We start from the raw sequence: 72,089 nt of genomic DNA, 5'->3' as shown, positions 1-72,089 counted from the left end.
ATAAAATAAACTATTAGCTAATTTGATTAATATTAGCAGGGAAACAAATGGCCAAAGAGAAAAAAATGAAGAAGGAGAAATCACTACAGATGAAGAAGAAATAAAGAAAATTATTGGGTACTATTTTTCCCAATTATATGTCAACAAAACTGATAACCCAAATGAAATTTATGCATATTTTCAAAAATATAAAATACTCAGATTGTCAGAATAAGAAATAGAGAATTCAACCTCTGAAAAAGAAATTGAAACATAAAGAAACTATAAAAGGAAAAAAAAACAAGATTAGATATCTTTACAAAATAGTTTTATCAAACACTCAAAGAACAATTAATTCTAACATAATACAAATTATTTGCAAAAATAGGGAAATGAAGCATCCTACCAAACGAACTCCTCCTATGAGACAAATAGGACCTTGATGCCTGGGAGAGAGAAAGTAAAAAAAATAAAACTGTAAAACAATATTGTTAATGAATACAAATATTGAATAAAATCCCAGTAACATACCTAGCATCATATTAAAATGATTATGTTTAACCAGTTTGGATTTATACTGGGAGTACAGAATTTGCTCAATATTAAGAAAATTGTAAATGTAGTACATTATATTAATAATAAAAACAAAAACATGATTATATAAATAGATGCAGAAAGATTTTTTGATGTACCATATCCATTTATATTTAACACATTAAAAAAGTATAGGAATAAATGAACTTTCCTTGGGGATAGCTAGGTGGTGCAGTGGATAGAGTACTGGGCCTGGAATTAGGAAGAATTATTTTCCTGAGCTCAAATCTGGCCTCAGACACTTCCTAGGTGTATGACCCTGGGCAAGTCACTTAACCCTGTTTGTCTCAGTTTCCTCGTAAGATAGCTGAATAATGAAATGGCAAACCATTTCAATATCTTTTCCAATAGAACCCCAAATGGGGTCATGAAGAGTCAGACACAATTGAACAACATCTATCTAGATAAAACCAAAAGCTATTATTATCTGTAATATGCTAAAGGCCTTTCCTGTAGAAAGGGTAAAAAAGCAAGAATATCTATTGTTCCTACAATTATTTGGTATAATTACAGAAATGTTAGCTATAGGAATAAGTCAAGAAAAAGAAATTGAAGGGATAAACATAAGCAAAAAGCAAACCACCTGATAACTTTGTACAGATTGTTTATTTAGATAATCTAAAAGATTCCACTAAAATTTAATTGAAACAACTAATAATTTCAATAAAATAGCAAGATTTCAAACAAATTTACAGAAATCATCAGGCTTTCTGCATTACTTTCAAAAACTAGAAAGAAGAAGATTTTAAAATATTTTAATCACAATTAACAGAATGTATAAAATATCCCTTTACAACCTGGTCTCTACTTCCCTTTCCAATCTTCTTACAATTTAGTCTCTGCTACATACTCTACAATCCAGCAACTGGGGCTTTCTTGCTGTTCCTCAAACATAATAGTTTATCTCCCCAGCTCTGTGCCTTTGAAATGCCTGGAATGATCTCCTGTCTTACCTCTTGGCCTCTTACTTTTCCTGACTTGCTTCAAGACCCAGCTCAAATCCAACCTTCTGAAGTCCATTGGTCAACTAGAATTTATTAAGTATCTATACTGTGCCAGGCACTGTGCTAAGTGCTCAGGATGCAAAACAAGGCAAAAACCAAACAGTTTATCTGCATCCAAAGAAAAACTGATAAATAGATGTATAAAATGGTTTTACACACACACACACACACACACACACACACACACACACACACACGCATGCACATGCAAACACTTGTGTCTAATGGTAGCCATCTCTGGGAGGGGAGAGGAGGGAAGAAAAAAAAGGAAGAACAAAAAAACTTTATTATATATTTAAAATGAATAGCAAGTTGTACATAATAGATTTGCAGTTTCATGTACAATCATCTTTTTTTCTGTTCTACTATGTTATGGAAATGCTTGTTTTATTTTTAAAATTCAGAATAAAATAAATTTTTTTTTAAAAAAAGAGATCACAGGCGAGACATCATGCAAGGAAGTATGTACAAACAAGATATAGATATGCATATATGTCTGTGTATGTATGTGTGTGTGTGTATGTATGTATGTGTATCTATCTATCTATCTAAAATTTGGGAATGGGAGGTGTTTCCAGTTCTCCCCTGACCCCAGCAGTCCCCAAATGCCTTTTCTTAGAGATTATATTCCATTTACTCTGCTCATAGTTAATTAAATGTCTCCCTCATTAGAATATGAGCTCTCTGAGGGCAGGGACAGTGTTTTTACCCTCCTTTGTGTCTCCAGTCCTTAGCATAGCACCTAGCACTATAAATGCTTGTAAGCTGACTGGGTGACTGATGTGACGGATTCTGCCCAGAATGATGCTGTTCCATTTGATACTGCTTCTAGCTTTTGCCCCGGCTTTTTCTTCAGAGAAAAATGGGTGCCATCATGCTCTTTTACCGTAAAGATCATACATACTTTTTCCCCCTAGCTTTTTTACCAAAAAAGTAGAAATTCTTGCTTGGGACCAGAAAGAAATATCTTCTCAACTTCTGTCGTATTCTCTCAGAGTCTTAGCTCAAAGCCTCTCATGACCCCAGCAGGATATTCCCAGCCCCAGGAGCCAAGCTCTTCGAACAAAGGACAGGGTTCTCCTAACTAGCTAATCCTTCCAGGCATAATCTTTTCATTGGGCTACAATTACTGGTCTCTGAGCTTGGGGTTTCCATGGGTAGTTCCACTCTCAGTCAGTGAGCATTCTGAGGACCTCCCAATTTTAGACTGTGAAAGCCAGACTATAAACCAGGTAATGATTATTATCCCAATTATTGCCAAATAGCTCTGAGATTCTGGATTCCCAAGTTTTCAAATTTTCAGCCTCTTCCACTTTCCCTTGTAGATGAGTAAGTAAAGACACAGAGACTAGAATGAAACCCAAAGGACTCTTCTATTTACCCATCCACTTTTCTGGCCTTTTCATTACCAGGTAGAGTTAGTCAATAGGCTCAGAGGAGCTTTGAAAGTTCATCCTTACGGAAAAATTAGATATACTTTCTACTAGAAAGAGCCTCTAATTCCAGGTGTTTATTGTCTCATCCCTAAGGGTAGTTTAGGTGCATAGGTACTCAGTTTCTATGGAAAAGAAAACACTATTTAAGGAAAAGGGGAAGACTGAGCATATTGAGCAGAGGATTCTGGGACTGGGCAGAGGGAACAAAGTGACTCTGGATTTCTGTCCCCTACCTTGTTGGTCTCACCGCTTTACAGTGAGTCATCTTGCCACAAGAAGGGCCTGCTTTTCTCCATGCTCTCCTCTTGGGATGTCCTAACTTTTCTCCTCTTGCTCATTTTCCTCTTGTTCCACCTGCCTTATTAAGAAAGTAGCACCTGGCAGTTAACCACATCAGAGCCTGTCTTCTGTCTCCCACTCCTTTCTCAGTTGCCTGAGGATTTCCATGAAGCTCTTTCTCATCCCCTCGGCTTCTTCCCTTCCCAAATTCCTCCTTCTCGTACTTGAGATTCTTTCCATTCTCCCCCCAGCAGCCGAGGCCACAGGCGGAGGTTAAGATCTTGCCCCACATTCTGTAATTCTTTCTTCGTCGGGAGCCTCCTTCAGCGCCTCCGCCCCAAACCCTGGATGATAGTACTTAGTGACCTTTTCACACCAGCACTTCAGGCCTTTGTGTGGCACAATTGGTCTTCCTCTTCTTTATGTGAGAGGACTTGGACTGTGACATTAGAACTGTCAGCTTGCCTTGTACTTTGGTAAGAGTGATGGAGTTAGCAAAGAAAGACGATTCTCCACGAGTAGCAGCAGCAAGAGGTGAAGATGATTTGAGGTTGTGATGGGCAGTGGGCTGTTTTTTCCCCCTTTTCTAGGTTACTGCCACCAGTCCTAACTCCTTTTGTGGCCTGTGTGTTTGTATGTGTGCATTTGTGTTTAAACATCTCATATCACTCAGAAACTTGACAGGTCTCAGAGCTTAGCAAGACCAGTCCCCTTGTTTTGACGGGTGATGCTTTTTAAGGCAATAAATATTTGACAGGGAGGAAAGTGAGCAAATTTCTATTTCTGAGTCTCCCTATGCCTTAACTGTGTGACTTGAAATAAAAATTTCTTAATCTCTTTGGATATGTGGCAATCCAGACTTTTTTCCCTTCTTTTTCTAGCCATTTTGTTTAAGGATGTGACAGACTGGTATTTTAATTAGTCTATTTGAAACAAAATGCCTCCAAGTTAGGAAGGTAAATTATGGGGCTAGGGATGTGGAGGGGATTTGTAAAATATTTCCAGTTTCGTAGAAAAGGAAGCTGCTGATAACCAAGAGAGCAATAATATTACTAATTAGTAACTAAGTAGTACTGATTAATATTACTAGTCATACTTCTCTTAGAAATTCACTTCATTCACTTAGAAATTCATGCAAAACTACAGATGATAAGAGTGGGAAGGTGTATCAGAGACCAACCACTGAGGCAGGATCATCTACCCTTTGCTCAAAGACCTCTAGCAAAGAGAGGAATCTACCTCCTAAGGTAGGCTGTTCCATTTTGGGGGAGGAGCTTTAATTGTTAGGAAGTTTTTCCTTACATTAAACTTAAATCTGCCTCCCTAATGACTTCTATCCCTTGCTCCCAGTTCTGTCTAGGGCAGCAATAGAACAAATTTAATCTCTTTTCCACATGAAAGTCTTTTGAACATTTGAAAATACCTATCATTCTCCCACAAAGGCTTTCTTTGTGCAAACAAATACTTCCCTTCCCTCTCCCCACCCTAGTTTCTTCATATAATATAGTCTCCAATGCTTTTACCATTGAGCTCACTCCTTTCTGGATATCTTCTATTCAAATCCTGATTAAACATATTTATTCTTTTCTTTGGCATTCCAAGATCATTCTTCCCTGGCAGAAAAAACAGAAATAAAGAAGTTGAGTAATTTAGCCTTCCTACCACCCTCCATTATCATCATTCCATCCACAGTGGTCCTAATCTGTCTTTGATCCTCTCCTTGCCCCAACATAGCTAAAATAGCTCAATTTTAAAATTTTTTGAGTATTCATTGGCAGCATCTGTCAAACTCTGGGCTGAAAAATTTGTGAATTTATTCTCATTGGAATGTGATACTCTTGATTTCTTCCCTAATATTCTGACTTTGTTCAATTCAGTTCAAATCAATAAGCATTTGTTTAGCTCTTACTATGTGCAAAGCACTATAGAGACAAAAAGGAAACAATCCCTGCTATTGAGGAGTTTGCTTTCTTCTAGAGTTTATATTCTATTATTTCCATCTATTTTTTTTGAAATCTGAGTTGGTCAATGACTTCTCTATGCAGACATATTGGCCTTTTTAGACAACTTCCACTTTTGTTCTTCATCTTAATGATTTCTGCTTGTGTAATTCGTGTAAGAATTTCATCTTTGATAGGTTTTCATCCACCTTGAGTTGACTTCTATAGAATAGTAGGCCATTGAATCCTTCCTATTCTTTTCCTGGACCTTTTAAAAGTAGCTTTCTTCAAATTCAAGTTTCCCTTAAGACTAGGCTTGGTTTTCTTCCCTTTTCTGTCTCCTCTACACACCCCCAACTAGCCACAGTGTGACTTGTCCTCAGGCCTCCCAACTCCCAGAGTTGTTTCGAAGATCGAATGAGATAGTACTTGTAAAACATTTAGCACAGTGCTTGGCACATAGTAGGTACTTAATAAATATTTGTTTCCTTCTTTCCTATAGTGATTTTCTCGGCTGTATCTAATTTGACCCTAGTATAAAATGTAGTAATATTTTAGCCAAATATCCAGCACTTAGAGATCCTCACAGTAAAGGCATATGCGCTAGTCATTTCTGACAAATAAAACTGTTTTCCAGTGTGATTGGTCACCTAAAATGTAAAATAATTTAAAATGTCTTTTTTCTTTTTCATTTTAGGAATGACTTCATTCTTCCATGGCATGTAGAAATTTCTCATGATTAATTAGAACAAAACTATGAGGCTCTGAAGGCTTTACTCAAATGAAGCAGGCTAGCCTCAGAGGTTATTGTTGCCAAAGGATTTTTCTCACCTCCAGTTACCAAGGGGCTACATGAGTTTTGTTTTGTATAAGCTGTAATGTGTTCACCTATATAGATTATAGATATAGATAAATGAATGGCAAAGAGTTCCATGAAAAAAACAAACTCCAATTTGAAGTTATAGCCAGAGACAAGCCATAATCCTTCCTCCTCTCTATATTTCCACAAAAATTAGAATGACTAAAATTGTCTTGTTGCAAACATAAATGATAGGATTAAATCTCACATAAACCAACCAACCAACCAACTCACCATCAATTCAGAAAGTATCCCTCATCAAGAAAGGGAAAGGAATAAAAGACAAATCCTCTCAGACCCAAATTGAGACTTTGCAGCAAGCCAAGTGCTTGAAGCCAGGTGGTCCACAAGAGGAGCGGTTGTCTCTATTGAATAAAGGGTTTCAGGGTTTGCTGATAGCAAGTGTTACTCATAACTGCTTCTCTTGCAATTAACTGCAGGATAACTTCCTTGGTCTGTTGCTTCTGGGAGCCTCAAAAATAATTACTTTCTATCTGCCTTTAAAATTAGGGCCCACTTTTTTTTTAAAGCAGATCTGTGATTTCATTGGTGTAGGGAACTCCCAGTGAGAAAAATCCCTTGACCAAGGCTGATCAGGACCTCTGTGAAGTGGCCTCAGGGCACTGACAACTGAAATCACTGACTTGCTTCTTGGTAAAAAATGCATTGCCTTCCTTCTTTCTCCCAAGAAGAATAGAAAATTCAACTTTAAGTCCACTTGCCTTCTTAATAGTAATTTTCTTTTTCTTTTTGGAAAGAGGATGTATAATCTGAGAACAAGTACGTGATACTACACCAAGAATGTTTCAGAGATAGGATTTGAACCCTTGGCTCTCAGTCAAGGTCTCTTGTCACTGTGCCACATTATCTATATGGGGTCCACATAATAACATTCCCCAAATCTAATCAAAGGGACTTTATAGAAGGGCAAGAGCAATATTTTTCTGGGGATTTTGTGAATCTAGGGCATTCAGGAAGGAAGAAAACAAGCATTTATTAAGCACCTACTATGTGTCAGGCACTGTGTTAAATGCTTTAGAAATATCTCATTTGATCCTCAATCCTTAAATCCTGGGAGCTAAGGTACCATTATTATCCCCATTTTACAGTTGAGGAAACTAAGGCTAAGGTTAAGGAACTTGCCCAGTGTCACACATTCAGATAGACTTTGCCAGGGACTATAAGTGAACATGTCTCCCAGGCAGTCTGTGCGTCCTGGGCTGTCTGATGTTCACTTTTATGAGAATTCACTATTAGTTGCAAGCCCATCAGAAAGTTTATCATCCTCAAACTCTTTTCCTTGAACTTTTTTCTAAGCCAATTCTTGGAGTGAGAAGTGAAAAGTCAGACATCCACAGGAAGTATGGAAGGAAAGGAGACAGGAAGGGAAAAAGAAAGGAAAATTTAAATGGACCAGTTCACAAAGGACCAAGACTGAATCTTGTGGAATCCCAGTGCCTCCCACATAGTAGGTGTTTAATTACATTGTTGAATATTTGCACGAGGGAAGGAAAATGCATACTTCTGTATGAACCTCTTTGGGCCCTGTAGTGGTGAGGTTTGAAGTTTAGGGAATATGAAAAATAAGATATTAGATCAACATAGAAAGGTTGACGGCTTTTTTTCTATGCCTATCTGATTACAGCTACTCTGTTCTTGTTGACCCTTTGCTGCTTTCTCCCCCCACCCCTTGAAATTAGAATTAAAAAGTACAGCTTCCATGAATCAATGTAACTCTTCTCTCCATCTTAGTAACTCAACGCAATTATGGGATAAAATACAGTGAATGATCACAAAAAATAAATAATAGAAAATTGTTTAAGTGGCCAAAGAAACTTTATCCCATTGTGATGCAAGGCAAGCTGGACCAGCTATATGTAAATGTATGCAGTAGCCTGTGTGCATGTGGCCACTTTGAAGTTGCCATCTGAATTTAATTCTGCTTTTGTGATTAAATCAGGCCATTACGTTTAATCTCACTTAATAGTAAGAAACGCTCTTTGTTGTTTTCTATAGGCAACATATTCTGCCCCTAACATATACAGCTTGGTATTCACACTTTACTATTAATCCCCGATGGCTGATAATTGCTTCATCTCCAAGTTCTCTTTCTAATTCACAAGGGGACTGATTGCAACTATTCTTCCCCTATACATTAGTGCACTGTTTTGGTCTTACTTCTTTGGCTCAGTGAACCCTATCAAGCTGTCCACATTTTCTGGGCATGTGGGTGTATTGTAAGTCGTTAAATTAAATTCTGTGTTGACCCCCTAAACACCAGAATCTATTAGCACTGCAACTTAGCTGATTGACAAGTGGAACTACTTTCTCCTCAAAACCCTGCATTTACCAAAAAACAAAAAAACAAAACCCACAACTCAACAATAGTCTAAATAGGTAGAATATTTTGTTTCAAGTGAAAGTCTGGGGTCTTCTGCCTGCTGTCCTACTTACATTTTCATTACTACAGAAGGATCAATTGTATTATTGCCCCAGTGTTGTTCCATTGATCTTACATATGTCAGTCTTGTTATTTCTCTGGGGGAAAAACGTATCTCTGAGAAATGAGATGTCTGAAAAATATCTGTCATTTTCTTAAGGTTATAAATTGTTTTATAATCATTGCTCCCTCCAAGACCTTTTTAGATCTTAAAACATGAAATGGTGGGATCTCACACATTGCTCTTCTTTGTTCCCCCCAAGTACTTGAATCTCAAGAATCTTTGCCATGAGAACTGCAGAAAATCATGAGTTGTCTAGTTGTGGGTGTGAATCCTATGTTTTGACTAAAGTCCAAGATCTGGCTGATCTTATTATCCAACTTTGCAGAACAAAAGCAGAGAAGACTTGCTTCTATTACCCATAGTTGCTGGTCTCAAACTGCATTAATTTTGTGACAATGGGATTTACAAGCAAGGAATTCAGAAGAACTTAATTAAAAATTTTCATCAGAGATATGTATGAGCAAAAATGATGTTCTGGTTTTGTGGAGAGAAGAGAAAATAAATGTATAGCTTGTGTGTGCCACTGACATCCTCATGATGTCAGCAAAAATCAAGGAAGATCTGCCCTCTTCTCCATTCTCCAGCACGTTGTGTAGTTCCCCTGTAGTGAACTGATGGGAAGACATGGAAGAGAGCCAAACAGAATATGTAGGCATGGATGGACTTTGGTCTGCATCATTAAAGGGAATACCCACATCAGTGGGAATACAGATCTATTTAACTTTTATTTAAGATCTTTCATGAGTTCAATTTGAGCTTACAATATTATTCTTATCAGATACATATTACCCAGAATTTGTACTTCAGTCATAGATAACAGGCTTTCATTATTTTCCAACTAGTTTTAGGCAGCATTAAGTTTCTCTGTTGCTCCTGTAGCTAATAGGAAAACCATACTTTCTTTTTAAAAGAAAGCATAAAGGCCTGGGTTAAAATTTGGTAGAACCTTGTATGTGGGAGACTTCTGGAAAGGCCTATAAAACACAGGACAATAGCCAATTAAGATTGCCCCACCTTCATTCTGACACTTCCTCTATTTTTGAAGCCAATGAGAGGAACCTTGGTTATTAGGAACCATATAGTTAATGATATCTCTAGTTTATGTTAAAATCTCAGAGTTTATGTTCTGAAAGCTGCTATGCTCATGTTTAGTGCTTTCCTAAGATGATTCTGATTGCTGGTAAAAATGGTCTGGGAACTGATCTTCTCAGCTTGTCCCTATGTGTATGAGTGAAGGCTGTGTGAGGATGGCAGATACATAGCTTACCAGCTGTGGTCTGAAGCTTTTAGTGAGTTGCTTTTTACTGAGGGGGTCTTAAGAAGGTACTAATCCCTTAGCTCTTACTTCATAAAAAGCCACTTAGGAAATCCCAGAATTGGATGAACTCACCTATAAAATGAAATATAATGGCAGAATGGATTAGAAACCAGAATCCTATAATCTGTTGTTTGTAAGAAACACACTTGAAACAGAAAGACACACACAGAGTTAAAATAAGGGGATGAAGCAGAATCTATTATGCTTCATTGGGAAACCTTGATTTGATCCTCTCAGAACTAGATAAATTTAGCCATAAAAGAAGTGAGAAAGAAGTTAAGAAGATGAATAGAATTTTAGAAAAGTTAGATAAGATAGAACTCTGGAGAAAACTGAATGGGAATGAAAATGAGCATACCTTTTTTCTCAGCTATACATAGCACCTTCACAAAAACTGACAATGTATTAGGGCATGAAAACCTCCCAAACAAATGTAAAAAACAGGAGTATTAAATTCACTTTATTGGGATTATAATAAAAATTACATTCCATAAGGGGACTTTGAAGCATAGATTAAAAATTACTTGGAAACTAAATGATCTAATCCTAAAGAACAAATGAGTCAAAGAATACATCATAGAAATGATCAATAATTTTACTGAAGATAATGACAACAATGAGACAATATCCCAAAATGTGTGAGGTGCTGCCAAAGCAGTACCTAGGGAAAATTTCATATTTTCAAATAGCAGATCTGTCAATAATTTGGCAAAAAGACTAGAAAAAGATTTTAAAAAATAAAAATCCTTAATTAAACACCAAAATAGAAATATTAAAAATCAAACAACAGATCAATAAAATTGAAAGTAAAAAAAATTGAAGTAATAAAACCAGGAGCTAGTTGCATGTAAAAAAAACCCAATAAAATAGATAAACCATTGGTTAATTTGATTTAAAAAAGAAAGGAAAAAACCAGATTATTAATATAAAAAAGGAAAGAGTAAAGGCACCACCAATGAAGATTATAAAAAGCAATTATTAAGAGTTATTTTGTCTAATTATATGCCAATAAAACTGACAATCTAAGTAAAATGGATGAATATTTGCAAAAATATAAATTCTTCAGATTAACAGAAGAGAAAATAGAATACTTAAGTAACCCTATTTTGGAAAAAGAAATTGAAAAAGCCACAGATGAGCTGCCTAAGAAAAAAAATTTCCAGGCCCAGATGGATTTTCTAGTGAATTCTACCAAATGTTTAAAGAACAATTAATTCTTTTGAAAAAAATAGAGGAGTACTAATAAACTCCTTTTATGACATAAAAATGGTGTTTGTTTTCTTTTACCTTCTTTTACCAGGGAAAGCAAACAGAAAAGAAAATTATAGGCCAATTTCCTTAATGAATATTAACGAAAAAATTTAAAGAAAATACTATTAAGGAGACTACAGCAATATATCACAAAGATAGTACACTATGACCAACCAGGAACACAGGGTTGGTTCAATATTAAAAAAAAACTATGAGCATAATAACAAATATCATCACTAACAAAACCACAGAAACCATATGATTATCTCAATTGATGCAGAAAAACTTTTGACAAATGCAACACTTCTTCCTATTAAAAATGCTAGAAAGCATAGGAATAAATGGAGCTTTTAAAAAAATGATAGGTAGTACCTACATAAAACCAAGAGCAAGCATTATCTGTAATGAAGATGAACTAGATGCCTTCTCAGTAAAAACAAAGTTGATGTACAAGGATATCCATTATAACCATTACTATTCAATATTGTGCTAGAAATGCTAAGTATACTAATAAGACAGGAAAAAGAAACTGAAGGAATAGAAATAAGCAATGAAGAAACAAAACTATTGCTCTTTGCAGGTGATATGATAGTATCCTTAGAGAACTCTAAAGAACCAGCTAGTTGAAACAAAAAACATTTTTAGCAAATTTGTAGGATATAAAATAAACCCACATAAATCATTAGCATTCAAAGATATTACCAACAAAATCCAGAGATAGAAAGAGAAATTCCATTAAAACTAACTGCAGACAGTAGTTTACCTGCTAAGACACATCCAGGAACTATATAAGTGTAATTGTAAGCCACTTTCACACAAATAAAGACAGATTTAAACAACTGGAGACATATTAATTGCTCATGGGTAGGTTGAGCCAATATAATAAAAATTATAATCCTGCCTAAATTAATTTACGTATTCAGTGCCAGACTGATCAAACCACTAAAGGATTGCTTTATAGACTAGAAAAAATAATAATAAAATTCACCTGGAAGAATGAACAATAGATTAAGAATATCAAGGAAACTAGTGAAAAAAATGTGAGGGAAGGTAACCTAGAAGTAGCAAGTTTCAAACTATATTACAAAGTGATAATCATCAAAACAATCTGGTGCAGACTAAGAAATAGAGTGATTGATTTGTGGAATTGATTAGGTACACAATACAGAGTAGTAAATGATCATAATAATCTAGTATTTGATAAAACCAAAAATCCATGCTTTTGGGACAATAACTCACTATTTGACAAAAACTGCTAGGAAAACTAGAAAGCAGTTAGGCAAAAACTAGGCTTAGACCAATATCTTTCACCATATACCAAGATAATGGGTACATGATTTAAACATAAAGGGTGATATGATAAGCAAATTTGGGGAACACAGAAAAATTTACCTGACAGATCTATGGATAAGTTTATGAGATAGAGAAGACCACAGAAATTAAAATGGATAATTTTGATTACTTGATAGAATGTGGAAAAATAATGTACATATAAAATAATGCACAACTAATGCATTGTTGGCAGAGTTGTGAACTGGTTCAACTATTCTGGAGAACAATTTGGATCTATGATTAAAGGATTATACTACTGTGCATACCCTTTAACACAGCAATACAACTACTAGGCCTGTATCCCAAAAGACAAAGAGAAAAGAAAAGAGTCCATATGTACAAAAAGATTTATAGTTGCTCTTTTTTTTGTGCTGAAGAATTGGAGATTGTGGGGATGCCTATCAATTGTGAAAGTTGTGATATATGATTGGATGTGATGGAATGCTATTGTGCTATAAGAAATGATGAGCAGGGTGGTTTCAGAAAAACTTGGGAAGATGTGTATGAACTGATGCAAAGTGAAGTAAGCAGAATCAGGAAAATATTGCACATAGTAACAGCAATGTTGTAAGGATGATCAACTGTGAAAGACTTAGCTAGAAAGGGATTCAAGACAATCCCAAATTACCAAGATAAAAAATGCTGTCCACTTCATTGAAGAGCAAATTCTTTAACTCAAAGGAGGACAGAAATAATATGGATAATTGAATCACAAATATAATCACCAAACCTCATTTAACAACAACATTTAACAACAACAAAAAGACTTGGCTACTCTGATAGATGCAATGATTTGCTTTTTTCCCTCCCAACATGGCTAATATGGAAATATGTTTTGCATGACTTCACATGTATGATTGATACCATATTGCTTGCTTTCTTAGTTGGTGGAGGAGGGGCAGGAAGAAAAGAGAGAATATGGAACTCAACATTTGAAAAACTGAATGTTAAAGGGAAAAGAAAAGGAAAAAGGAAAGAAAAAGAAAAAGAAAAGAAAAAACAATGAGGATGACACAATCACAAATTCAGAGCTTGAAGGAATATTAGAAGTTGTCTAGTCCAACTCTATCTCTCATAAGATGGAGAACTGAGGCTCAAGTGACTTCCCCAAAGTGGTGATCTCAAAAGATCTCTTTTTAAGTGGTAGTACTGGGATTTTAATCCTACTTTGCCACCTCGAAATTTAGTGTACTATCAATGAAGAACAAATTAACTCAAAAGGGGAGAGAAATAACATGGATAATTAAAGTGCAAATATAATCATCAAACATCATTTAAAAGAAAAAAAAGACTTAGCTGCTCTGATCCAAGACAATGCCAAAGACTTCATGATGAAAAATGCTATCAACCTCTAGGGAGAACTGATGAACTTGACTGCAGATAGCATAAGATTAACAGCCAGAAAAGCTATTGGATAAAGATGAAACCATTCTGTTTCATTTTTGTTTTGTCTTTGTATCCCCATTGGTTTTCATAATGCCTTACATATAGTTGACAATTGAATTCAATTGAATTGAATTCTCAAATGCTTAAATTACAATTATAGAAATTCTTTTGCAAAGATCTGTGGTAATTTTCAAGTAAAATTGTATTGTATTACCTGAATTTTTTATTTATAAATTTTATTTTATCTTCTATCACCAGAAACAAAAGAGATACAGCTTACATTGTAGAAAGAGATCTAGGCTTGGAGCCAAGAAAGCCTGGGTCCAAGTTCCACCGGTTAACACATGCTATCTGTGTAATCCTGGGCAAATCATTTAATCCCTCAATGCAGAGTTGCAGAGAATGAATTGGCCTGCATTGGTAAAGGGAGATTCCTTACCTGGGAATCTACCTGACACATCCAATCCCTATTACCATTACACCAAAAAAAGATCCAAATGTAGCAGTTCTCTATTGCCTCTTAGAATCAAATACAAACTCCATTTGTCATTTAAAACCCTTCATGAGTTGACTCCAATCTTTTTTCCCAGCTTTATTATACACGATTCCCTTTCATGTACTGTTTGTTCCAGCCAAACCTGTGGTCTTACTATTTCTCACATATGATAGACATTCCATTTACCATCTTGGTACCTTTACAAGACTATCCCCCAGCCTGGGGTTGGAGAACCTACAGTTTCGAGGCCACATGTGGCCCTCTATGTCCTCAAGTGTGGCTCCTTTGACTGAATTCGAACTTCACAGAACAAATCCCCTTAACAAAAGGATCTGTTCTGTAAAGCTTGGACTCGATCAAAAGGCTGCACCCAAGAACCTAGAAGGCCACATGTGGCCTCATGGCTACAGGTTCCCCACTCCTGCACTATGCCTTGAATGTGCTCTCATCTGACTTCTATCTCTTAGAATCCCTGATTTTCCTTAAAGCTCAGGTCAAATGATACCTCTTACATTAGGCCTTTCCTGATATCCCCAATGGCTAGTGTTCCCCTGCATTATCTTGTACATATTTTGTGTATATTTCATATATACTTGTACATATTGGCTCAACCAATAGAACGTTAGTTCCTTGAGGGCAGGCATTGTTTCTTTTTGTTTTGTTTTTGTATCCAACTGTATGTCACATAGCACTTGTCATATAGTAAGTGCTTAATACACGCTTGTTTACTGATTGAAGAACCAAAAAACTCCCCCCAAAACCAAAACCAAAAACAAAAACAAAAAAGTGCTACAAAATTATAAGCAAGAAAAACAATTACATGAGCTCCAAAATGAATTAAACCAAGTGAACCAAAGGACAATTAAGCAAAACAAATTTTAAATAGCTGCAGATGAATGTACATGCAAAAAACCTGTTGTTTTCAGATTGATAAAGGAAATGAAGACCGAATGTTTTAACTTCAACAAGGCAACACCAATGTTATATTTACCTTGAATTTTATTGTTTTTTGATGTTAACTTCCTTTATATAGCTCTGGTCTTGTTTGTTTGATTCTGCTCTTTTCTCTCAATACACTTCATGTGCCTTTCCATATTGTTTTATATTTTTGTTGTTACTTAAAGTGTAGTAACATGTCACTATATTCATATATTGCAATTTACCTCAATCAGTGGATACGTAATCTATTTCAGTCATTTGCCATGCTATGACAAATAGCGTAGCTATGAAACATTTTGTACAGGTGGGATTTTCATGCTGTCAATCAATTAATTAGAGTATAAGCCTAAAAGTGGGATTTCTAGGTCAAAGAATATGAATCGTTTTGTAACTTTCACTGGATGATTCCATGTATATTTCAAAATGGTTCCAACCAAGCAGTTGGAATCAATTCTAACTTGCATCAATGATGAATTATTAACATGACCACCTATATTGAAATTTGTCATCTTTTACCATCTTTACCATTTTTCTGGATGAAAGATGATAAATTAGAATTATATAAATTTTCTTCTCTCTGATTGTTAGTGATTTTACCAAGTGGTTTGTGATAACTTGTGTTGGTTCTTTAGAAAATTGCCTATATGTATCTTTGGACCACTCATTAATTGAGGAAAGGCTCCTGATCTAATAAATCTGTGTCAATTCCCTACAGATTTTAGATTACAGCATTTTCTAGAAATGTTTAATACATATTATTTAATACACATTATAATACACAAATTCACATATTTTCTTAATTTGGATGCACTTTTTGAAAATAAAAACTTCTTACTTTTATAGAACTGTAATGGTTCATTGCCTGAATTTAATTATAAATTCATTATAAATTAGAAAGTATTGAATGACCATCTACTATTTGCCATGTCTTTATAGATAGGGATGTGAGAGATTAATAAAATAAAATTAAAAATGATGAATGTTAACAAAAATAAATAAAATAAAATAGAACAGTCCCCGACCTCAATAAAATTATAGTACATTGAGAAATAAAGGCACACAAATAACCACTCTTTATAAACAGCAAGTGCCTAAGAGAAAGGAATAAATGAAGAACTTTAGAAAGTCACACGAGACAAATATGACTTTTGGCTAGGGTGATTCAAAGAGGTTTCATGGAAGACGTATTTGAATTTAGTTTTGAACAGTTGGTCAGATTTCAATAGATGGAGTTTGGGTAGGGGGAGGGCACCATCCTTCTATCTGAGGTAGGTAGAATAGTATGAAAAAGGCATTGAAGTAGGAAAAGAAGTCATATATTTTTGAATACTCCAACTTGGCTGAAGAACAGGATTTTCACCAGGAGAGTAGTGGAAGCAAAGACTGGAAAGGTAGATTGGGATCAGCTTGTGGAAGGCCCTTGTGAGCCAAAGTTGATGCCATATTTTGGGCATCATGAATCAAGCAGAGATTTTTATTGATGGCCTGATAAATGCCAATTTAAATATATTGGCAGAAAACTAACGTATGAAACACACCTTAGATTATTTTGAGGAACCCTTGAATTTCCATTGACTTTTACAGATAGAGGCAGAGAAAGTACTAGCCACATTTTTGCATAGACCACAAGGCATTTATTCGCTCTTGTTCAATGTCTAGCTCAGAGAGGCTACACTGATGAAATACTTTTCCTCTTTTGAAGTAGAATCTTCTTTTTAAAGGCAAACTTGGCCACCAAGAGACTGTTTTGAAAGAGAAAATATTGTTTGAAATGTCATTGTATGACCTGAACTTATAAATGATATAAATAACACTTGCTTCCCTAATGAAATAGTCCCAAGACTTACAGGTGTCTGGCACTGTCTCCTGGGAGTTGTGTAACTTAAATCACAAGTGATAGCTTGAGATGGAATAAAAAAAGTCCTAGATATGCCTTTTATACTTCTTGACACACAGGGAGTTGTAGAAAATCCTCAGGCAGGGGCTTGCTGAGAAAGAAATTAGTCTTAGAGATTAAAAAAAGTTTGTAGGGACATATTGATAGGAATTGTACACAGAATAAGTTTAACCCTATGGATTAAACATAATTCATAAAGCTTGGAATGGTCTTAAAGGTCATCTAGTTTAACCCATCCTCCCCACCCCCACTGCCCTTTATTTCACAGATAGGGAAACTGAGATGACAAAGAGTTAAAGGACCAAGATTACAAAGTTAAATAGTAAAATTGGGCCTAAGATGTATGTCTCCTGATTTCTTATCCAGTGCTCTGTCCTCTATACTATAGTTCGTAGAAGACTAACTGACAGAAAAATTAATTTACTGTTGTTGAATCTGATCAGTTTCTTAAACTATTGCTCATACAAATGGTATATTGCTACCTTGCTGGCAAAGTGGAAGGAGCTCTGGGGCTATAGTGAGGAAGATGAGTTCAAATCCTTTCTCAGACACTTTTTGGTTGTGTGACCCTGGGTAAATCATAACCTGCATCTGCTTCAGTTTCCTCAACTGTGAAATGGGGATCATAACAGTACCTATGTCCCAGGATTGTTGTGAGGATCAAGTTAAATAATATTTGTAAAGGGCTTAGCGCAATGCCTTGAATATAGTAGGTACTATATAAATACTTGTTTCCTTCCCATAGAATCAAATCAAATCAACACGTTTTCATGCTGCTGCCCTAAAGCTAGTTTTAGCAGCCTAGGTGAGATTTTTAAATTTTTTAAAAAAAATTTAAAATTTTAAAAAATTTTTAAAATTTAAATTTTAAGATATAAAATTTAAAAATTTCTAAAAAATTTAAAAATTAAAAAAATTAGACATCAGTTTGATGTCTAACAAGGGATATCAGTTTGGAAGATCAAGCTAGAAAACATGAGGCTGACTCCTTTTCTCTTAGAAATTTTAAGTGTAGTGGGAAGAAATTGTATCATCTATGATGGGGGTAAATAGTATAATCACAGAGCTCATGCGTGCTGCTGCATCAAAACTGCTCCTGTGAGTATTTCTACTATTTCTGGCTTAACCTGTTATGGATATATCCTAGGAGAAATCTCAGAACAATTCCCTGAATGTAGGTTCCTAGCTTAGAAGACAGAATTAGCTCTTCCCTTTCTGCAAAGTCATCAGCGCTGAGATTGTGCTGATACAACCCAGGGAAACTTTGAGTTTTGCAGCAGGATCAATAATTTCAATTCTCTTTCTGATAGTTTATCGGTGGCCCCACGTGGGCACCAAAGACACGGCCTCAGGTACATTAGAGTCTTGCTAAAGCATTGTCCTGGAGTCTGTGCTTTTGACCTATATATATATATAGCTGAGATCATTTTATAATAAAGACCTCCGGTAGATTCTAATACTGCCTGTCCTTTAATTGAAATGTATTCTATAGCAAAGATGATTATTACGGTGAGGTTCCAGGAAACGGTACAGAACCTGCAGCCTTCTAGGTGTTGGGTGCGGCTTTTTGTTGACCAAGTCCAAGTTTTACAGAATAAATCCTTTTATTAAGAGGATTTGTTCTATGAAGTTTGGATTCAGGACTTGAGGACCTTGAGGGCCACAAGAGGCCTGATGGCCACAGGTTCCCCACCCCTGCTCCAGAGTGTGATCCAGTTTCAGAGCTGGCGTGACATTAATAGAAAAGAGACTCGCTTATGTTTATCACTTATCTGGTCAACATCCCAACAGGTCTAGCATATGAAGTTATTGTTGGTGGTGGGGTGTTTGTATATATTTTCTTCCTAATTGCTTTGCTTATGCATTCTAAAGTATCTAGCACTACAGAAAGTTACCTATTTATCTTTCAAAATGCATATCATTTTGTTATATAATTGAAGACAGAAAAATCCTTGAGGGTCACTAGAATATAAGAGTTGTGGCATAATGGTTTGGTAGATTTAGAAAGTTAGTGTTAGAGTGGACCAAATGAGGTCATTTGGTCTATCCCCCTGCCTTCAGGCAGGACCATGCTGCCAAATGAGAGAAGTCAGGAGAGTCAAGGTCTAGTGATTGATGCCTCTAGTACTGATGTGGGAAATGATTTTTCAAACGATCTTCACAGATTGTAATGATAATGACTAGAGACTATTTACTTAGAATAAAAGGAACAATCCAAATGGACAAAAGTAGTAAGAATAGCAATCAATTGTCTTGGGAACCAAAGGCACAATGGAGATCCTTAATCTAGTGCTCTTTAGGGCCCCTTGAGAAACACATGTTCATGTGAATTTTTTTCTTTTAGTAACCCAATTTGCCTTCGTCATATGCTATTTCATTTACTATGATGTTTAAAATACATAAATATTTATACCATCTTCTGGTTTCTCTCTCGTTTGACATTGCAAGATCCTGAAAATACTTTCCTCAAGCTACAAGCAAAGAGAAAGCCATCTTTTTCCCCCCACTACAAAATAGTATATTGTTTTTTGGATCCAAATTCAAAAAGAGTATATTAATCATACTCCTGATCTGAAAGTTTGATAATTTGCAGTTGGCTCACCATTTTATAGCCAGGGTTTACCATGTATAGGTATGACATTTTGGAAGCCCTGGTCTGACCCAGCATTACTAAATGAAAGTAACAAACCATGCTATAATAATTATAAAATGTCATGTTCAGCTTCAATTCTGTCCTTCACTAGCAGTATTCCTGACTAAAAACATGTGAGGGAAGTAAGGGAAGGAAATAAGCATTTACACAGCACACACTACTATGTGCCAGGCACCATGCTAAGTGATTTACAATTTTTTTTTACAAATATTTTCCTCATTTGATTCTCATAACAACTTATCTCCATTTGATAGTTGAGGACACTGAGGCAGATGAAGGTTAAGTGATTTGTCCAGGGTCTCACAGCTAGTAAAGTGGGATTTGAACTCAGGTCTTCCTTTCTCCTGGCATAGTCTTTTCTCCACCTGGTTGTTCCTATATGTAAACTGTTATGACTTTTCAAGATATTCTGATGCATTTCAAAAAGACAGCTCAGGGGTTATATCATTACAGCAAAGTTAATATGAGAGTGCTTTATTCCAACATCCAGCAATGGCCTGTGCAAACTGCTAAATTGTGTAAAATCTATGGCAGTTTTCAGATGGATTATTAGTTTTCAAACAGTATGACACACTCCAACAAAATTTCAAGGGGAGGGAAAAAAAGCTGAGTAAAGAAACTTCCCTTTAGGCTTGATATAGTCAACAAACAAACAAACAAACCCCTTAACGATTAGAGCTCTCTAAAAGTGCTATTTTGAGAAGTAGCGGGCTTCCCCTAAGTAGAGGTCTTCAAGGATAGCCTGGAGAACCCCTTGTCAGGTATTCTACAGAGAGGCTTTATGGTCCAATATTATTTGGACTAGATGGCCTCTGAGGTCCAACCCAACTCAGATTTTGTGAAATTGTAATATATTTGTGTGGCACTGTGAATTTATCAGGAAAGGAAGTTATATAAGCCCTCAGGATAAATATATAATGGAAAATAATTAGTAGTATTGCTATAGATTAATTACTATCCCAATGTTTTGTCCTCCAAATAAAATGCTTATGAAGAAGAAAAAAGCCTTGAAATCCTCTTTAAAAACTCATTCCCTTAAGTCCTACTAAATTTCATTCACCCACTCTCATTGGTAAAGGATGATTGAATCCATGATTTCATTCACCACAGACTTCTGTTTATGCAAATAGCCACAAACTGACTGATATTGTTGTGCTCCTCCGAGCTGGGACTTTGCTGTCAGAAAATGACATAAAGTAAGCTTGTTGCTTCTGCTGCCAAAAGAGTCGAAAGATGGTAGCTTCTCAAAAATGCCATTGTTTGCTAGTCAATTGGTAGGAAGAGAAAAACCCTATGAATTGTAGCCATTCTAGCATCTCTGGAAATTCTGAAAGATCATGCATGAACTAAGCAAGGTGGCTCTTGGCTCCTTATGGCAATGGAAAAGCTGCCTGAAAATTACATATAAATGCTAAAGGGAGATGGGTATTTTGGAAGACAGCTTTCTTCCATCTCGGTGGAGGCTGACTATTGGATGTTTCTATGTCCTATTATTACATTATAAGAAGGAATAAGGACTATTAAGTATGAGCCCTCACTCCTCTAAGTCTCAGTGTGATGATGTGTACTAGTTTAAACAAGTAATATTCTGAGCCACTGTGCTAGGGAAGGAAAAATGAAAAGAAAGAAGGAAGGGAAAGAGGGAAGACAAGAAAGAGGAAATAAAGGAGGCAAGTTAAGAAGGAAAAAGGGTCTTATTTAGTTGCACTGTTGGAAGGCATATTTTCTCAAAGCTAGAGGATGTGAGATTAGAAGTCAAGAATGGGTCTTTATCCCACCAACCTTCTCCTTGGAGGTCAACTACATCATCCTTTTTCTTTCACACTTATTACAGATGATCTTTGGTCTCCAAGCAGAAAATTTTTACTTTGGAGATCCTGTGGTTTCATGTCACATACATGTTGTATGCGATTAAATAACTGTATTAATACAAAATGTCTTTTTGATGAAGCCCACAATTCTCTCTGTGATGTTCTTTGAGTCTCTGATTATTTTCAGGAACACTGATGTAGATTTTCAGCAGAATGGCTGAATGAGAAGTTGTATGTAATCCCAGTTCTCTGACCTTATCTCAAAACAGCAAGAAATGTGCAAAACATAGTAAAAGAACAACAGTTAGAGAAGGAAGTTCATGCAGGAAAAAAAAACAGAGACTGAAGAAATGATTGAGTAAATAAAAGCATCTAATACAGAAGAAAAATGTTGGGAAGTACTTGCAAAAGAGGACAACAATTACTTGAATAAAACTGGAAACTTCCAAAAGGAGAATGCAATGACTACAATAACCCTCAGAGAGGTTGAAAAGCCTAATGAAAGAAGTGAAAAATGACATGAGGAGTGAAATTAAAGTTCTTAATGAAAATATTACACAGAATCAGTAGTTTAGAACAAAAGCTCAAAAACTTAAGGAGTATATTATGAAAAAGAGAAAGGAGGAGACAACTAAAAAGTAACAATAGTCCAAATGACTTACTCAAAGTTGTTCTTAAAACAATATTGTTGTTACTGCATACAATGCTCTTTTGGTTCTGCTCATTAACTCTTCATTATTTCATGTAAGTCTATCCATGTTTTTCTAAGATCATTGAACTCATAATTTCTTGTAGTACAGTAGTATGATAAGCATAGCTAGCGTCTATATGGCACTTTAAGGTTTACAAGACATTTTACAAATATTACCGTATTTGAAATGAGAATGATTGGAGCCAAGGAAACATAAAAAGTAAAAGTAGAAGATAAACAAGGTTTCTATAATTAAAAATAATTGATGTTGTTGATGGGGTTTGAAGAGTCGACCTAAGAATCAAAAATATGAAAAGCCTGAATACCAATTTTATATATCATGAAAGAAAATTGTCTAGAAGCACTGGGACCATAGGGTAAAATGTAGATCGATACTATCGTCAGCGTGCTATTAATGCTAAAGCCTTGTGGACAATTTCCTTTCTCATTGTCTGCTCTTAGTAGTACTCAATATACATGGAGTGAAACAACTCCTAGATCTCATGTCTAAAGTATGATTTTTTTAGCTTTGCAAGCCAAAAGACTGTGAACAGCTAGGATAATGCATCATGATGAATAATATTAGAAGCTAAATAAAACCCTATCACCACCACCACCACCACCTCCCATCTCTTTAACCCAAATTAGCCTAATAATCTCTAGGTGTTCATGCAGTTTATTAACTCAACTCTATTTGAACTGGGCAACACCTAGCCACCAGTAGAAAATTTCAAAGCATGTTTTCTGCCTCAAGACTAGGTAACTGTGGGTGACAGAAGCAGAAGCTTTCTGGAAGGTGGCGAGTTCAGTGAAAACTCCATTAGTTGTCTAAAAACAGCAGTTTCCTATAGTCTCTACTACAGTCTATCCAACTGGAAAGTCACAAGGAAACTAGGAAGAGTCACAAAAATAATATAAAAGAATTAAAACTAAATAACATCGATTTACCATTATATGATAATAATGAATCTGAATTCAGGGAGTGTGAACTGAATGTATCTTGTTACAAGAATATTATTTTGTTATTAGAACTTTTAAAATATTAAATGTTACATGTACTATACACATTTTAATCAACAATATCCATTGGTGAGGAATGTTTTGATCATTTCATGCCATGTTTGGACAATTTCCTTTTTCTCTCTCCGTTCTGAGTGAGGCAGCCCTCTATATGGAGTGAACTATCTATCTCCTGGATCTCACTCAGCCGTGCTGATGGCATGGTACTTTCTCCGTATAGGAAATAACAGAGAGGAAGAACATTTCAAAAAGGTGCTTTTCTCAAACCAACTTGCTCTTCTTCTGAATTTAAAGATCTTTTTGTTTTTATATCTGCTGCCTCATTAGCCTCAGTTTCTTGCCTGTTTCTCTCCTCACCCACCCCCCACCCTGCTTGCATGCAGATGCCTAGAAATGTCCTTGCATTGATCATTTTTCTCTGACATTATTTCAGCCTTAAAAAATATTCCAATATTCCCTAAGGTGTTAGCCAGGTATAGAAGTTTATTGGGAACAGAATGGAAGAGACTTTTTAGCAGTCTCTAACAAGGTTCTATAGCACTCATTTTTCTAGGAATCTATCTCCTACCTCTTGCTGAAGCCTCCTGGTGCAGGGCAAATAGTCTGTGATATCTTCTCTACCCACCCTTAAGGGGAATGGGGAGCCTGTTTGTGTTCTTTTTCATATATTCTACTATTAACACAACACCCCTTGGAAAGGATTCAAGAAAAAGTCACTCACATATATGGAAAATTGTCAACAACATAGTATCCCACAATGCTGAATAAATTCAAATATCGAATAAGTCCAAATCTGTAGACACCAAAAGACTGAAGCAGAAAAAGGAGAGTCATATTCTTTCACAGGACATTGCTTTCCTTTAAATTTATGTGGCTCCACTTTGCAAACTGTCTACTTTCTCTCTCTTGAAAAGAACATGAAAGGTTATTCCTAAAATCCCAATGACAAACATGTAATCACCAGAGAATTGCTCACAGGATTTTCCTCTCCCCTTGTGCTCCTTGCTATTGATCCCAGTTTTCCCAAGGGAAATGGGAGTCTACTAGAAAACAATTCAAGAAACTTAGAGTTATGGCTGCTTTAACTGATGTGGGAGACATGAACTTTGTAATCAGTGATGATGGAGTAACAAAATCCAAATGGAGTAACATTTCCACAGCAGTCCCCCCAGAACACTGGATCTATAGTCAATAGATGTAGGTTCAAATGCTAGCTCTGCCATTTACTACTTGTGCAGCCTTGGGAAAACAATTTAACTTCTCCAGGTCTGTTTCTTTATCTATGTAACCCATTTTTGGCTAAGCTCCAAAAGATTTGACCAACCACCTCAAACATATGCCAGGGTTGGCCTATGGGGATCCAAACAAGCCTTTCATCTCACATAGATGTCACTCTGGAGGTCCTGGGGACAGTCTTGTACCAAGAGCGTGATGGTCCCCAGAAACTGGTTACATTTGCCAGAAGAGGACATAGTGACATGGAAACTTGCTATTCCATTCATAGGTTTGACTTCTTAGCTTTGATGTGGACTATTATTGAAAAGTTAACGTGTATGGAATTAAATTGCAAATGTGGCCCAACAACAAACCACTGGCATTTTGACTGGTGCCAAGTTTGTGACTGCTTGCCAGAGATTGTTGGCACAAGCCAACTATCAATTCAACATTCACTACCTGCCAAAGAAGACCAGATTCACTGTCTCAAAGGCAATGCCAACCAGTTGACAGCATTTATTAAGTGCTTCCTATGTTTCAGATACTGTGTTATGTTCTGGAAAGGCAGAAAGAAAGATGATTCTGCCTTCAAGGAGCTTATATTCTAATGGGGGAGGACAACTCATAATAGCAGCTAAAAATCAATGGAGGTAGACACACATGTGACACAGCTGCTATGGTTATCCCTAAGGAAAGAATGACAGTTATATGTGATATTCGGGAGGCTGAACCAAAATCAGGTGGAAGTACGGATGATCTTGGGATTCTCATCAGTGTACCAATAGCACCTGTGACCCTTGTTTCATTGAACAAACCTTCTCTGTCTTATTTTTCTTGAATGACTGAAACAGGTGGTTGATTAAGGATTATAAGAAATGATATAAGTTAGGAAGCAAGGCAGCTATGCTAAAAAGCTTTATTCCCAAGAAAGTACCCTAGTGTTAAAACAATAGCAGAAGTTGGAACTGTGAAAATGAGTGCTGCGTCAGTCTGCGAATGATCCCATGAATGGTACTAGGAAGCAGTTGGTTCTGCCTAGCATATATCACTCTATAACCATGAAAGTTTATATGACTTGGAATAAAAGGGTCAAGAGAATCCTGGAGCTAGTAAGAAGAACATTTTACTGGTCCAAAACGGCAACAGATGTCACTAAGATGGGAGACACTTACTTGTTTTGTTCACAGAGAAGTGGTACCAACTCAACCTATGTATTTGGAGAATATAAGCACTTCCAAACCTTTGGAATTGATCTTCTTTGCCATTTTTTCCTGGAAGTAAATTGTGACAACAAGAGTTATATTTTAGTAGTAACTGTTTATTTCACCAAGTATGCATAACCATACCCTACCAGGAGCCAGAAAGCATTTAGAGTTGCAAAAGTATTTGGAAATATTTCTCAGCGTAAGGATTCTTGGTCAAAATCTCTTCTGAGCAAGGCAGAAATTTTGAGACCAAACTACCCAAGGACATGGTTGATTTTACAAGCATGATGTCTAGAACTGCGCCTTATTGTCTACAAGAATGCCCGTAGCCTGTGTGCTTCAACATTAGGAGCACTGAGACCAGAACAAAGACCTCACTGGAGTCAACCATGAAAGTGCTTTACATGAGTTTGAATAAAAGGGTCAAGAGATTCCTGGAGCATTTCCTGGAATTTCTAGTACAAGTATACAACTCTACCGTGAATGATGTGACAAGCTTTACACTCTACCTGCTGATGTTCAGATGAGAATCATGCCTACGCATTGACTTGGGCTTTGGAGTATCAGAGGATAGAGGGAATGCAAATTCTCACAACAGTACACTTCAGCAGAGAGAGACTGAAAGATGCCTACCGGTTAGCTGTGCCTTCAGCTCAAAAGAGCTCTGACTGAAGCAAACGATGACACGATGCTCAAGGTCATTGTCAAGACGTGCAAAAAAGTAGACAGAACACTGAGAAATAAAGATTTCAAGGAACATCCAAGAGAGCAGACAGGTATACACAACAGCTCTGTGCTTAGTTGTGGAGAATGGACAACTTGGGGTTGTCTGAACAAGCCCAGAGACTGTTTAAAGACAGTTTGCTGCAACCACTTATTAACCATAGGAGACAGAGCTGAATTCCCTTATTATATAGCAGGTAGAGACAAGTGATGGACATGTACTGCCATGAACTCTAAAAACAAAAACAAACAAAAACTACCTTCCACCAGTACAAAGACTGTCTGAACCAGACACTGGCACAGAAAATAACATTTCTAGTCAAGAAGACATTGTGTACTGGGCCCAATTCCAGCAAAGACTGGCTAGAACTTTATCCACAGAGAGACACTTAACAAAGCCTAAAAACACAAATAACCAGCCTAGACACTCTGTAAGTTCAGGTTTCGGAATATATTTGTATTTATTTGTTTGCATATTAACTCTCTCATTAGACTTAAGCCCCTTGAGGGCAGGGAATGTCTTTTGCCTCTTTTTCTATCCTCAGTGATTAGCACAGAGCTTGGTACACAGTAGGCACTTAATAAATCTTGATTGATTGATTGAATGCAGGACTATAGTTTTGATGAGATTTTTATTAGCTCGTACCATCAACTGTTTCAGGTATAGGGGTAGGTAAATCAGTAAGTCATTAGAACTACACCAAGTTAGCCTATAAAGCTGTAGAGGAAGTTGGAGAAATGGTTACACACAAAGCCAGATGGCAGTACTAATGTTTACCCGTTCAATGTGTGCCTTGCATGTAATTGTGTATTTATTGATGTACCTTAATTCATACTCTGTTATATTGTCATTATTTTGCTGTTTATAATTAACAGTACACCAGTGTTATGCAAGTGTTACAGTTATGAGTTGTGTTATGAACTGAAAGGCTGTTTCTACATTTGCATATATACTAATGCCTCAGTACATTCTGTTGTTTTATAGGCCTACTGATATCATGTTGTTAGTTTGTATTTGCTTTTGTGTTCTTGGGATATGCACAGACGAGTGATACCTTCATGTAATTTTCATGTGATTCATGAAAGCTGATATCTGATATAAACCAGCATGAATCTTCCCATAGCATGTGACAGAAAGTATAAAAACAACTTAGGGCATGCACCAAAGGGTTATGCTATGGCCAATGTCACAGTAAGAATTTTCATGGGAAGAAAGGTGGTGCTATCTAGGAATATTCCTCAATACAAATATCAGATACCACCATGACAGAAGTAGCTATAAAAAACGGTGGAAGGCCTGTGGAAAGCCATTGAAGATTACATCAACGTCTAGTTGTTATTCTCATTAAATCTGAGCACCATTCACATAAAGGCAAATAAAAAGAAATGTGGTGTAGAAACTAGGAAACAAAAATATATCAGAAATCCTTCATACAATCAATTGACAATTAAAAGCAAAAGCCAAAAAGTTACAGTCTAATAAGGAGTGAAAGTAGTGTAAAGAAGAAAGTCAAACTCAACACCTGAAGAATGAGGATATGAAAATTTTCTGATTGTCTCTATGGTCAAAAGAAGACTGATGCAATCAAATGAGAAACAGAAATCTCATATACCAGTAATGTCATGAAGAACAGAATGGCGATTGAAACTCTAACTTCTTTCCAAAATTAGAAAGCTACAGGTCCAAATAAGATCGATGTTTATCAGCTCAAATGCTTCACAACTGTGGCACAGAGTTTCATAGGCACATATGAATTACCAGGAAAGCGTTTTACCAGCTCCCTTTCTGATGCAAGCCAGATCTGATCACATTGTCCTTAACAGAAGACATTGCGTATTTATTATCACAAGATGAGAACATCAGTGGTCCCTCCAATATAGATCGATTATGTCTCATTATTAAGTAGACCTTCTGGAGCTTCTATTAAGTGTAGATTTTCCATGTTTTCAGGTTAAGTTATAATGCAATAATAATGTATAGTAAAAACATTCATAGTTTCAGTCCACTGCATGTTTACTCATGGTACACCTTAATGTACCTGCTTTAATGGTCAGCATCATTTGCACTAAAGCATGTCGTGGTGGTGGTGGTGGAAAGAACTGGTTTTTCCAATTTGTTCCTCTAAGTCTTCCCTTCTTATGGTAGTGAAACACCTGTCATAATGATGATTATAAACCAGCCTCCAACCCCATGTCACCCCATCTATTTCTCAGATTTATAGGAGCAGTTACATCACAGAGGTCTTGTTGTTAGCCTAATCAATAATTTCCCTGGAGCCCAATTGGCTAGCGTTTCAGTGTTCCTGTTAGATCTCCACAGCAGTCACAGGGCGCACAGGTTGTCCACTGAACATCACCTGAATTGGCATTCACTTACTTTGTTGTTTGCACACACTCCAACCCCTGCAGTGACATGCTTGGGCTTTGAGGGTATGGTGGTTATTATTATCATACTATATATATATTATATATATATGATATGTTATATTTTCTCCACGAAGCTTTCATAATAATAACTCCCATTTATGTATCAACTTATAGTTTGCAATATACTTTATATACATTATCTTATTTTTTCCCCTCATGACAATAGTATGAGCATTCCTTCTCCACCCACGGGTGTGATCTTACACAGCATACTTGAAGGTACAATAGCAACACCTGCTACATTTTAATCTTCCAGAAAATATCATATGACTCTTAAGCACACTGCCTTGCACTAGGCACTGTACTGGGAGCTACTAATGTTGTCTATGAATACAGTATGTAAGCACTTTGAATTTGCTTGATTGTACATGATTTTTGAATATCTATACTGACATTATTTTAGAGGATAAGCTCCTAGGAAGATAAGGATATTAATGGATAGGTCAGCTTTTATTGCTTTGTACAACACCTAACAGACTGCCATGTGTTAGTTTTTAATATTTTTATTTTTAAGCAAACTTTTGTTGACATCTTTCGTTTCTAGATTGTGTACATTTCTCAATGATTCCTTCCTCCAACTCTTCCCATGCACAGAGAGGCATCCTTTATAACAAAGATTTTGGAGGAAAACCAAGTTAATTCAATACAAGTAACCAATTCATTTCAAATGTCTGACGCTATCGGCTAAACTCATAGCCCCACACCACCACAAAGAATGGAAGGACTTACCTTCTCATTTTATCTCTTCTTGGGGGCCACATTTGGTCACTGTAATTTCACAGCATCAATTTTCAATGGTTTACTATAAAACTGTTGGGTTGTTGTATTACTTTTTTGTTTAGTTCTGCTTACTTTGCCTCAGTCATGTAGCATTCCATGCTACTCTGCATTCATTAATTACTTCTTACAGAGTAATAGTCATGTTTGTTTTTGTTCAGTTGTATTCAACTCTTCATGACCCCATTTGGAGTTTTCTTGGCAAAGATACTGGAGTCATTTGCCATTTCCTTCTCCAGCTCATTTCACAGATGAGGAAATTGAGGTAAAAAGGCAAGTGACTTGCCCAGGGTCACACAGCTAGTAAGTGTCTGAGGCCAGATTTGAACTCAGGAAGATGGGTCTGGCTTCAGGCCCAGCATGCTATCTACTTCTCCTCCTAGCTTCCCCAAAATAGTCGTAGAATCATAGATTTAAAGCTGGAAGGAACCTTAAAAACCAACAAGTCTAACCCCTTTAGTTTATAGATGAGAAAACTAAGGCGTGGAAAATGATTCGTCTAGCATGACATAGTAAGTATCTAAGGGCAGGATTTGAACTCGGGTCTTCTTCACTATAGGTCTAGTGTCCTCTACTCTGCCTCTATTCCACTGCATTCATGTATTACAACTTGTCTAGCCATTCCACATCAAGCAACTAATAAACCAGAGTCTCAGGATTTCAGTTGAAACCAGTAGCTATCTGGTTCTGTCTGTACCTGAAAAATAATCCTCTCAACAACATACCCAATAAGTGGTCACCCAGTTTTTGCTTAAAGACTTCTAATGGGGGGTAACTAACTCCATCCCAAGGTATCCCATTACACTTTGGGATAATTCTAATAATTAGAAGTATTTCCTTGCATCAAGCCTCAATTAGCCTAAATGAACATCTACCCATTGCTTCTAGTTCCACCCTCCAGGGGCTCCCCTGGGACTAAGGTTCTGGCCATGGGAGTCTAAGTGCCTTCCTAGGGGCCCAAGTACAAAAAAGCCTAGTGCAGAAGGAATCACCTGCCTCATCCGTCAGACTTCTGGCTCTGGCACCACCATGGGCAATACAGAGGCAGGCCAGTTATGCCCAACTAAGTCCGTGCTGTATCTTTGCTGAACATCCCTTGCTATGGCTATGTAAACCTCCTTTTATTAACCATCACATCTTCTATGGCATTCTTACTTTCATTCCAGTCTTGAACCTGAGCTGCCAGATCAGCCTGAGTCATATTTGGCCTTCTACAGGGACCAAACAAGTCTCTTTCAAATAAATGACAGACTCCCAAATATTTGAAGATTGCAGGCCCCCTCCTCTCCATGTGAATATTCTCTTCTCCAGGCTGAACATCCCCAGTTTCTTCAAACTATTTGGTTGTGCTTAAATTTAACCCTACCCATCTTTCTCTAAAATAATCTTTAACTGTCTTGAGTGTGATGAGATTTGTGTTTTCCTGGTCAATAACATTGTAAATGTAGTACCAATGTTTGCATAAGGTAGGCAAAAGATAGGCATTCCCTAGTTTTGAGGTGATTAGAGGCACAGGGAACACCAGCTCTCTCTTTCTCCCCTAGCTTTTTTTTCCTTTATAGATTTCAAGTTGGTTGTAGTGTTATGAAATATCTTGCCATACAGCATCTATCAGCTTATCAGTTCAGGCAGGGACTATGTCTTACTTATTTATTGCATCCCCATTGTCTAACACATTGTTTTCAATTCAATTATTTCTGCAAATAATAAATATCTATTGGAGCTGTAGGTGATATTTCATTTCTGACCTCATGTGAACTTGATTTTCAGAAACTTCTTTGTTTTCCAGTTTGATTTTTCTTCAGTTATTGAGCTCAGTTTCTCTGACTCCTATACTAGGTTATTTTTAATTTTAATTTTTAAGGGGTTGAAGAGATAGAATTACATTTTTAAAAAGTCAGCAACTTCTGTTGACTGGTGATTAGAAGTGGAAAAGTCTGAAGAAAAGAGTAATTGAAATTATGAAATGGAGTGGTTTAGAATTCCTTCCGATTTCTTTTTTAAAAAAATTAATCAGGAAGGTGGTTCTTGGTTAGTATGAAAGGGGAAGTAAATCTGATACCTTTTCCCCACTCTTAACTCTTTCCAATCTGTAGAGCTCAGATTGTCCTTTATAATTGGCCCGCAGAGGAACAACTTTAGAAAGAATAATCACTTAGTAGCATGACCTAGCAATATCAACATGGATAACTTGCTATGTGATCCTAAGTCATTTCATTATACCTCAGTGTTCCGTACTTTTGGGAGTTGACAAAATGTTAGCTGTAGTATATGCCACACCACATTATTAACTGTTTTTGAGATTGATAGCGTTTTTCTCTCTCTTTCAAAGTATTAATGAAAAACAAATGTTATGATGCACTGATACACCAACCAAAGCTGGTTCTGAAAGGTATAGAAAAGAAAACCACAAATTAGCTCATAGAGATAATAACTATCCACTTAGGTAAAGCAGATTTGGCACACGAACAATCTGAAAATAAGTTTACCTTACAACCTATTTTCCAGGTGAAAAACATTTGAAGGATGGCTGCCTACTCAAAACTGGGCAACGGTTTCATAGAATTGTTGGGATTAGAACTTCTTGGCCCTAGATTTCCATCCTGTTGCCAAATTCTGACCTGATACTTATCTACCCAAACAAATAAACAAAATTGTCACCTTCTGCCTTTTGAAATGTAAAGAGTTAAACCCTCAGTCATTTTACTGTTCAGTATTCCTTCATAGGTTCAGAATCACTTCCAGAAGCCTTTAAATACAAAACAAGTCAAGTAGTCATGGATGCTTTATTTATTTACTGGGATGATTCAACAGTACAAGGGGGAAAGATGGTTAGTTTTAAAATGGGGTTTTAACAACAAAATCCTCAACAATAAAAATCCAAAGTCATATCCTGATATTAAAAAAACCCAACAACGATATACTTAATGCCCATTACAAATCGAGACCTGAAATCTATGTCCTCTAATGTGAGGTGAATAGGAAGAAACAGGGCTGTGTATTTATTAAAACTTCTGTTAGAATCCAATGCCCAGAATGGACATAGAGGAAACCTCTGCACTGATCGCTTTATCGATTAAAGGATCAACTTAACTACTTGCTTCCAGGCAATTTCAAGTCTTTTTTTTTAATGAAATAAAAATTAATCGAGTGTTTTTCCTGTTAAGTTAGAGTGTGAGAGGAGTGAACCTATTTTCAGTAATCTAAGAAAACTGCTACTTGAAGGGAGGTCATTATCTGAATGTATACCAAACTAAAATGCTGGTTAGGCTAACCGAAAAACTGGCGAAAGTGGAAATCTCTTCGTTTCGGTTTCTAAAAGGACGAATAGCGACGCTCGGGGAGAAAAAAAAGAAACAAAAAAGAAATTACATTTAAAAACCTACGAAGTTCCCTGAAAAATAACAAGCTAGCCTTAAAAGAAGATAAACGTCGTCTTAGACCGGCGTTTCCAACAAGATTTGGATTTTTGAACGCAGTAATCGAGCTTGCTCACCCCCAAGGGCTCTGCAAAGAGCTAAGCGACTCTCAGCCCAAACGCTGCCTAACCCCCTGTGCGTTCACATGTAGCATTCTGTGATAAATCAGTCTTTACTAAGGGATCTTCCAGAAACCCGAACGATTCCTTGGTCCGATCCTCGTCAGTACATTCCCCTCGAAGAGCCCGTCCAAAGCTAGTGAAAAGTAGACACAAAGGCTGCTATTCTCTCTTCCTGGAGGGGAAAGAACCCCACCCCTCGACACCCCCCTCTCTCAACATAAGCGCCCGGGAACAGCTTACTGGAGACGAGGAAAGGGTTGTTTTCTTCGAAGCAAAACGAGAGACTTGAACAATCCCGACATTTAGTGATGGAAAGAAAAGGACAAGAAAAAGTCGGCTAGATCTACACCTGCACGGCAGGGCGGGGTGGAGCGGGGAGGGGTCTGGAGAGTAGAGAGACTGAAAGGAGAGATCGGGCTGCACTCTATTTTAATCCACCCTCTGGAAAGCGGGAAATCTACCGGGAAAAGATCCACCAGAATTAACAAACAAACAAACACATCTTTTACTGTTTCTTCACTTATCACGTCCCTATCACTGCAAACGTGCTTGGAGGGAGTCTCTCCCTGTCTCCCACCCCCGTCCCCTCCTCCCCAGAGTTTCCACCTCTAGCTTTCTGTTGTCTCACACCTCCCTTCACCCTCGCGTTCTTTTCTTGCTGCTGGTGGCTCCGGGGAGCGAGGAGTGGAAAAGGGGCGAGGGTGGTAGTGGTAGTGATATCAGTGGGGCGGTGGTGACGGGGCGGCAGGCTAGGGAGGGAGAAGGGGGGAGGGGTGAAGTGGGGTCTGCCCAGTCTCTTCACTTGGAGAACTGTGTCTGTACCGCCGCTAGCCCGAGGCCAGACGGAATTAAATGCGGGAACTTGCAGATAGCACAAGTGCAGAGACCAGGGCTGCCGGGGAGAGGGAACTGACCACACGGCGGCTCCTCCAGCGACAGGTACTTGCTGGAGTGTAGAGTCTCCGGGTGGTTCACTCCCCCTGGGGCCAGCAGCACCGATCCTGGGGCGGCGAACAGGGGCAAGCCGGCGAGCAGCAGCCGCGGCCCGGGCCCGCTCATCTCGCCCAGGATCCGCCGCAGCTCTTGCAGGGAGCTGCCCAGAAGAAGGATGTAGTTTCTGGCGAGGAGCAGCGTGGCGATTTTGGAGAGCTTCCTGCCCGGGGAACTCTGGCAATGGGCAGCAGAATAGGGCATTATGACCTCCCTCAGAGCGTCCATGGCCAGGTTGAGATCTTGCATCCTTTTCCTCTCCCGGCTGTTGATTTTCCTCCTCAGCTGCTGCTGCTCTTCCTTCAACTCCGTCTTGCTGCTGCTGCCCCCGCTCTCCCCACAGCCGCCGCTGCTACCCTTGGCATTTTTTCCCACGCCCTGCTGCAGCTGCTCCAGAGGCGGTTCCAGCTTCTCGTGGACTTGCTTAGGAAGGAAGGTAGCAGTGGCGGAGGAGGAGGACAGCGGCTGCCTATAGCCCACCAATTCATATGGGGAAGCCCCGAGCTGCACATCCCCCGGCCGTTGTTGCCTCAACATCTTAGGCAGAGCTGCTTTCAAACGAGCCTAGAAACCTTCATAGTAAAAAGGGAGTAGAGGGGACGTAGGAGAGGGGGTGGTAACGTGTGCGCGCGTGTGTGCGCGTGTGTGTATGTGTGTGTACTCTCGTTCTCCCTCGCGGGGGGATTTTCCAAGCCGCTGGCAGAGGTGACAACGAATCCACACTTCTAGAGCTCCGGGAGTGTTTTGCGAACCTTCCCTGCTCCCGAGATCTGGTTGCGGAAGCTGTTGCTTGAGGATGCTGGGAGAAGGGCATAGAGGGAAGAAGTGTACTGACCAGAGGTCCTTTAAATCCAGCTCTTGAACTTGGGGAAAAGAAAAGAACCAACTGGGTCGAGAGTCTGGACGGAGGCGAACACTCATTGGCTGGGGCGCACACGTCGCCGCGGCTTGGGAGGGGGAGGTGGGGGGGGGTGCAGAGGTGATTTTTTGGCACAGTTGAAATAGTTTATTGTTAAGGAACTGTGTGATTCTCTCTGCCGGGGTTCAGGCTATCACGCGACTCGATTCTCCAGGAAGGAGAAAGAAGAGGGCCTTTTTTCCCCCTGATGGAGCCGGGGTGTTAAAGTAGAGATGATTTCCTTGTTGGAACTAGAAATCCAATGCTTCTACCCAACTCCCTTCCTCCCTCCTCCCGTAGCCTGCCAAGAGGCAGAAAAGGGCTTATTTCTCAACAAGGTCTCCTGTCCTTGGCATTTAATGTAGTATCTATTTTTTGTCTCCACTTTTTTTTTTAAATGAAGTATTTTACAATTTTACAGATGGAAAGGTGACTTGGAACTCGTCCAGTTCAACCTCTTCATGTTTCGGAAAAATGTTGGAAAAAATAGGGGGCGATTATTTGAGTTTTCCCAGACAATATGTTTTGTATATTCACTACAGTTACCAGATTTTGCCACTCAGTTACACCTAAGTGCCCAAAGTTCTCCGTTTACAGGATTAAAATAACAACAACAGCAAAAAACAACCCCAAACCCTATAGTGTACAAATAGAAGAAAAAAAACCAGCAACTAGGAGGTATAAAAACCAGCTGGTTAGTAAGATGTGCTTGGTTTGGAGTATAAACACTCTGACCTTTAAACATTATCATTTGATAGCAATCTAAAAGTACTATAGTCTCTTTCATAGCTATATACTTACCCATGATGTTTGAGAATTATGTTGTTGCTGTAAAAGGTCAGAAAGGAAAGAACATATTAATGTTCAGACTGTTTTGCCATGTCTGTAGGTATCCTTATGGCTCCAGAAGCTAACAGAAGGAAGATAAATTCCCATCACATTTAGACTCTTTGAGACAGAAATAGCACCCTTGACATTAAGAGACCTTTGATGAGTAGCAAAGGGATGTGTTAGAAATCACACAAGATTTGCAATTTCAGGAGCTGTCCACTATATTCAGAATCTCCTTGAAAATTTGAACTTCATCAAGGTTCCTTGGTTTACTATACCAGAATCTTCTTTTCCATCTTGTACCTTGTAGAGATGGAATCTTTGTTTATTTCAATACATAGTTATCTTTCTTTTTTTAAAAAAAGATCCAAGAACCCATATGCTAAGCATTAACATGAAGCATTCTTGGAAATGTTTAAAAATCACTTTGAGCGATTCAGGGTTTACAAAACATTTTTCACACATTATCTCTTATGGAGAAGGTCTACTCTTTTCCTACCCACTGTCTACCAATGGGTAGATAAGCCTAAGAGCCCTGGGAATAGCAGCTTCCAGACTTCCCACCCATCCATATTTCCCACCCAATTCCAGCCCAGATACAGAAATCATTGTCTAGGGAAGCAACTCTTTCTGGAGACATCACCTGCTAACTTTTTCAGGTGTTGCAGCCCACTTCCTGACCACCACCACCCTGCCCCCAATCAGCAACTGTAGTCACCAAAGAACAGGAAAACAAAGTTCTTGGTGCCATCAAAGGGTTCAACATTGAAAATGAATATGGCTTTATTAATGGAAATGACATAAAGACAATACATCTGCTTTGCCACTATACCCTAAGGACCACTGGGTCTTTCCATCCAACTTGTACATGAAACCTCCTTTATGTATTGTCTCACCCTATTAAAATGGGAGCTCATTAAGAGGGGCATAGGTTCCAGGAATGGGGAGAGAGGCTATAGTTTCACTGTACTCTGTACTTGGTAGGTCTTGTCTGTAGCGCTGTGTTCAGTTCTGGGCACCATAGTTACAGAAAAGTATTAATAAACTAGAGAGTGTTCAGAGGAAGATAAACAAGATGGTAAAGGAGTTTGAGTCCATATCATATGAAGAGTGACTGAAATAGCTGGATGTTTAGTTTGGAGAAAAGAAAACATAGTAACTATCTTTAAGTATTTCAAAGTTGTAAAGTGGAGGAAGGAATAAGCTTGTTCTGCTTAGTCCTGGGAGATAGAACTAAAACCAACAGGATGAAGTTATAAAGAGGCAAATTTAGGCTTCATATCAGGAAAAACTTCCTAACAACTTGAACCATTCAAAAGTGGAATAGGCTGCAGGAGAAGAGTGTGTTCCCACTCCCTGGGGCTCTTCTAGCAGAATCCAGACCATCATAGAGAGGATTCTTTTTGAACATGGGTTGGATTAGATCCTGGTGAGGTCTCTTCTGTAATTTTGTGATTCTATGAGAACAGGGATGATCTTGCTTGTCTGATTATATCCCTAGTACTTAGTACTGTGCTTTGCACAGAACAATTGCTTAAGAAATGCCTTATCATTCATACATTCATTAATCTCATTCAATGTTCAGGAAAGTTCTGGAGTTTTGTTATTCCAGTTTACATATGATGACAACTGATACTCAGAGAGGTTAAGCAGCTTGCCCAAGATCATACATCTAGGACAGCGGTGGGGAACTTGCAGCCTTGAGGCCACATGTGGCCCTCTAGGTCCTCAAGTGCAGCCCTTGAACTGAACCCAAACTTCACTATATTGTGTCAAAGGGCTACACTTGAGGACCTAGAAGGCCATATGTGGCCTTGAGGCCGCAGGTTCCCCACCCCTGATCTGGGATATTTCAGAGGTGATTTCAAACCCAAGTCTTTCAAAGTCTTACACTCTTTTCATTATACCAGGGAACCTCAAATTTTCCACCAGTGTGAGAGTTTAAGAGGTACGATACTTATATTAATAACTACTATGCCTTCCATACTACTGCTGCCATCAACTTTCCCATTCCCCACTCTGTTCAAGTAAGTATTATAACCAACTACAATTTCCCTCTTCTAATTGATGGTAAACTTCCATCTCCAGCTCCCCAGTCTTCTTATTCTCTACCCTATTTTGCTTTTAGCTATGCTTGTGTTGTAATCCTTTTCGTGATCCTGTAGGGCAAGGATCATTCCAGGTTTATATTGTGTCACTAAACAGATCTTGACCTCCTGTGATGAAGACCCAAAGCCATCCCTGATAGAAAGGGCAGCTATTTGGTACTGTGGATGAACTGCTCAGCTTGTAGTCAGGAAAACCTGAGTTCAAACCTGACTTCTGACACTTACTAGCTATGTGACACTGGTCAAGTCACTTGCTTTGGGCAAAACTCCATTTGCCTCAGTTTTCTCAACTGTAAGTAGGGATAATAATAGTATGTACCTCAGAGTTGTTGTGAGGATCAAATAATATAACAATTGTGAAGTGCTGTTAGCACAGTGCCTGACACATAGCAAGTGCTATATGAATGTTAGCTATTATTATTTATTATTCATGCCTATTCATCCTGTAAGACTCTTGTTCATGTCCTTCCACAAGGTCACTTCTGGGAATCCAACTAAGGTTCTAGGAGCCTTCCTTGATTTCTCCTAACATCACAAGAATACCAATGGAGATCTACACCCATCCCTCATGTGATGAGTAAACCTCATTCTTCTATCATATAGTACATTTCCTTTATGACTTCTTTTGTTCTGGTTCTTTGAAGAGCCTAATTGGTTACATGTTACAGTTTTCATAGCTACCATGCACATCTTCATGGTCTGTTCATGATATTCATTTTTCATTCTTTGGAGACTGTAATATTCCGTGTCTTGTTGCCATACAGTAACACCAGTACAGTGCTGGTATTAAAAATATTGGCCTTTGTTTTCATGGGAAGCTTGGAGTCACCAAAGGAGGTTTGCCAAGGTAATCCAACCAACTCTCCTCCTCCTGTCCAGTGCCCAATTGTACGGTCTAATCCAGATACGTACATACATAAATACAGGCATCCTTCACTTTATTGTACTTTACAGATGTTGCGCTTTTTACAAATTGAAGGTTTGTGGCAATGCTGTGTTGAGCAAGGTTATCAGCACCATTTTTCCAACAACATGTGCTCACGTTGTGTTTCTGTGTCACATTTTGGTGATTCTCAAAATATTTCAAACATTGTCATTAATATTATATCTGTTATGGTGATCTATGATCAATGATCTTTGATGTTACTATTATAACTGTTTTCGGGTACCATGAAACATTCCCAGATAAGATGGTGAGTTTAATCATTAAATGTACGTGTTCTGACTGCTCCACCGACCAGCTGTTCTTGTCTCTCTCTCTGCTCAGGCCTCCTTATTCCCTGAGATACAACAATATTGAAATTAGGTCAATTAATAACCCTACAAAGGCCTCTAAGTGTTCAAGTGAAAGGAAGAGTCAATTGATGCAACAAATGCAATTGTTGTCTAATTTTGAGAAATTGCTACAGCCACCCTGACTTTTAGCAATCACCACCCTGATCAGTCAGCAGCCAACAGCACTGAGGCAAGACCCTCCACCAGCAAGAAGATGATAACTCAATGAGGGCTTAGATGATGGTTAGCCTTTTTTGGGGGGTGGATACTCCAAACTTGTGCATGCTGAGTTTCCTTTGAGTTGTTTCAAATCTGCTTTGCTCATAGAGCACAACACCTTCTCTGATGTGGGCACACCATGGAGAGCAGTCCTGTGCCAATGTCTCCCATGTCACACAATCAATTCCAAAGTTCTTGAGAGAGACCTTGAGAGTGTCCTTGTATCGCTTCTTCTGACCACCATAATACATGATACACAAATATACATATATATATATATATATATGTTGATGGATAAACTCTAATTTGTCCATATAAATGCTATCTTTCTTGGATGGATGATTGAGACAAATTGCTTTGAATAATTATAATTTTTTTCTAGGAAGCTACATAATGTTCTGAGGTTTAATGCACTCAGTTTATCATCCACAAATAGGAGTATCTGGAGAGGTAGTGTCAAAGTCAAATAGAAATGGAGTCGCTAATCTATACACAAGCATCCCTGTGGGTTGTGTATTGACTTAGAAAACCATGTATGAACACCACCTATGTTCTATGGTATTTTCGTTTATTAAAAAATATTTCCTAATTACACCTTAATCTGGTTTAGACAGCACTTGGGAGTATGTGTTTGACACCTCTGATCTAGAGGACCTCCCTATCCAAAGGAAATCCAACCTGAACTCTGCTAGATCTCTTCCATCACAGTAATGGACATGCATCTTGTTTTATGCCTCACTTGATGCATATGATGAGACAGTCATTTAAAAAGTTACTATTCTGGATTTCAAAGAATCTTGAATTATTTTGATGTATGAGTGGGAGATACTTTGTTGTGAAACAGCCTGCAAATAGGCATTTTGTTCTACCATATCAAACTCTTTTTCATAATAAACAAACAATAAGAAGAGTGGTGTGTTATTCTTTACATCTTCATTTCATTATAAAATGGTAAGTGTGTGGTTCATTGTTGAATATTATCTGTTGAATCACATTCTTGAATATCCCCATTGAGGATGCCCTGAATTCATGTCTATATGATTCATAAACATTTGTATAGATGGGGAAATTGGGATAGACATCAGTAGTTGCTGATGTTCCATTAGTCACTTTTTTCAGAAAATTAATACTGTAAGGTCAGATTTCCCCCCCCATCTTTAATATCATCTTCTCCTTCAAATATTTTGTAAATTCCCCAATACCCTCAAAATTGTGTTGCCTCCCACATAGATCTCTCCTATACATTTGAGCTAAGTCCAACTTCTTTCCCCATATTTATTCTCTTTGGTGACATTTGCTTTTCCCCTGTAAGCATATATAGGAAGCTAGGGTCCAAGTGGGGTGGTTCCACTGCCCTTGATGGAGAAAAGAGTTTGCTGTAAGTGGTTTTTGTGAATCTTTCCAATTTTTCCTTATGTTTGTTGCCTTTTTTATATTTTCATTCTTAAGTGCCTTTGTTATGGCTTTGCTTAGTTGGATTTATTGCCAAGCTTTCCTTAAACAGTTTTTTTTTAAAAAACCTAACTATTCTTTCTGTTTTATGAGAGGATACTACTCAAGGATGGTTATCATTCTTCTTTATAAGACATCGCAAATGATTTTATATTCTCCCACAGCATTGTCTTTGTCAGCCATCTCTAGTAGTCTGGCCAGTTAAGTAAGATGTTTGCTGACTAAGGCACTTCCTGAGCTTTTTATAATCTCCTCAATTTAGATTAGTTATATTTCTGGGCAAAATTATTATGGTTATCATCAATACCATTATTATGGTCAGTGTCATATATTGACCATTTTTGATAGTTTGGAATTTAGTTTTTCCTTCCTTCCTTCCTTCCTTCCTTCCTTCCTTCCTTCCTTCCTTCCTTCCTTCCTTCCTTCCTTCCTTCTTCCTTCCTTCCTTTCCTTTTCTTTCTTTCTTTCCTTCCTTCCTTCTTTCTTTCTTTTTCCTTTCTTTCCTTCTTCCTTTCTCTTTCTTTCTTTCTTTCTTTCTTTTTCCTTTCTTTCCTTCTTCCTTTCTCTTTCTTTCTTTCTTTCTTTCTTTTTTCTTTCTTTCTTTCTTTCTTTCTTTCTTTCTTTCTTTCTTTCTTTCTTTCTTCCTTCCTTCCTTCCTCTCTCTCTCTCTCTCTCTCTCTGTCTCTGTCTCTTCCTCCTCCTTCTCCTCTTCCTCTGCTTCCTTCTTATCTCTGATGAATAAATGATCTTCCTGTACACAGACAGTTGACTTTGGGATAACCCTCACATCAATAATAAGCCTTTTCTTGTTTGTCAAAATATAAACTATTCCATTTTGTAGTGTTGTTCAATGCTTGCCACATCCAGCAATTCTTCTCTCAAAGAAAGTCTTCCTGATTTCCTGAAACATGCTTTTCCCATGTATTTCCCCCATCCCCACCCTTGAACTCAAGTGTCCAAGTTTCAGAGTGCATATTATCTTAACTGGAGAATTACATTCAATGTTTCATAGAATTTTTCTACCCCTTCATCAGCAATTTCTGTTGGTATATAAACCATGACTATTTTCACGGTGACTTTCTGCAAATATTTAAAATTAATACTGTAATACACTATGATCAAATATAGCATGAAATACAATTTTTGATCTCTTTGGTCACATGGTAAAACTCACTTCACTAATTCTTTCTTTTGCTTCTCCAAAGCGTACCTGTAAATATTCTTCCATTTAACTAAATCTTCCTTCTTTTTTCTTGTTTCATTTGTAGCAGAATTATTAAAATTGCTATGATTCAGCTCCTCAGTCAATAGGATAAGGACCTTGCATTTAGAGTACCAACCGTCAAATGAAAATGTAGAGTGCCTAAACACTGTGTCGTTCTTGGCCTCCTCTCCTGAGGGTACTTTGCAGAGTAGATACTTAAATGTTTGTTGAATTGAATTGGATTCTGAATAAATTCTAGAAAATGGAGTATTGCCATTAGGAGTATATAGTAGCTGGAGTAAGAAGTGATATATGGAAATAGGCGGGGAAACTGGGCACCAAGATAGGAAGGAATAGAGACCAAGCTGCCTTATCAGATTCTGGGGACATTATGTACTGGAGAGTCAGGGTGTTTGATTCAGTTTTCCAGGACAGGGAAAGTTGAGAAAGTAGTAAATAGTCAAAGTCCTCTAGAAAGATTGTAAAGTGTTGATCCCGGGGGAGAAAGGCATGGCCTAGGGTTCAGGATTAGATACTGTATAAACTCCCTTAAAACCTTTTCATTTCTTTTTTTAGATAATCAATTTGATTGAGATTCTTTTATTTAATTCTCCTAGTTTAGGGAGCAGCACCTTTCCCCCTCCCTACCTTCCCTCTTTTATGGCAACATTGCCAATTTTCTTCCTTCCCACTCCAGCCAGAGCTGGAACCTTTCCTTTCTTCCATTCTGTGGTCTCCTCTAGATCAAAACTACTTTTTCTCACTATTCTTTATCCCCAACATTTGTCCTTCTCCCTTTCTCCCCTTCCTAGTCTTTTTGGCCTCATAAAGGTGTTAGAAAGCATTTTCATGCCATAGATATCCACTGACTCCCAGTCCATGAATTCCTTTCCTCCCCCTCCCCCCAATAGGTGTAGAAGAGAGGGAACTGCGTAGAGATCTTCCTCACTTGAATTCCTACAGGGAAGCTCTAACGGTAAGAGAAATGGACTTGAGAATGTAGATACTAGAGACAAAACAACATTTGTTGAGTGCTTACAGTGGGTTGGGCACTATTAAGGAAGTGGCATATGAAAGTTTCAAACAGTCAGTCAGGACAGAACTCATGATCATTCTCCCCAAACTCTGCCCTTTTTCTTAACTTCATTATTTCTGGCAGACGCACCACCACCCAATCTCACAGGTTCATAACCTTAGCATTATCCTTAACTCTCAACTCTTCCTCACACCACATACCCAACCAGTTGCCAGATCTTGCCATTTCTATCTCCATGACGTCTCTTGCATCTGATCCCTTCTCCTTATCCATATAGCTATATTACTTTTGTTCAGGCCCTTATCACCTGTCACCTAAATTGTTGCAGCAGGCTTTTAATAGGTCTCCCAACCTCAATTCTCTCATCACTCTGGTCCATCCATTCCACTGAGGCCAAAGTAATTTTCCTCAAAGGCAGATCTGATCACATGACTCTCTCCTCAATCAACTCCAGTGGCTTCCCATTGCCTCTATGATCAAGTATAGAGTCCTCTTTCACAATCTAGCTCTCACCTACCTTTTCAGCCTCCTTAGACGTCACTCCCTCTCTCTAACACTGTAATCCAGTCAAACTGGCTGTTTCTCACACTTGACATTCCATCTCCCATCTCTCTACCTTTGATTTGGCTTAGAACACATTCCCTCCTCACTTCCACCTCACAGTCTCTCTCCTCCTTTACAGTACAGCTCATAAACTATCACATGTATAAAGCCTTATTGATCATCTCAAATGCTTTTTTCATTCAACCATTTAATTCAACAAACATTTATTAAGCACCTACTGTGTGCCAGGCATTGTGCTAAGTAAGCGCTTTACAAATATTATTTCATGTGATTCTCACAACAACCTTGTCAGGTAGGTACTACCTCATATGTCCTACATATAAAGAGAAAAACAAACCTTGCTCTCAAAGAAATTCCATTTTACTGAATATTCTATTTCCCCAGTTGCTGTGACCATTGCTCCTGGAGAGATGACAATTGGCTGTCCTGTGGCTCTATTTATAATCTTTTTAATAGCCGAGACCAAAGCTCCCTTCCCTCATCACCATTACCTAATACACCATCTCAGCTGTTAATGTCCTTCTCAAATTGCTTTGAATTTACCTACTTTGTATATTTTTATTCATAACATGTTAATGCTCCATGCACTTATTATGTATTTTCTCAGGCATCAGGATGTAATCTCCTTGGGAGTAAAGATTATTTCACTCTTTGTATTTGTCTCTCCATTGCCCAGCACACTGCCTGTGACATAGGCACTCAATAAATGCTTGTTGGTAGATTGATTGAGGGACTGTTTGCCTGAAAGTTAGTACCTGCTCATCTAGTAATCAAGGAAGAGCACTGAGCTACTAGATTTTTTTTCCCAACAGAACTTGGCTATACAGGCAGCCACAGGGGTAGAGGAAGCATTTGATGGAATTGATACAACCCTGGCAGAGGCAGCTTATGTGAAATAGAAGATGGAATGGGTCCAGGGTACTAGCGAGGCCAAGGTTGGATGAATTGAACTAGGAATCGAGTGGGGGGAGGGAACTCACTATCAGAATTGGATGAGAGTACATCTGAGGAAGTTTGAAACAAACTCTTTCAGGGGAGCGGGGGCGGGGGGAGCATAACCCAGATGGCAGCAACTTCTGGATGGGAAAGTGGAGCCAAGGTGAGAGAACAACAGAGGCAGTAGGTGTCTCCTGTATATGCCCTGTGCTTCCAGGGAACATACAGCATGACAGCTGACAGGAGTTAAAGACCAATCTGTGGCTGCTGACAGAGATGCTCCATGGGCCTTGTTTAGCGGTAAGCAGCTGCTGGGCCTTCATGTACTAGACGCATTGCTTCTCAGTTACTCACATCCACCATAACAACCACTGTTGTTTCTGCCTAAAGGCTGTTGTGTGCCTAGTGGTGGCTGCTTTTCACCCCAAAGGAGATGGCCTGTCGGTTTTTCCTTTTTTTTTTTTCCAAAGAAACTTAAAGTACTTCCTCTTTCCGCCCTCCCTCCAGCTTTGGCCAAGGAACTTTGAACTTTTAAGATTAAAGAGAATGGAAGACTTGTAGCATTGGTAAGGCGGTGGGGGTAGGGGGGGAGGAGGGTGGTATTAGTGCCTTAATTATATTTCCCATCCACCTTAGGTTTTAAGCACAAAAGTAAAGACCATGTCTCTGAAAAAGCCTAGGGACTCTAACACTGCCCCTCAGCCCCTCCTCTCCCTCCACTTAGATTGCTCTTCTTTCAGATTATAATGGAATAATGTTCACTTAAAGAAAACAAACTCTACTTTCTTCGAAGGAAGTAAAATTCTTTAGAAATCTTAGGTTATCCAACAGGCATTAAACTTTATTATATCATGTGGAGATGGAGGCAGCAATATAAAATATTTTATTCAAATAAAGTTTGCCCAGAGTCTGTCAGATAGCATTTCCTCCTACCCTAAGAGTCAGACTAACGGCAGATGAGAGACAGGATATGTCTTAGCTTTATGTCTATGGGAACTTCATCTGTAGGAGCTGTAGAGAAGCAGGTGGACGTTTTACTGAAAGAAGTATTCATGAAAGGGAGAAGACTCAAGTCATCCAATTTGAGGGCTTGAGTATCTTTTTAAGTGGGAGAATGGCAAAGTGCCCTTGGTTCTCAGTACCCTTGGTCTACCTTTGAATGGAAATGAACTCTTAATTGAGTAGCCCTGTGCCCTATCAGCTACTGGTTTTCAATTGTGTGGGCACCTTTTCATATTACAGAGCAGATTTCTGAATGATCCAAAGAAAATGAAAATTTATTTTGGGCAAATTGAAAAGTGTTCTGATTTCACTCCTTCCCAAAGGGTGAATAAAGTGTGTATGTTAGCTATGGGCTTATTTGGAAGCTACCCTCTAGTCTTTATTTCTACAGTGTATAAGAGAAAAGTAATAGATCTTCTCCATTCAGTCTTGGTTAAAGGACAATCATAGAATCACAGATTGAGAGTGGGACAGAACTTCAGGTCATCTGGTACATTCCTCTTGTTCTATAGATGAAACCAAGGCCTGGGAGGCTGGGACTTGCCCAAGGTCACATTGTAAGTGGCACAGTTGGGTTGGCTCAATGACCCCAAAGACAACATTTTTTTTCTACTTGGTCATGAATATGACTTGTATTCTAAAACCTGTACATGGTGGTTATGTGCATTTTAATAAACAATGTGTGTATTATGTATTTGAAACAAGAGTTTGAATTAAGATTAGTGAAATAGTATAGTTTAACATGTGGGTTAAATTTTTTTTTGTATTCTAACAAAAGTTCTTACATTTGTCTCTCTTCTAGGGACTCCTAGTGAGGGGGATACATGACACCCGTCTTCCATGACATTGCTGCTTTATGAAAATTTATTTTTGCATAAAGCCCTTTGCTGACTACTTCCAAGTGCATACTACTTAAAGAAAACATCAAAGTAATCTTTGTGAGTAGCATTTTTTAGGAGAGAAGTATGTGATTTTGTTTTCTAAAGAAATAGAAGATAATTTAATTCATAGCAAAAGTAAATGCCAGGTTAGTAAGCAGAGAAAGAGAATAGAAATAAATAGCATTTCAGTGAGGAGAAAATTGTTTCCATTGATTTAAAAATCCTGAAACAAAGTTCAAATATTAGCCCATACTCCTTGATATCTCAAGAGCTCGTTTTCTGCAGAACAAAAAATATTTTTTTTGAGCCTCCCTGAAGTCAGTAGCTGAAGCCAAATGCCCCCAAAGCTTACACTGATACAATAAAAAGAGACAATTTGCTTGGAAGGCTGTGGCTAATTTATAACACAATGTCCAATGTCATGGTTAGTTTTGTTGCAAAAATTTGGCAGTTTAACTCAGTCTCAGTCGACCTGAAAAGATGTGAGCGAGTCTGGCTTATGCATCTTTTGCTTACTGGATGTTCCAAACGGTTTAAACAAGCCCTTTCATAGAGACCCACAGCCAAGTGTGCTCAGAGAAATGAGGGGGCAAAACAAAGGTAGCTCTGAAGTCATTTCCCTGTGCTGAGTCCAGCCATCCGGTTTCACTATTTCTCTATTGAATGGGCAAAATGCGACAGGAAGAACTGGAATGAAAGAGAACAAACAGGCCGAATGTACTAGGGGAGAGAATGGAAAGAGACAGGGGCAGTGAGCTGCTCAACTTTCATTCTCTATTTTCAGAAAGGAATGAATGATGAATTCTAGAAACCCGAAAGGTAATAAAATATGGGTCACTGAAGCACTGTGGCCAAGTCCCTAAAACACCTGCAAAGGCAGGGGGTCCTCTAAGTCAAAGCGCCCCCTCCGTTTGGCCAGTTAGGCACCCTGTTGTAGACACTGAAGGGGACTGTTCATAACCTCACCTGTTGTTTTCCCTTTTGGCTTGAGGTTCTTAGCCATTTTTAATAGTTCATGGCTGGAGCTGACTCCAGATTAGACCACCAGCAGGAAAGAAAAAGGCTGTAGAAAGACTTTCCAGAGAGCAGTTAAGGAGAGAACCGTGTCCCAACCCTTTCCCTTTCTTCCCCAAAGACAACTGTTGTAGAAATATAACTTAGATAATTGAGAGTTGTCAGCCCGGAATATTGCAAGGCTTGCTTACTAGATTACTCTCATGCCTTGCCTAGATCGCTTCTTAGAGATGAGAGCAGGGAACTAATGGCGGACATTTTAGCAATGCACTTTCTTAGTTGGTGGGTGATTTTTTTAGTATCTTCAGGAACACTATCATTAAGTGAAATTGGTTTAGTGCATCAGTTGCTTATTGAGTTCTTATAGTTAACAGACACTGAATGAAATACTGGGGAAGGAGAGGAGGGGCTTGGCTGCTAGAGGAGGAGCTAGAGAGATATGCCTCAACTCCATTTCTTTTTTGGTAGGTCCAGAACTGTGGTTTCATCAATGTAGGGAACTCCTAGTCTGGGAACTCCCTTGGACAATGTAGATCAGCAACTTAGAGGCTTGGAGAGTTGCCTAGGGGTATTGAGACATTAAAAACTTGTCCTGGGTCATACAACTATTAAGTGCCAGGGCCTTGATTTGAGCCCAGGGCTATATGACTCCAAAGGCAACTCTCTATTCATTTTGCTTCACTGGCTTCCCACTTGAAATATTTCTTTTGTGCCCGAGTTGGACTAGATGGCTGTTGAGGTTCATTCCAACTCCAAAATTCTGTGATGCTGTAAGCCTTACCCTTACCTAAATTCCTAGCAGGGAGGTTACAACTGCGCTTATTTTTTCTCTATAGTTGAGAGGGAAAGAAGGGAAAGGAAAACAGAAAAATGATGTACTTGGTTAGGTTTTTCTTAGGTTACCCAAACAATAGCTGACAGTGATTTAAGATTTATAAAACAAATTCACGTGAACCATCACATCACATCCTTACAATAGCCATGTGAGGTGGGTACTGAAAATATTGCTATCCTCATCAAATCATAAATTTACAGTTGGAAGGGACCTTAGAGATCCAACCTGAACATTTTACATATGAGAAAACTCACATGGGTAATATACAGGAGAGTTGGGGGCGAAACCCTGATACTTTGGCTCAAAATTTAATTCTCCCCCATTCGCTCATTTCTCTCATTTATAGATGAGAAAACTCAGTTGAGTGATGATCACACAGCTGTTAAGTATTGGATCCCAAGTCTCTCTTGATGAAGTTGAGGACCCTTTCTACTCGAATATACCCTTCAATCTTAGTCAACTCTTTCTTACCCTTCTCTCTTCCCTTCCCACCATGATTCCTCCTATTCCCTTCATTTTTCATATACCCAGTGGTTATATTCTCTCTCTCCTCCCTTACAAAAATCACTTCTCCAAAAGGGATTTAATTGATGTGTTGCCCCTTCCAGGAATATCTGAACAACCATTTGGAAGTAGCAAGAGTCTTAGACTTGAACCCGGAAGACCATGGATTAAAGTCTTTACTCTTTTATTCACCGTGGCTGTGAGCAAGTCACACAATTTGATTTCATTTAATTCAGCAAGCACTTATTAGCCACCTGCTGTATTCAAGATAGTGTACCAAATGCTGAAGATGTTCAAGTATGCGATCCAATGGATTGGTGATATTGTCAAACTGAGTGTGATACAAATCACAGCATACGCATGCCTGCCTATCTCATGCTGCTCTGATCCATGTCCTCCCATAAATTCACTACAGGAGGCTCATCCAACATGCTGCCTGACTTTGTCTTGCTATTGACAAGTTGCAGTGAAGCACATGGCTGTCCAGTAGTTCTTCCTCACTTTTACCACGTGACCAATCTACCTTCTTTTTGACTTTTGCATTTCTTCAGAAGCTTTCTTTACTTCTCCCATAAAATCCTTTGTTTCAAATATGTGGCAACCTGCTCAATATCACTATGGGACTCTCTTTTGCCCTTTAGATCATTTTCAATTTTAATTCTTCAGAGACTGTGGTGTTTCTAACTTGTAGTCATACAACAATGGAGTCTGAGGAAATGAAGACAAAAACAGAGCAGTCCCCATCCTTAAGGAGTTTCTACTGGGTAAGGAGGGAGATAAAATATATCCACAGATTGTGAATACATGATAATTGGAGGAGGATAGAAGGAATCAGGAAAGATTTTGTTCAGAACATGGGTCCTGAGCTGAACCTTGAAGGAAACTAGATATTCTATGAAACAGAAGTGTGTGTGTGTGTGTGTGTGTGTGTGTGTGTGTGTGTGTGTGTTTATGTTAAGGCATAAAGGGAAAGCCTTTGCAAAGGCATGGTGGTAGCAGATGGAATATCAAGTGTGGAGAACAGAATCTAGGCTAATTTGGCTGGAAGATAGAGTAAAGTAAGGCAGGTGGGAGACAGCTAAGTGGTGCATTGGATAGAGAGCTGGGCCTAGAGTCAGGAAGACCTCAGTTCAAATCCAGCCTCAGACACTTACGAGCTGTGTGATTCTGGACAAGTCCCTCTGCTTGCCTTAGTTTCCTCAACTATAAAATGAGAATAATAATAGCTTACAAGGTTGTTTTGAAGATCAAATTGCTTGCCACAGTGCCTGGAACATTGTAGCTGTAGTTGTTCCATTCTGAGTTATACTGGGGAGAGCTTTCAGTGCCAAGCTAAAAAGTTTGTATTTTATGCTAAAGACCCCTATTTTTTTAAACAAGGGAGTGACATCTGATCTATGCTTTAGGAAGATTATTTTGTCAGCTATATAGAGGATGGATTACAGAAGGGAGAGACTAGAAAGAGGTAGACCCATTAGGAAATTATTTCCTTTTTTAAAAAATAAATTTATTCACTTTTTGTTTTCAAATTCACTTCCATAAGATTTTGAGTTCCAAATTTTTTCCCCATCTTTCCCCTCCCCCACCCCAAGATACCATGTAATTTGATATAGGCTTTACATATACATTCATAGTAAATCTATTTGCACATTAGTCATATTGTAAAGAAGAATTAGAACCAATGGGAGAAACCATGAGAAAGAAGAAACAAACAAACAAAAAACCAGAGAGAGAGAGCAAATAATATGCTTCTATCTGCATTGAGACGCCATGGTTCTTTTTCTGGATGTGGATAGCATTTTCCATTATGAGTCTTTTGGAGTTGTTTTAGATCCTTGCATTGCTAAGAAGAGATAAGTATATCAAAATTACTCATCACACAATGTGGCTGTTACTGTGTACAATGTCCTCCTGGTTCTGCTTGTTTCACTCAGCAGCAGTTCATATAAGTCTTTCCACGTTTTTCTGAAGTCTGCCTGCTCATCATTTCTTATAGCATACTAGTATTCCATTACATTTATATACCACAACTTGTTTAGCCTTTCCCCAATTGATGAGCATCTCTTCAATTTCCAATTCTTGGCCACCACAAAAAGAGCTGCTATAAATATTTTTGTACATGTGGGTCCTTTTCCCCTTTGTATGATCTCTTTGGGATACAGACCTAGAAGAAGTATTATTGTGTCAAAAGGTATGCATATTTTTATAGCCCTTTGGGTATAATTCCAGATTGCTCTCCAGAATGGTTAGATCAGTTCACAACTACACCAACAATGCATTAATGTTCTAACTTTCCCACATCTTCTCCAGCATTTATAATTTTCTTGTTTTGTCATGTTAGCCAATCTAATGTGTGTGATATGGTACCTCAGAATGGTTTATTTGTTGATTTGCATTTCTCTAATCAATAGTGATTTAGAGCATTTTCATTTGACTATAAATAACTTTAATGTCTTCATCTGAATACTGCCTGTTCATATGCTTTGACCATTTATCAACTGGGGAATGAATTGTATTCTTATAAATTTGACTCAGCTCTCTATGTGTTTTAGAAATGAGGCCTTTAACAGAGACATCAGTTGTAAAAATTGCTTCACAGTTTTTGGCTTCCCTTCTAATCTCTACATGAATAAAGATGTGAATGTTTCTTTATTGGAGACAGAAATGTACTGTGGAGGTAAAATAGTTGAGTCCTCACAGCCATTTGGATACAGGTACTGAAGGAAAGGAAAGAGTCAAGGAGGATTCCAGGGATAACTGGAAACTGAACGCTGATACCCTCAACAAAAATATGGAAATTTAGTAATATGGCAGAAAAAGCAAAGGTTCTGGAGCCTGAAACTTCAGACTCTAATGCTTACGACTTGTGTGGCTTCGGGCAAATCCCTTAACTTCTCTGAGCTTCAGTATCCTCAACTGTAAAATGACAAGCTTTGACAAAATTATCTTTAAGGTCCTCTCTAGCTTGAAATCTACAGTTCTGTGAAGATGAAGGGTGAATTTATGAGGTTGGACACATTAAGTCTGACATGCAAAAGGATCTTACCAGGTCAGAGGATTAGGCTCCTGAACATAAAGTCCTGAACATAAAAAAAAGAATGATCATAAAAAGCTGCTACAGTGGAAGGGAAGACTATGACAAATTTGGAAGAAGACAACAATGTGAAAATAGCTATAGGCAAAGCCTCAAAGAAAAATGCTAATTGGAACCAAAACTGGCAAAAAGAGATAATAGTAGAGGAAAAATTGGGAATAGAAATGTGAGTAATGCAAGAAAATTATGAAAATAAAATTAACAGCTTAGTAAAATAGGCACAACAAAATACTGAAGAAAATGACACCTTAAAACCAGAATTGGTCCAATGGCGAAAGAGGCATGAAAATTCACTGAAGAAAACAATTCCTTAAAAAGCAGAATAGGCCAAATTGAAAAAGAGGTACAAAATGTTGCTGAAGAAAATAATTCCTTAAAAATTAGACCTGACCAAAGTAGAAGCTAATGACTCCATGAGACTTCAAGAAACAATAAAACAAAGTCAAAAGAAAATAGAAGAAAAATGTGAAATACCTCATTGGAAAAACAACTGACCTGGAAAACTGACTGAGGAGAGATAATTTAAAAATTATTGGACTACCTGAAAGCCGTGATAGAAAAGGAATCTAAACATCACATTTCAAGAAATTATAAAGGAAAACTGCCCCACTGTGTTATATCCAGAAGGTAAAATAGAAATTAAAAGAATCCATCAATTACTTCCAGAAAGAGATTTAAAAATGAATACTTCCAGGAACATGATAACCAAATATCAGAGCCCCCCAGGTCAAAGAGACAATATTACAAGGAGCCAGAGAGAAAAAATGCAAATGTCATCAACCCACAGTCAGGATCACACAAGATTTAGCAGCTACTATATTAAAGGAGTGGAAAGCTTGGAATATGATATTCCAGGAGGCAAAGGAGCTAGGATTACAAATAAGAATAACCTACCCAGCAAAACTTAGTATAATCCTTCAAGGGGAAAAGGAATATTTAATGAAATAGAAGATTTCCAAACATTCCTGATGAAAAGGCCAGAGCTAAATAGAAAACTTGATATCCAAATGCAAGACTCAAGAGAAGCATAAACAGGCAAACATGAAAGACTAATCATAAAGGACTCAATAAAATTAAACTGTTTACATTCCTATAAGGGAAGATGATAACATGTAAATCTTAAGAACTTTATCATTATTAGGGCAATTAGAAGAAGTATACATAGACAGAGGCCATGAGTATGAGTCAATGATGTTGGAATGATGTCCAAAAAAAAAAGTAGGGGTGAGAAAGAGGGAGAAGGGGGAAAGGGAGAGGTGGAGTAGGGAAGAATTTCTCACATAAAAGAGGTGTGCAAAGAAGAGCTTTTACAGTAAAGGGGAAAATGAGGGAGCAAGCTCAAACCTCATTCTCACGGGAATTGGTTCAAAGAGGGAAGAATAGTACAGAAATCTATCTTACCCAATAGGAAAATAGGGAGAGAAGAGGATACAAGATATGGGGTGGTGGTGATAAAATGGAGGGTTGATTAAGGGAGGCAGTGATCAGAAGCAAAATGGATTTTTGAAGAGGGACAGGATAAGGAGAGAGAGAGAGAGAGAGAGAGAGAGAGAGAGAGAGAGAGAGAGAGAGAGAGAGAGAGAGAGAAGGATAAGCAGAAGAAAGTAGGATGGAGGGAAATACACTGGAATCACAACTGTGAATGTGAATGGGATGACTTGGCTTTCTTGGGGGGGAGGCTTGGTGTTCCAATAATAGTCCATTTATTCTTAATTTTTTTCTCCTCAATCAGGTTTCTGGGTCAGTCGTTTTTGCTATGAGGAGCCTTAAATTTTCCTCTATTTTTTCAGCCTTTTGACTTTATTTGAATATTTTTATTATCTTATGGAGTCCTTGGCATGTATTTGATTCATTCTATTTTTCAGGGAGTTTGTTGCTTGGGCAAGATTTTGTACCTCATGTGAAGCTATTAATTCCCTTTCCAAGTCTTTATTCCATAGCCCTCATTTCTTTTGCATTTCACCCCTTCAAGTGCCCTCATTCCATTTAGAAAAATATGTTAAATATTTTTAAACTCTTGCTTCATCTCTTCCAGGAATTCTGCTTGAGCTTGTGCCTAAGCTGTGCTTTTCTCTGAGACAATGTTTGTAGATGATTTGGAGCCATTCTTTTCCATATTTATGCTGCATCTCCACCACCATAATGGTTTTTTATGATGGAGTTTTTTTGTTTGGTTGTTAGTTTGCTAATTCTTCCAGTCCCTAGTTTGAACCTGATGTTGGGGTTGGGTTCTGCCACATTTCTGTAGGGAAGGTCTGGCTGGTCCTGTTGTTGCTTTCTTGGACTATTGATGCTTGAATTTCTGAGTGCAGGGAATGCAGAAGTCTGTCCTAGTCACACATCAGAAGCTGGCTGATGGGTGCACCTGTAGTGAATATGGTTCTAGAAAAGGGCATTTTACATGTTACATCTAACTTTTGATTGGTGATTAATTATCTAAACTTATAATAAAAGGGAACTATTGATCAAAGCTTTAGTTTACTAACTTCATTAGCATGTCAGATTTGAGACAAATATGCATGTCTTTAGGAGCTATTTATTAGATTTGAGGGACACACATAAAATAATTGTTTACTAGATTTCACACACGCACACACACACACACACAGACACACCATTGGAAACTATACAAAGTGCATTTTATAGAAAAACAACTTACATAACAACTGCTTAATCACCAAATAGAGGCTTAATAAAAAGTGGGGTGTTATGTTAAATTAAAATACTTATTCCCACTAAAAGACCCATCAGCTACTTTGTTCTTGGGTTTTCCAGCCTGGTCATTTAAACCTCCTCTAAACTCTAGTAGGGGATTTCCTCAGAGCTCAAAATCTTAGAAATTAGGAGGAAAGAAAGAATTTTGGGAGATTGGGAGAAATATCCCCCTATAGAAAAGAGTAAAGTTAGAAGAGTAAGGTGTATTCTGCCTTTTCTGGGAATGGATGCCTTTGTGTTGCTGATGGTTATCATTGCCAACTGGCTGGGGGAATGCCTACTGAAACAAAGACACTCCAAGGTTGAAGGGAGGAATTATGGTTTTGCACAGCTTTTTGGAACTGACGATGCAGATGAATAAGCCGTCATTGGGGTTATACCTCTATATGGATATGGCCAGCTAGCTGGTACATGACATGACAGACCCTAGCAGTGAAAGAATGCAAACCAAGGGAGATACCTGGAATTTTAAATTTTTCTAATAAATGTGTTGGAGAAACTGTTTGAGGGTTGCTTTTTTTTAAAGTGACATTTGAGAGGCCAGCCAGATTTGTGCCATATGTTCTTTGTTGTAATTCTTAGGTGCAAGGCTTTGAGAGAGGCACTTGAAAGGACAACACCTAATTCTCCCTTGGGGCCCAGACACCTTTTCTGAAATTGGGAATATGGACAAATGAACCAATTGCACATTCAATGAATTTGTTGAGGACAGGCAGTGGTTCTGAATTAGCTAAAAAAAAATTTCCTCTTTTGCTTACAAACCCACCTCCCTTCCTCCTTCCCCTCCTCATTCTCTTCTCTCTTCTCCCTCCCTCCCTCTCTCTCTCTCTCTCTCTCTCTCTCTCTCTCTCTCTCTCTTTCTCTCTCTCTTTCTCTCCCTCTGTCTCATATTTCCACTGAGTTTCTTCTGCAGAACTCAGGCCCAAGGGACCTTCCCCCATGCTCTAACATTGCACCTAACAAATAGAGCAAATGTACTGTTCTAGATTCATCTTCCTGAGTTCAAATCTGGGCTCAGACATTAGCTGTGTGATCCCAAGCAAGTCAATTAATCCTGTTTGCCTCAGTTTCCTCATTTGTAAAATGAACTGGAGAAGGAAATGACAAACCACTCCAGTATCTTTGCTGAGAAAACTCCAAAATGGACTCATGAAGAGCCAGATATGACTGAAAACTACTAAACAACAACTGGTCTAGAGGAATTGCTGGCTTTGTGTGGTTTTGTTTTGTTTGGTTTGGTTTGGTTTTTTTGCTTTGCTTTGCTTTGCTTTGCTAGGTGTTTTTCCGTGAGTATAGGTGGATAGTGTTTCAATGTAAGAACTAATTCCCAACATTTCTCAGGAAATTTATATATTTTTCTGAATCTCAAATTCTGAGAAAAATCAGTTGAAAAACTGGGGGAAGTGTCATAGTTTTCCTATGAAAATTAAATGTTAAGAAGCAACTTGGCTGTTACTGGTTTGAAGGAATTTATTGATGTTGGTTAGGGTTGACATTTTCTGGGAAGCAGGACTAGAGCACATAGGAGAGTAGTGGTCACAATCTAATTGGTCAATCTTGCTTGTAACTGTTGTCATGTGATAAGCATATGTTTGTGGCCCTGTCTACTAATGGTGAGTCATTATTACAAATAAAATATATGTTAATGTTTATATACATAGAATATTTTATAAAAATTATATGAGAGGTATTTCAGGAAGCAAGTTTGGGAAAGCAAAATAATTTTGTAAAATGACAATTTTTTCACATGATTAACCTTTCCAGGTGATCTGGAAGTTACATTATTTGAATACTACCCTACAATGTCTGCTCTTGTTTCCTGGTATTTGAATATTTGCTATAGTGTACAGTTCCTTGTAAATGTTATTAAATCTAATATTTCTTATTTGTTAAATGTTTTTAGACATCTATAAAAATGCAAAAAGAATATGAAGAATTTTTTATTTTAAGAAAGATAAAGGAAATCAGCCAGCTCATTGTCAGATGTTTTAAGTAATGGTCACAACATATAATAATAATAATAACAAACCATATATTTATTATTATATTTTTACAGAAAACTTTTTTACAGAACTTACAAATTTTTAAAGTAACTCTAACATAGAAAAAAATGAGTCACTGTTTATTATTATGGTCACATATTATTATTTAAAATATGTAAATAAAATGTTATGAAAAATCCAGAATAACTTATGATTTCAGGAATTTCCGAGAATTTTCCAGGAATGTTGATTTCTCATTCCCAAATCCTGAAGATTTGGGAATATCTGGGTGAGTGATCCTTTGTTGGATGTTCCTTATCTTGGTGGTGGGATTTCAAGAGATTGGGAGCTTCTGAGTCCCTCAGTGAGGGCTGGCTAGAAGCAGGAGGAATTTTCTGAATTGGAGGGGATGAACAGTGACAGGAAGGGGAACCCAAGCCCTGGCATGACCAGACAATCTTTTTCACCTACCTCGAAGGTCATTTTGTTGTTGTTTTAAAGCTCTCAGTATGGTGTCTGATGTAAAATAGTAGGTGTGATATAAATGCTGATTTCCCTTTGGAACTACCTGACCTATCTCAGGTGGCAGTTCATGTCCTCACCAACTAGGGTGGACTGGCTAGGATCAGTGACACTGTGATTTGCAGTACCCAGCCCCAACAAGAGGCAAAAAGTTGGGCTGGAGCAGTAGCAACATCTGAAACACTCCTGCCAAATATGGGAGGGTAGTTGTACTGCAGACTTGCAGTAATACTCTGCCCAGGGGGGCAGAGTTGGGCATAGGCATGGGAGAGGGACAGCACTTGCCCAAACACATAAAGATAACATTTATATGGCACTTATTATGTGCCAGGCACTGTGCTAAGCACTTTACAATTATGATCTCATGTGATCCTCACAACAACCCTGGGAGTTAGGTGCTGTTATTATCCCCATTTTACAGTTGAGAAAATTGAGGCAGACAAAGCTTAAGTGACTTGCTCAGGGTCACACAGCTAGTAAATGTCAGAGACTGGGCCAGGCAATCTATTGACCGTGTCAGCTGGCTGCCTCTAACAGATGTGGACTGTGCTTTCTCCAAAAAAGTCAAATCTGCCACTGGAAGGGTAGTCAGGTCCCCACAGTGGCAGTGCAATAGAGACAGAGGACAGCAGGTACTCGATCTGGCTCCAGAAGCAGAGTGGACAGACATGGATTGGCAGTCCTTGTGGCTCCTGAGCCAGCAGTAGAAGAGTCGGCACTAACTTGAACAGTGGCAAAAGTCAGGTTGATGGCAGCCCATTGTTTACTATAATTTAGAACTGATTGTTGCTCCGGGCAAGGGAATCTTGGCAGCAGATGAGTCGACCGGTAGCATTGCAAAGCAGCTGCAGTCCATTGGAACTGAGAACACAGAGGAAAATCGACACCTCTATAGGCAGTTGCTTCTGACAGCAGATGATCGCGTGAACAACTGTATCGGAGGTGTTATCCTTTTCCATGAGACACTCTACCAGAAAGCCGATGATGGCCGTCCTTTCCCCAAAGTCATAAAGGCAAAGGGTGGCATTGTGGGCATCAAGGTGGACAAAGGTGTAGTGCCCCTGGCAGGGACCAATGGCAAGACTACCACCCAAGGTCTGGATGGGCTGAGTGAGCGCTGTGCCCAGTATAAGAAGGATGGAGCTGACTTTGCCAAGTGGCGTTGTGTACTGAAGATTGGGAATAATACGCCTTCTCCACTTGCCATCATGGAGAATGCCAATGTGCTGGCCCGATATGCCAGCATTTGCCAGCAGAATGGCATCGTCCCCATCGTGGAGCCAGAAATTCTCCCTGATGGAGAACATGATCTGAAGCGTTGTCAGTATGTCACTGAGAAGGTCCTGGCTGCTGTCTACAAAGCTCTGAGTGACCACCGTATCTATCTGGAAGGGACCTTGCTGAAGCCTAACATGGTCACCCCTGGCCATGCCTGTACCCAGAAGTATTCACATGAGGAGATCGCAATGGCAACTGTAACTGCCCTTCGCCAGACTGTGCCTCCTGCAGTCACCGGTATCACCTTTCTTTCTGGGGGTCAGAGTGAAGAAGATGCCTCCATCAATCTGAATGCCATCAATACCTGCCCCTTGCATAAGCCATGGGCCCTGACCTTTTTCTTATGGCCGAGCCCTGCAGGCATCTGCCCTTAAGACCTGGGATGGAAAGAAAGAAAATGTCAAGGCTGCCCAAGAGGAATATATTAAGCGTGCCACGGCTAACAGCCAAGCTGCTCAAGGCCAAGTATACTCCAAGTGGAAAGTCAGGAGCTGCAGCCAGCGAGTCTCTCTTTGTCTCTAACCATGCCTACTAACTTAAGTCAAGGCCTTCCACCTGGGTATGCCCTAACACTCCAGGCCATCCATCACAGTCCAGGAAGAGGCTGAGATCCCAGAGCTTTGTGCTGACCTCTCCCATCACTCCTAACTTGTGTGGTATTGTTGCTCTCTGGTGAATCTAGTGACCCCTCCTCAGCCCACTTTTTCCAATAAACAACTATTTAACAAGGAAAAAAAAATAAAAGCAAGTAGTATAGTACCCTTAAAATTAACAAGAAAATTAACTGAGAAGCTTAACAGGAAAAATGGGAAGAGTGGACCATTTTGGAGAAAATATAATAAGTTCTGTCTTAGACATGTTTAGCTTGAGATACCTTTGGTGCATCCATAAGCATGGGTATCCACATGGCAGTTAATAATGCTTGACTGTAGCCTAGGAAAGACATTAGGCAAGCATCTTCAGAGATGATAATTGAACCATAGCAACTGGTGAGAAAACCAAGCATGAGTGAATAGAAGGAAATAAGAGGAGGTCCTGGGACAGATCTTTGGGCGACACCCCAAGTTACTTGGTGGGACCTGGGTAAAGATTCAGCAAAGGAAACTGAGTAGTAGTTAGGCAGGTAGGGGAAGAACTAGGAGAAGGCTGTCATGAAAACCTAAAGGGGAAATATTCAGAGGAATAGAGTGATTGACAGTGTTAAAAGAGGCAGAGGGGTCAGGAAAGATTGAGATGAAGGAAAGACCATTAGATTTGGCAATTGAAAGATCACTGGTAACTATGGAAAGAGCAGCTTTTGTTGAATGATGATGACAGAAGCCAGATTGCAAAATGTTTATCACCAAGTGAAAGGAAAGGAACTAGAGGCACCTCATATAGACAGTTTTTTTTCCAAGGAGTTTAATTGGAAAGGGGAAGAGATATATATAAGGATAGCTGCTGGGGGTGATTGGATCAAATGATGGTGTGGTTGATCACAAACCCAAAGAGGGAGTCAGTCACTAAGTGACCAAGAAGGCCAGGGGAACTTTGTTTCTTGAGCCAAGAAGTAGACTTTATCAATTAGTGAAAAGAAAAAGCTAGGATTGATTCCTCAGTAGCTGCACTGGTTAGCAAGGCTACCCCTGAGAGCAGGGGACTTCATAGTTAATTACAGGGAATGTATGGCCAGGAATGTTTGGTGGGGGGTTGATTTAGTTGTAAGATGAAGGGTAGGTAATTTGCAAACAATAATTATTGACTGAGTACCTAATGCAGTATGTGCAAAGCATTCAACTAGGCTGTGATCTTGGAGGAGGATTGTTGTTTGTCCTCCTTTCTTGAAGAGGACCATGACATCAGGAAGGTGGTGTCATGACTTGCAAATGAATTGGATTTAAGTGAGGCAGGGCTTGCAAAGTCACCAGCCTCACCCTCTCCTCAAGAGCCATCTGGGTCCAGTGGCAAGATATAGATCAAGATGATTGGAGATGTCCCCAGATACTGTGGGAGACCTTGGAGATTTTGAGCTAAGGTCTTTCCCAGGTCTCAGTTTGTTTGAGGCAACACTATTCAGTGATTAAGGATAGGTAAAAATGAGGCAAAGAATGGCCTCTTTTACCTCATCAAAAAAAAATCAATCTGGGAGGGGAAGACCCTCAGGGTCTCTGGCCAAAACAGAAACAATTGCTGTTTACACTCACTCTGAGCCACAAGAGAGAGAGAGAGAGAGAGAGAGAGAGAGAGAGAGAGAGAGAGAGAAAGAGAGAGAGTTTCTCATATCATTTTATGCTGATAACATGCCAATGAATAGGTAAGATTGGTGGTTAGAATCATACACTTCTAAGAGGTGAAAACTGAAGATGAGAGAGGTTTAGTGACTTGCCTAAAGTCACACAATTAACCAAAGGCAGAGCTAGAACTCAAACACAAGACTCTTGACTCCAAAGTACAATGCTTTTTTCCTCTTCTCCCCCACCCCACCCCATACAAAGGACAGAAATAGGACTCAAAACATACCCAACTTAACTGCCCTCTCACCAGTTGTATGACTCAGTTCCCTTCTCTGTGGATTAGTATCTTTATCCTCATATTTAGGAGATAGGACTAATTGATCATAAAGGTCTCTTCCAACTATGAATTGCATAACTATTTACTGGTAGAATGACCTCTTTTTTCTTTATCACTTGTCTTCTTTCCTGTTGACATGAATGAAAAAGTCATGAATATGGACCCAGGATGAGGGAAGAGAAGTTTGTAGGGATCTCCCTAAGAGGCCTTTGGGAAGACCACCTTGGTTAATAGCTAATGTCTTTCCAGGCTAGAATCCACATTATCCAGTGGCTTCTGTAAATCCAAATGGTCTTAGAATTTCCCAGGGCTAAGTTTTGTTTCCCATCAGTTTCCTTCCAATGGGAGGGCAAGGGATGCAGCTGTGACACCTGGTACTGCTTCCCACATTCAAACAGAGACTAAGGTCAGGGATGATTTCATGCTTTTTTCTCCAGTCTCTGACCTTAACTTCACTAGAATATAGCAGCTGCCAAGAGGAGGAGGAAGGAATCATGATTATTAATAGTAAATATAATATCAATAACACTCCTTATTAATAGTGAACTTGACTTAAAAACATAAAATTTCAGGCGCATTGGATTTTGTAGAGCAAATATTTCATTAAATAGAAAGTAGTAGTGATTTGTCTATATGTTCCGTAATCCTATGGGCCCCAGTTGAGGATAAAGTTGATAAGTGAATGATGGATTCATAGCCCCTTTCAACAAAGGGAAGAATTTATCTCATTATCATTATAAGGGTTTAGGCTTAAAGTAAGAAACAGACTTATTATGAGTCATAGGAACAGGAAATGTTAATAATAGGGTGTTATTAATATGGTGGTACCACACAGGAATATAAAAATGCAGCTCTATCCACACAGGGTGGTATGACATACTGTCCCCTACTGGCCACTTAGAATTTTGACATTATCATTTTGCTTGGACTCATAAATCTTCTCTTGTCAGTCCATCTTCTCTTTATTTCTTATTACATGGCACATAATATGGGATGATGTAACTTAAGCATGATCAGGGGTGTTGGGACTAAATTGTAGAAGTAGTCACTGCTTTCCAACAGTTCAATTAAAATGAAAAACAGGGGATACAAAGATGAAAACAAAGCAACAAACAAGGAATTTACAATATCCTGGGCCATAAATTTTCTTCTTTTAGAAGATGAAAAACCTGAGTAACCATAATCTGCAATAAGACCCTGCTCCTCTTTTGCAAAGCCGGGAATCATCCATCAAGTGAGAAATTTAGATTCAGTCTAATTCTAATCAATAAATATTGCCTTCTATGTGCAATCATCTGGGCTGACTCCTTGTTTTCTCTCCATTCAAAATGGAAATTCTAGTAGAATAGAAGAGCAGGAGGGCCTTATTTCTCTTTCTCCTTAATATACCCTAAGTACTATGACTGTGATTCATGAGTACATACCCCTTGTGACTGCTTACCAGCTAAGCAGAATGGAAATGTTCCAATAGCTCATATTCTGGGAAGTACATACTACATGGGCCAAGATATTGTTCATTTATGAGTATCCCTTTCATGCCTTCTGCTCAACATGGGCACACACCACACCTTCCCCTCACCTCCCCCCACCCCAACTCCCCACAATCTTCCTGGTCTGACTTGACATTTCTGTTATAAGATATTATTTAACAAGTCTAAAACTGAGCAAATTATCTTCCTCACTAAATCCATGCTTACCCTCACAAAGCACCGCTATCCTTCTAGTCACCCAGGCTCTCTACCTTAGAGGATCAATTAAATTGAACTTAACTTTAATCGATTAAATCAACTGCTTCCATCATTCTGCTTCCACAATATCTCTCCCAGACCTCTGCATCTCTTTTCTCATAGGGCCGCTAGTCTAAATCAGGCACTTATAGATATTTGCCCAAACTTTTATGGCAGGCTCTTGCTCTCCCCTCTCCCTTTTCTCTAATCCATATTCCACATAGTTGCTAAAATAATTGTCCCTAGGCAAAGGTCTGACCATGCCCCATCCCTACTCTTACCCTCACTCTTATCTCTAGCCCTTTGGTGGCTTCCCATTGGGGTGCTGCCTCCTGCCTCCAGGCATTTACACAGCCCCTCCCCCATGCCTGGAGCCCATTAGCTCCTCAGTTCAACATTCAGAATGTTCAGGTGGCATTTCCTCTGTGTAGCCTTCACTGATGTTAATGAAATGTTAATGTTTTCTATCCCTTTAAATTTTCCTGGGCTACTTCATCTCATCTCTCCCCCACCTCAAATTTTCTTACTTAATGTTATTTTGTTTGTTTGTTTGTTTTTTGGCAGGGCAATTAGGGTTAAGTGACTTGCCCAAGGTCACACAGCTAGTATATGTGTCAAGTGTCTGAGGCTGGATTTGAACTCAGGTCCTCCTGACTCCAGGGCCAGTGCTCTACTCACTGCACCACCTAGCTGTCCCTCCTAGTGGTATTTTAATCTGTGTCCATTTTGTATCCCCTCCCTCTAGGATATAGGCACTTAAGGTCAAAAATGGTTTTGTTTTGGGTGCTGTATCTCTAGTCAATAGTGACTCGTGTGTGTTTGCTGAATTGTTTTACTTTCAATACGTTGAATACAGCTTTATGGATTGTGAGGTACTCTAGTATTTTGGTGGGGTATCTAGGTAGTACAGTAGAGTATTGGATTCAGGGTCAGAAAGTCACAGTGACCACATCTATAAGACAGAGATCATAATGGCAACTATGTCACATGGTTGCTGTGAGGATCAAATTAAGTGCTTTGCAAAATTTAGAGTGCTACATAACTGCTAGCTATTAGTATTATGAACAGTTCCACTGAAGCAAGATCAAACCTATTCTCCTGTTTGATTCTTGTTCGTATTTTCTGTTAATCCTTCTGTGGGAAAGGACATGATCTCCTTGGAAACCACATCTCTTATAAGCCTACCACATACTGCAACCAGCAGTATGAAGAGAGGTGCTGACCACCAGCACCTGTGACCATGCCAGAGAGTAGGAGCCAGGAGGAGCAAATGTTGGAACACTAAGGCAATATCTGTGCGACTGGGCTATGCAGCAGCTACACAAAACAGTTTCTGGGAACCATTCAGGCTGCTGAGAACAGAGCTAGTGATTCCACACTTCTTTGTCCTTTCTCTTTCCCACACTCCCTTCTCAGTAAAGCTGTGTTTATCCCCCTAAGAGTTTGCAGCAAAGGAAAGGGACCAAGGGTGGAACGAGAGAGACACACACAGAGATGAGAGACACACACAGAGATGAGAGACAGAGAGAATAAATACATCCTGGCTGACTGCTTGAGAGGAGCAAAAGAGAATTATTTATTCATTTTTATAACTTCCCAGAGCAGGGAGAAAAACTCAGGCCAGGACCATCCTAAGCGATGATTTTAATAGCTTTAATTGGAGAGAGGCTGACTTGTATGAATACTAGCACCTTGGACATTTCCTCTCCTGTTCTTTTCCCTTGGTTTAAAAGAAAATCATTTCTTCAGAGGGATGGAGCTGAGTGAGTGACTGGAGAGAACATCACCCCCAAGGAGGAGTTAGGAGGGAGACTGGGAAAGAGTATTAGCACTCACTAGAGATGGGTCAGAGAAAGGAGAGAACAGCCTTTCACACCAGCCTAACACCCCCTCCCCGCTCCACACACACACATATATCACTATTCAATAGAAATTGCATTGAGATTGGCTGTGCGGCCCAACAGCCTCTTTCTGAATGAAACTATTGGCAAGGTAGGGGTTAGGGTGTAGGAGCATTTGGAGGATCCTTGAAGAGAAAAACTGAAGGCTAACGCTGCTGATTGAACTTAACAATGCCCTTTGGAAAGACTGAGTGACTCATTTTCAAAGAGAGATCTTTTGCTGCAGATTATTTCCACAGAAAACAAACAGCCCCCTAAGGAGCAATGCCACATACCATGTTTCCCCAGGTGAATACGGTCAGACTCACAAGGTATCTGGAACAGCTGTGGATAATTGACAGCCCATGCCCAGATGAGACCCAGAATTATGCACACTGTGGGCACTCAAATATTCAACTAGAAGGCAAGGAGAAAGCAGTGAGTGTGTGTGTGTATGGGTGGGGGAGAGGGGGGAGAACAGGAAGATAAGGAGGAGAGGTTTTTTTTTTCATTCTTACAGGAGTGGATCTTGGTTGTGATTTGCTTTAATGGAACTAAGTTATGTGCAAAACCTTTTTTTTATTGTTTGTTTTTTCTAAAGAATAAGACTTTAATTATCATGCCAGGGATCATGGACCAAAGTTACTACATATTTTTGAATTCCCCAATATGATAGGTGTTCTGTATTTATAGGAAACACCTATCTCTGGGACTATTCCTGAACAAAATTGTAAAGCAAATAAAAGAAGGTCATCTTTCTATTATCTAGCCTCCATTTTCACCTGCTCTGAACAGCATCCCTGCTATTCATGTTTCTAGGGTTCTCATACTATTTCCCTTCCACCCTGTCAAACTATGCTCCTGGTAGAGCATCTGAAACTGGCATCACAGTGATACAGAACTATGCATTGGCCTCAAAGTCAGAGATTTCCTGGGACTTAGATCATCTACTATGGCAGTTCTCAAAGTGGGATCATATGGTCCTCAGATCCCCTAGGGGTTCCTAAGACCCTTTCAGAGGGATCTACAAGGTCGAAACTACTTTCATAATAATACAAAGACATTATTTGCCTATTCCAACTACATATCTGTGTGAGGCCAGATTTTCTTCATAAATTTCAACCAAAACAACATGTGACAACAGATTAGAACCAGGAGCACTTATGAGAATATGGCTTTTGCCTTCCATTAAGCCAGATATCAAAGAGATTTTCAAAAATACGTAAAAAAATGCCACAATTATCATTTCTGTTTTGGAAAAATATAGTTATTTTCCATAAAGTCATATTAATAAATAACTTCATATTAAGATATAATTGGTTTTTATTGTTTTTAAAAAGAAATATATATTTTAAAATTCTATTAGTTTTAATTCCTAATATAGTAAATATTGATAGATAGCACTCACGTAAACAAACTCTTTTGGGGGTCCTCAATAATTTTAAGAATGATATGAGGTCTTGAGGCCAAAATTTTGAAAACCCCAATCTAGTCCAACCTCCTTATTTTATAGAAGGAGAAATGAATTTCCAAATTAGTTGTGACTTGTCCTGGTCACACAGGTACTAAGCTGTAGAGGTGGGAATTAAACTCAAAGTGTCTGGATCCAAATCCAATGTATTCCCCCCAATTTACCTGATATGCAAACCCTTCACAATTTGGCCTCAATCTACATTTCTAGTCTTATCTCCTTCTATTACCCTTGATGTATCCAGTGCTCTGGAAATGAGAACAGAATCTTTCAGAAGCAAGTGTGACATTTAAAAAGTTTGGGAGACATAATTTCTGGGTAATCTAATCATTTTATTAATAAGGCTAGCAGGTTATTAATAAAAGAGGTCAGTGGCACTCTCGAATGCCAAAGGCATTAATGGCAGAGGGCTCACAACTTGTATGCTCTTGGAAGAAGGGTGTTCCTGAGGGGTGACGATCAATTTTGATTGGTTAACAATTAATGAGAGAATGAATGTTACAATGAGGTGCTGCACCTCTTCAAATGAACTTTGATGATGTCATTTACTTCTAAATTACCTCCAGCCTTGGTCAATCTAATAAAAAAAATTATCCCCACCCAACCAGAGTAGAATGCAACAGGATTAAATTTCTTGTAAGGTTGGGTAGTATCTGACTAAGATTGAGGAGAGTTAATTCAATGCTCTTCAAGAGACTGAACTTTGAAATGAGGACTATAGAAAAAGGAGAAACCCTGGATCTCCCCAAATTATTGGTTATTAATAATCATTTCTCTCACCAGGTTGCAAAATATTACATAATGACTTGAAATTTATGTCACCATGTAGTGGATAGGACACTGAACCTGGAATCAGGAAGACTTGAGTTCAAACTGATCTCGGACACTTACTAGCTGTGTAGGTCACCTAACCTCTGTCTGCCTCAGTAATCATCTGTAAAATGGGGATAAAAACAGTGCCTGTCTCCCAGGTTGCTGTGATGATTGAATGAGATAATATTCGTAAAATGTTCTGTAAACCTTATTAAATGCTATTGTTACCATCATCATTTTTGTTGTCATCAGTTTTGTTCCAATGGCTATGAAAGTGGCTGGAGCAGGTGCTGTGGAGTGCTTAGAGCTTGGTCAGACATCAAAGATGCCGAGGTCATCCACTGCAACCTGGGCCGTCACCAGTCACCCTGACTTTTGTTTTGCCCCTGGGCTTCTATAACTTTGGAAGTGAGTGAGGCTGAGGACTTTGGGCAACTGTGCCCCACTTAAATCCCATTCATGCATGAGTCGAGACATTATCCTGTGATATCACCTGTCCTCTTCAAAAATGAAGGACAAACAACATCACAACATATTCTCCTCATTATAATTTTGGTAAATGTAAGGAAGATAAAAACTGAAAAGCCAGCTGTTTATATGTTTCACTTATTTTTCAGAAATTCTCTTAAATTTGTCTTTCAACCTCAAAAGCTATAAAGAGCTCATGACCTGTTTTATAGTCTTCAACAAGGAAAGTGGGCCAGGAACCTAATGAAAAATATCAGAGATCATCTGTACAACTTTCTTATATTGAGGCTTATTTGTTACTGTTTATATTTTGTTGCAACTTTTATTGTTAGTATGCTCAGATGTCAATTTAAACTTGGAACATGTTGGAGTTTGGAAAAAAATCAATCAACAAGCATTTATTAAGCACCTGGTACATACCAGGCACTGTGCCAGATACTGAAGATTCAAAAACAAAACAGCATACTTTTTATGACAGGGAAACAATATGCAAATATATGGGGAATCCCCAAAGTCTTAGTAGAATTTCAAGCTTTTAAAGCTTAGGGCTAATTAAACTATTAGAGAACCAAGCACTAAGACTTTTGGGACATCCTGTAAAAGGAGATACAGAATACATACTAAGTAACTGGTGTGTGTGTGGGGGGGAGGGCAGGGAGCCCTAGTTTTGGGGAGGTTGCTGGGAGATTCAGGAAGAGCCTTAGAATAAGAGGTAACTCTTGAACTGAGTCTTGAAAGAGACCAGGCATTCTAGAAAGGGTCTCATAACAATATCTGAGTATGGTCTATGTGCATAATGCTATACAAGATACTCTATACATTATTCTTTTTTTCCAGATGCAGAGAACATATCAGCAGATAAATCCACAATACTGTCAATTTAATTATTCTGGGACTGATGTTTCAGTTTGTGGATTATCCAAACACTTTTTCTCTAATTGCCTCTCCCAACTTTGACTACTTACTTTGGGATCACAACTACCAGTCTCTTTTCTTATTGATTGGCTGCAGCTTATTGGGGAAAGTGAATTGTCGTAATTGTATGGGTTTACAGTAGAGCCATAACTAGAAACTCTGATGCCTGGGGCAAGCAGCAGAAAATATGCCCTCAAATAACTTTGCAGGTAGGTTGGGGGAGATGGTGGAGAGAGACATCAGATTTGGGGTCACAAAGCTCTGTCAAGGGAGTGAGTCCAGAACTCTGCTTTGTGGAGTGGAAAGAGGGACCTAAGGATATCTTTGTACAGACCTGGTGCATAGCAACCCAACTGGTGCCAAACGTATTGGAAGCTGGGTTGAGTCCTGGGACAGCATAGTTTGAAAAGACAGGGATGGAAGTATGAGAAGCTTGTGCTGAAATGATAGCAGGAACAGAAACAACATAAAAACTTCCTAGGCTCCCCTTAAATACAAAAAAATAAATAACTCCCCAAATGATTTGCTTCTGTAATTATCTTTCAAGGATTTAAAAGGTGACCTTGGAACCTATTCTCTTGTTCTGTACCCATCAATTTCTGTACTGGGTCATAAATGGCCTCTCCCTTCTTGAAGCTTTCATTACTCTGGATCTCCCCCTCTTCATTTTGATTATAATGTGTGTGTATGTATGCATGGGTACACACACATGCACACATATATACATATATATATAGATATATGTATGTATATACATATATACACACATATACACACACATATATGTAGTTAGTTAGTGGCAGACCTGGCTTCTAGTGCCAGATCTGCCACTAATTAATGAGCTGTGCAAACTTGGGCAAGTCAAGCCACTAATATGGACCTAAATTTTGTTATCTGTAAAATGAAGACTTTAAACTCAATGATTCTTGCCAATGGTTCTATGGCACATTAATTGGCTTGCTTCTGCTTATATCAAATAATTGTGATTTCATTGGTGTGGGTATTCCCTCCACTGGCACAAATTGGAACCCCTCCATGCCTCAGTAGATGATTTAATGAGCTGTTGTGTTGTTATTGGGGTTTTTTTAAACATCACCTAATGGCCAACAGTCTGATGATGAACTTTTCCAAACCTAGCCGGGCTGGTCCCAGGATAACAGATACAGAGTCTAGGCCTGTGCTCAAAGTTTCTATTTTGCTAGGAAGTGCCATGGCTTTCATTTCATAAGCAAAGTCATCAGTGAGGGACTTTAATTAAAGAAATTCATTGGCTTAAAGGATCATAGAGCTAGAGCAGGAGGGAACCTTAGAGTTCATTTAATCCAAGCCCCTCTGCTTACAGGTGGGGAAACTGAGTTCCAGATAAGACATGTAACCTGCCCAGGCTCACACAGGTCCTCTGATTTCAAACCTAGCCCTCTTTCCATTGTACCACAGCTGTCTCCCAAGGTGTAAATAACTGGCAATATGTTACCAGTCCCAGAGGTATTTATATTTTGACAAGAAACAAAATAATGAAGTTCTCTCTAATTGTGGAATTTCAGGCAACAGCAAAGCTCAGAGCAGGAAAGGTATCATTAGGAGAGGAGTTCCCTGTGCTCTTGATACTACACCATAGAGGGTGGGGAGGGCAAGGGAAAAATACTCTCCCTAAGACTAAGTTGAGATGCCTACTTATTTGTATTATTTTTCTCCACTAAGGCCACTTCCACTTATTAAAGAATGATGATTGAAAAACATCTTTCACTAATAATGTGCTTCTTAGAAATAAGGTGAATGACATGAAAGTCTATGGGTAAATTTTAGCGAGCTTACCTCTTTTAGTCAGTGGGGTGTTAATGAGGTACTATAACAGAAAAAGACATGGAACTAGGGGTTTGAAAGCCTGGGTTCACCCTGGGTGCCCTGGCTTCATCCAGCATCCACTTCCGCTTAGCTTTATTCCCTTTCTGCCATATGCTCCATACCACAAGAATACATTTCCTAAGGTTTTATTTTTAACAAGGAAAAAGACAATATAACTCCACAACACACACACATTATATGTATATAGATAGATAAAGAGTGAGAGAGAGAAAGAGAGAGAGAGACAGAGAGAGAGAGAGAGAGAGAGAGAGAGAGAGAGAGAGAGAGAGAGAGAGAGAGAGAGAGAGAAAGAGAGAGAAAGAAAATTAATGAAACTGGATAACATGAAATCATATTTCTTATTGCCCTGGGGTATATGATGAAATCAATCCTGAAAAAACCTTTAAAGAGAACCTCAGTGGATAAAGCACTAACCCTGGAGTCAAGAGGACCTCAGTTCAAATGTGGCCTCAGACACTGCCTAGCTATGTGACCCTGGGCAAGTCACTTAACCCTGGTTGCCTCCAAAAAAAAGAAAAACAACCAACTTTGTGGAAAAAGAGAACGTACAAGCTATTTTTCCATTTAGCTACAACTTCTTTAAGATTTGTGATTTAATTTACAGCAAGAATATCAACATTCATATGACTCAATTTTTCCAATTGAGTCATTGCTCATTGGATATATATTTTACATTTAGGCTGCAGCAGTTAAATTAATTTTTATAGATAGTTTTAAAATGGTGTGATTCTTAGAACCCTCTGCTCCACTTTCTACCACATGGCCAGCCACATCTATTGCAGAGGATGAAGAAGTAGAAAAATTATAGGAAGAACTTGAAAGGATCCTTCAAATCTAGTCAATGACTTTCATGTCATTTAGTCAGTGACTTTCATATAAAAGTGGGCACAAGGAAGAATGGTGAATAATATTTTGGAAAACAAGATTCAGGATTAAAACATGAAAGAGACTAGAGGTTTATAGACTACTCAAAAGCCATATACTTGGTCATTAGGAATATTATCTTCAGGAAAAGAGTTGGAAGATGCTGGGTATGGTAAACATTACAAACACACAATGAAATTGACAATATCTTAACAGACAGGAAAGGACTGGTTATTAATATAATATTTATTTCTACATTATCTTTTTAATTTTATTTTTAATTTGTGAAATAAAAGAATTTCCATTAACATAGTATAATAAAAAGGTGATTGTACATGAGACTGCAAATCTACTATGCACAATGTGCTATTCCTTTTAAATATACAACAAAATAATCATGTAAATTTCTTTTTTTCCTTCCCCCACACCCTAGAGATGGCTACCATTAGACACAAATAGGCATATATGTGTATATGTATGCAAATACATGTGCACACATACATATATATACATGTAAAATTATTCTATACATACTTCTATTTATCAATTCTTTCTCTGGATGCATATAGTGTCTGCATGTCCTTTATAGTTAATTTGGGTATTTATAATAGACAACATAACTTATTCGCTCAAAGTCATTCTTAAAACAATATTGCTGTTACAGTATACAACGTTCTCTTGGTTCTTGTCATTTTGCTCTTCGTTATTTTGTGCAAGTCTTTCCATATTTTTTCTAAAATCATTGAGCTCATCATTTCTTATAGCACAATAGTATTCCATCACAATCACATACCATAACTTGTTTAGCCATTCACCAACTGATGGACATCCCGGCAATTCTAGTTTCTTTGCCACCACAAAGAGAGCTGCTATAAACATTTTAGAGCATATAGGTGCTTTTCTTTTTTCCCTAATTGT

The 72,089-nt window shown here is 38.5% G+C and overlaps 1 protein-coding gene and 1 pseudogene across 1 annotated transcript; one reads left to right on the top strand and one right to left on the bottom strand.

Annotated features, from left to right (window-relative positions):
- Positions 1-32,510: 32,510 nt before the first annotated feature.
- Positions 32,511-35,135, bottom strand: OLIG1 (oligodendrocyte transcription factor 1). Its single transcript, XM_036745845.1, has one exon. It carries the CDS (start codon positions 34,802-34,804, stop codon positions 34,076-34,078), a length of 729 nt encoding a protein of 242 aa, XP_036601740.1. The 5' UTR covers positions 34,805-35,135; the 3' UTR covers positions 32,511-34,075.
- A 21,288-nt stretch (positions 35,136-56,423) lies between these two features.
- Positions 56,424-59,345, top strand: LOC118837186 (annotated as a pseudogene).
- The last annotated feature ends 12,744 nt before the right edge of the window (positions 59,346-72,089 follow it).

Source organism: Trichosurus vulpecula, chromosome 2 (genome assembly GCF_011100635.1).
Source record: "Trichosurus vulpecula isolate mTriVul1 chromosome 2, mTriVul1.pri, whole genome shotgun sequence".
Classification (NCBI taxonomy): Eukaryota; Metazoa; Chordata; class Mammalia; order Diprotodontia; family Phalangeridae; genus Trichosurus; species Trichosurus vulpecula.
The sequence above is the reverse complement of the archived record's forward strand: the minus strand, read 5'-3'. Positions and strand labels throughout refer to the sequence as shown.

Bases quoted from the DNA above. Each gene is read 5' to 3' on its own strand.
- OLIG1 (XM_036745845.1), bottom strand. From the start codon at position 34,804: ATGTTGAGGCAACAACGGCCGGGGGATGTGCAGCTCGGGGCTTCCCCA.